Here is a 65,221-nt window from a genome sequence, read left to right as displayed (position 1 = left end):
GGGGACAGATCCGGAGATCTTGCTGGCCAGGGTAGTTGACTTACACCTTCTAGAGCACGTTGGGTGGCACGGGATACATGCGGACGTGCATTGTCCTGTTGGAACAGCAAGTTCCCTTGCCGGTCTAGGAATGGTAGAACAATGGGTTCGATGACGGTTTGGATGTACCGTGCACTATTCAGTGTCCCCTCGACGATCACCAGTGGCGTACGGCCAGTGTAGGAGATCGCTCCCCACACCATGATGCCGGGTGTTGGCCCTGTGTGCCTCGGTCGTATGCAGTCCTGATTGTGGCGCTCACCTGCACGGCGCCAAACACGCATACGACCATCATTGGCACCAAGGCAGAAGCGACTCTCATCGCTGAAGACGACACGTCTCCATTCGTCCCTCCATTCACGCCTGTCGCGACACCACTGGAGGCGGGCTGCACGATGTTGGGGCGTGAGCGGAAGACGGCCTAACGGTGTGCGGGACCGTAGCCCAGCTTCATGGAGACGGTTGCGAATGGTCCTCGCCGATACCCCAGGAGCAACAGTGTCCCTAATTTGCTGGGAAGTGGCGGTGCGGTCCCCTACGGCACTGCGTAGGATCCTACGGTCTTGGCGTGCATCCGTGCGTCGCTGCGGTCCGGTCCCAGGTCGACGGGCACGTGCACCTTCCGCCGACCACTGGCGACAACATCGATGTACTGTGGAGACCTCACGCCCCACGTGTTGAGCAATTCGGCGGTACGTCCACCCGGCCTCCCGCATGCCCACTATACGCCCTCGCTCAAAGTCCGTCAACTGCACATACGGTTCACGTCCACGCTGTCGCGGCATGCTACCAGTGTTAAAGACTGCGATGGAGCTCCGTATGCCACGGAAAACTGGCTGACACTGACGGCGGCGGTGCACAAATGCTGCGCAGCTAGGGCCATTCGACGGCCAACACCGCGGTTCCTGGTGTGTCCGCTGTGCCGTGCGTGTGATCATTGCTTGTACAGCCCTCTCGCAGTGTCCGGAGCAAGTATGGTGGGTCTGACACACCGGTGTCAATGTGTTCTTTTTTCCATTTCCAGGAGTGTATATTGTTCTCTGCTCGTCTCTTTTTACTGCTTTACTGCAGCTGTTCACATCACTACAGGTTAGTTGGATCATTTGCCTGGTCAGTGCTGTCCAAGTTAAATGCGTCGGCAAAGATGTTGCCCCGCATAATCGCCGAGTCGATGTGTGCGTCACGCGCAGCATTAAACGTATCCTCATTATACTAGACTACACGAGACAGCTTGGCTTCAGCTCCAAGTGAAACGAAATCCCAATGAGGTTCCATAAAACGCGGAAGAATACATTGCCTAATGTTTACATGAGGTTTATTCTTATGATGAACGGAGTATAGTTGACCCCAAGAACCATATGTTACAGAAGATACACAACACTTACTTTACCTCAAATGTGTGTCCACATAATATTTTGTTACGGTAGATTACTTTGATACCTAACATTTAAGCGTATTTCATTAGTATACACAAAGTACATCTTCCTGTATTGTTCATATATCACCTTTTTTATTTGTCTATTATAAATTACATCTCTATATGATTAAATCCAACTTACCTACCAAGACAGGAAATGGACCTTCAAAATAATCTCAAGAGATATTTTTGTATACCAATGACGCTAAGTTGACACTCAAAATTAAAAGATAGAACTGAGACCTTCCTGTTGGATATGAACACATAATTAACAATAACAAAAATGCTACTGGCCATTTATTTAAAAAGAGTCAACTTTGATGCCATCTATAACAGTATCTGCCTAGATAACTTTACATCTGATCATGTTACTCGATTTCTTGCATTACCATTCATTTTTATTTTTTAATGCCAACTGGCATAATTAAAGCTTAAGTAAACATGTTTCGGAAGCTCCATTTGTGAATACTAGATGAATTGGAAGAACCTCGGAAAATTACCCTCGGATTGCCTTGTAGAACTGATTCTTAATTGCCAGCGGCCGAAGCAAGATGGTCTTCATCTACTTCCTCTCCTTCTTCCTTCTCTTCTGTCGTCGCTGTACAGGATCGGCGTTATTATATGGGTTTTAAAAATGTTAGCGACGGTTAGAGGCTGGACGGCAGGAATTTGTGTATCGCATCTGTCTGCGTCTGGAGCAAACCTCATGTTCAAGTGTAAGTGCTGTAAATGTCTTCAAAACCTTCACACCCGACTTCTAAAACACTTACACGACTCGTAAATTCTTGTTTTACTCATAGGTGACTCATCAAAAGCAACATTCAATACAAATTCTCTGATCAGTTCTTAAACTACAGAATGAAGACAGGAAATTAATGATAACAATATCACTGAATGATCGTTTTGAAAACAAACTTAACCATTCGTTTCTTGGGTATGGTACTCCTGTTTTTGCACTACTTGCACACAACAGCCTGAACCAGGACTCCCTAGTTCTAGACCAGCGGAAGTCGGTAGATGTCTATTTACTTCGGCCTGCCAATGCTCTGATAAATCACTAAAATGACTACGGTACAGCTGGCATTAGCCAAACAAAGATTGTGATCGGATTCACTCGTAGCTTAGCATAATGCACAATATGATGCAACAAGCAGTACCAGCAGTGCGTGAAGAAAAATACAGCTGGTTGTCGTCCCCCCCCCCCCCCCCCCCCTTCACCACCTCCACCCACTGTGGCCCACCCCATGGCTGCCAGTGTTATACCAGCACTAGACAAAGTGGAGCTCGTTGCCTCCACACCACACCTCTGTCCGTGGTAGCCTATGTGCTGCCTTCACTCTCCCTGCAGACTCGACTGTAGATGATTAGGAAACAGCTTGGCATTTGTTAAGGCTGATGAGTTGTGGCATGCCAGTCTCCCCATGACAAGATGTTTTCAGTGTGTGAGAGATCTGGAGAACTTAAAGGCAAGGGCAACAGTCGAATTTCCTCTGTGCCAAGGTAGATAACCACATTATAAACAGCATGTCACAGAGTCCACAAAGAAGAGCACAAGCACAGATATTAACACATGAAATCAAATGACTACTGTAGAAATTACCAGCCATGTGGTTTTGTGTACTCAGTGGCATCCGTACTGGCGCGGTAGCTGCTGCACTCCCATATAACGATGATGAATGCAATTTGACAACATTCCTTCACCTCGAAGCCTCCATACACAGATGTGCCCATTGTGGTGTTGTATACAGAACTGGGACTCGTATGAAAAGATGACAGGGTACCTCTCCTGTCCACAGTGTTGTCCGTGGGTGTACAACTCTGGTGCTGCAGCAAAGTAAACCATTATAATGGTTGGTGCTTTGACAGCCCATGGTGATCCAGAAATCATCATGCTGTCTTTGTGGAGGCTTATCTTACTGCAAACAAGCCCATTTTCTGTCCTATCATACCTGACTGGGCAATATAGTCATCCACTGTCGCATGAATGGTATGTTTGATCTGTCAAGTGCTCATTGTGACCTTCCCTGAACCTATCAATTCCATATTTGTATCACAGTTGTGAGATCCTTACCAAGAGATGCAGCAGTGTTGTGGAATAATAAACTGCAGTCTTGAAGCGCCTCAATCTGGCCACTGTCAAATTCCAACACATACTGCTAGGAATATCACCATAGAGGCGTATACCACAGTCTTCTCATAAACAATGGACATTCAAATACTATTTCTGAATGAAAAATGTAATCTTTCCTTATGTAGAGAATTAGATGGCTTTACTCCTATCTACTATGCATAGTTGAACTGAAATTATAATCACTTGTATGCAGTAGTACATGTTATGCAATTTTGACATGTGTCACATTTTGTCTCCACGGTATTGCAATTTTAATGGTCAGCAGTGTCCTTGCTCTGTTAGGTGCTGTCCCCAGTCAGTTTTTGGTTTGAGGTGCAGAGTGCCAAAACTACCAGGTAGTTATAATTAAAGTGCAGCAACTCACAGAGGTCTGCTGTGGGCTGTAATTACTGTACAACATCAAAACTTGGTAGATATGCAAATGTATTAATGCAGAGCCAATTTACTCTGGAAAAAAATTAGTTCCAATTTTGAATATCAGATGCAAATCTGGCGCTGTATAGCATCTTGTCAACATTTCTCGTGCTGATACTAAACAAACTGTGTAAGTGGTCCTTCATAACAAAATCAAGATTATGTCTTTCTCACTTATTTGATCTTTTCTGCCCATGTCTCATTACTAATTCATTTTTCTTGCACTCACAAAGACAGATTTGCATCTGGTAGCTAAAATTGGAAATAATTTTTTTCCAGCATAAATCAGTTGCGCATTAATGCATTAGAATACCTACCAAGTTTTGTTGCCATATGGCAATTAAAGCCCTCACTGAATCTCTGTGAGTAATGCACTTTAATTACTACTTACCCAATTTAGCACATCATAACATGGTAACTAATTACCTACCTTATGAGTAACAAACTTGGTAGCATTAGTTTCAAGGACATGGATAAGAGAAATAATGCAGAATCAATACAACTGAAACACTTTTGATGTGCTGCAATGGTACATCATACCATCACATACCGGTACCATTACTGCTACAAAAGGGGCTCAATATGGCCCCCATCAGTGCCCAGAAGATTCTGAAAGTGCAGGATTGCATTCTGCACAGCAGAATGAAGCATGTCTGTGGGTATGCCAGCTACCTCTCTTGATATGCTGCGCTTGAGATCAGCACATGTGTGAATGTTCCCCTGTCCTTTAGGTAGCCCCAAAATCAGAAATCACAGGAAATGAGATCAGGTGATCATGCCAGCCAAGCATTTGGAAATGATCAGCTGATAATTTTATCATATCCAAATGTGTTTCAGAGAAGCGGGTGAACTTCACAAGTGATGTGCATTGGGACCCTATCTTGCATGAAAAATATTGAGTTCAATGTGTCTCTCTCTTGTAGTGCAGGTATGATGTGCTGGTGAAGCATATCACAGTAATGCTGGCCTGTCACACTGCACGTCTCTGGTCCTTGAGCACCAACCTGTTCAAAAAAGAAGGGTCCAATGATGGACGTAACTGTGAAGCCACGCCATATGGTGACATTTGCACCGTACAGAGGAACTTCATTCGCAGTGACTGGAGGTGAAGATCCCCACACTCGGCAATTCTGTGTGTTCACCTCGCCCATCTAAGAAAAATGGGCATCATATGTCCATAAGATGGTCCAGGGCCAGCACTCGTCAACTTCAATCCTAGTGAGAAAGTGGAGAGTGAAGTCAACATGTCGTTGTGAGTCCTTTGGTGCATGTTGCTGTACAATATGGATCTTGTACGGATACCATTTGAGAATGGTTCAAATTTATCACCATGTATAGAAACTTACAAGAAACTGGGTCATTGGATTCTCAGAGAACTGGCCAAGGTTTTCAGCAAAGAACTGTTCACACAGTAAAATTTGAAGAGACGGTGCCAGGTTGTGTGTGAGAAGATTTATTCATAAGCATCTGACAACCATGAAGTACTTTCTGAAGAATCATAGACAGAACGTGTTAGCAATAGGCCAAAGGATTTTGAACCCAAAGAGCAGTTCTGACAATAGATGATATTGTAATGTGTGCAGTGCCACTGGTGGTCATCCGTTTGATGAGTTTCTGCGAGCTTAAGATGTCAAAAGTTGTTCAATCATTGAAAAACTAAATAATGTTGCTTTTTTCTTACTATTAGTTTCGTCTCTCAAAGTAAGCAGTTGAGGCTCCTTCTGTCATATTTGGAGTTACTACTCACCTGTGAGGTAGTTGGAAACATCAAAAGTGACACAGAGACTGTGACTGTGACATGGACGTGGTAGAATTTGCATCACGTAAATGTATTCTTGTCACATGTTGGGTGCTTTGAGACAACAACCTAAAGACAGAAGTTCAATTTTTACCTTTCGGCAAAGCTATAATTTTGAAACATTGGCTTTGGTAGATATTTACTGAGGCTCTAAATCACTTGTGTGTAGTTATCTGCACAGTTCTTTATGACAGTTCTTTTACAATTTTTGACTATTGCTGGCCAGCCGGTGTGGCCGAGCGGTTCTAGACGCTTCAGTCTGGAACCGCGCGACCGCTACGGTTGCAGGTTCGAATCCTGCCTTGGGCATGGATGTGTGTGGTGTCATTTGGTTAGTTAGGTTTAAGTAGTTCTAAGTCTAGGGGACTGATGACCTCAGATGTTAAGTCCCATAGTGCTCAGAGCCATTTGAACCTCTTTTTTTTTTTTTTTTTTTTTTTTTTTACTATTGCTGGGAGCTGATGTCTGTCTGCAGTTACTCTCTGCAAGTGACTTCTCATAAAGAGTGTGTACTGTCATCACACATTGCTGTTTATACACACACTTTTGTAAATAGGGTTCAACTACAAGATCTTTTAATATCTTGTCTAACAGAGAATCCAAATAATCAGCCACTTTGCTTCATATACATCTGGCCACCTATATGGACAAATATGTACTATACTGTCTATGATATTGCAGACAACCTTGTTCACTGGAGTAAAAAATGGTAGTCGAAGTACATGAATGATCAGTGTTAGCAGATTTCACAGGAATTTTGTTCCATTATTTTAATAATGCTGAGTGTGGGGATCTTCACCTCCAGTCACTGTGAATAAGATGTAGACACCAATTTTTCAGTTTATTTCTCTTCTTTTCTTAAAGCAGTCACAAAAATGGTGTTATATTCTTTCTCATTTCCGCACTTAAAACTTATCGTGGATCATCAAGAAACTACAGGTTGTTATGACTGCATGCCTTTATTTCATTAAAATGTGCTCTTTATGCCAGGACTTGTAGTCTAATGGGTTCTGTGACAATAATGTGTTGTTATGAAATGCTCTCTGACTTCACAGGTTAAATATTTGTTGTATTATAACTTCATTATATTATGTACATGATTTTGACATTTCTAAAATGTTTGCAGATCCGAGGACTAGCAAATGGTTCCTAATGTCAAGCCCATTCCCTACTGCTGCAATCTGTCTCACATATGTATATATTGTAAAAGTACTTGGCCCAAGACTTATGGAAAATCGTAAACCATTCGAGCTAAAAAATCTACTGATTGCATACAACTTTTTCCAAGTTATATTCAGTGCATGGCTTTTTTACGAGGTAAGTAATAGTACACAAACATTCCAGCATACCATGTTTGAAGAGCATGTGTGTTGTAAGTTCATAGTTTAAATGAAATATCGGAAAACCACACACACAAACAGATATACAGGGTGTTACAAAAAGGTACGGCTAAACTTTCATGAAACATTCCTCACACACAAAGAAAGAAAATATGTTACATGGATACGTGTCCGGAAACGCTTACTTTTCATGTTAGAGCTCATTTTATTACTTCTCTTGAAATCACATTAATCATGGAATGGAAACAGACAGCAACAGAACGTACTATCGTGACTTCGAACACTTTGTTACAGGAAATGTTCAAAATGTCCTCCCTTAGCGAGGATACATGCATCCACCCTCCGTCGCATGGAATCCCTGATGCGCTGATGCAGACCTGGAGAATGGCATATTGTATCACAGCCGTCCACAATACGAGCACGAAGGGTCTCTACATTTGGTACCGGGGTTGCGTAGACAAGAGCTTTCAAATGCCCCCATAAATGAAAGTCAAGAGGGTTGAGGTCACAAGAGCGTGGAGGCCACAGAATTGGTCCGCCTCTACCAATCCATCGGTCACCGAATCTGTTGTTGAGAAGCGTACAAACACTTCGACTGAAATGTGCAGGAGCTCCATCGTGCATGAACCACATATTGTGTCGTACTTGTAAAGGTTCTAGCAGCACAGGGAGTGTATCCTGTATGAAATCATGATAACGTGCTCCATTGAGCTTAGGTGGAAGAACATGGGGCCCAACAAGACATCACCAACAATGCCTGCCCAAACGCTCACAGAAAATCTGTGTTGAATACGTGATTGCACAATTGCGTGCGGATTCTCGTCAGCCCACACATGTTGATTGTGAAAATTTACAATTTGATCACGTTGGAATGAAGCCTCATCCGTAAAGAGAACATTTGCACTGAAATGAGGATTGACACATTGTTGGATGAACCATTCGCAGAAGTGTACCCGTGGAGGCCCATCAGCTGATGATAGTGCCTGCACACGCTGTACACTGTACGGAAACAACTGGTTCTCCCGTAGCACTGTCCATACAGTGACGCGGTCAACGTTACCTTGTACAGCAGCAACTTCTCTGACGCTGACATTAGGGTTATCGTCAACTGCACAGAGAACTGCCCCGTCCATTGCAGGTGTCCTCGTCGTTCTAGGTCTTCCCCAGTCTCGAGTCATAGGCTGGAATGTTCCATGCTCCCTAAGACGCCGATCAATTGCTTCGAACGTCTTCCTGCCGGGACACCCTCATTCTGCAAATCTGTCTCGATACAAACATACCGCGCCACGGCTATTGCCCCGTGCTAATCCATACATCAAATGGGCATCTGCCAACTCCGCATTTGTAAACGTTGCACTGATGGCAAAACCACGTTCGTGATGAGTCGCATGTCAACACAAGCACCAAAGTCAACATTACCTTCCTTCAATTGGGCCAACTGGCGGTGAATCGAGGAAGTACAGTCCATACTGACGAAACTACAGTGAGCTCTAACATGGAAATTAAGCGTTTCCGGACACGTGTCCACATAACATCTTTTCTTTATTTGTGTTTGAGGAATTTTTCCTGAAAGTTTGGCCGTACCTTTTTGTAACACCCTGTATACAATGTTAATAGTTGCATACTGAGCATGTAAATGTATGAAGCATACAACTTGCCTCCCTTAAACTAAGTAAGAAATATTTTGACTAGTCTTCAAGTTACAGCAGAGTACCATTATCAGTGAATGTAATATGTGCAGTCCTATTTGGAAGGTCTTTCGGAGTATGTGAGGCTAGAGTAGCCTTATAGTGTGTTAGTCAAGTTTCCCTTCAAATACACACAGAACGCAATACATTTTCTGATCATCAGAACAGCAGTGCAGCCTGATGATATGAAAGTCATTTGAAAAGTATAAATAATAAATAAAGATGGGAAATTTAGTCATCAGCACTATATGAGACAGATTATCTTTTTAGTAACATGTCCACATGAGTTCATGTGAAACTGTTTTACCAAGCTGTGGTAATACTGCTTAGTAATAATCAGATAATAATAGTAAGCAGTGATATAGCTGAATCTTTGTACAATTATCTTTGCACAATTATCTACAGAAGTAAATTGTATAAGAATTTCCTATTTCTGTGATGAAACACCTGCTGTTACTCTGTCAGTATAGCTAATTCCTCAAATAATTATCAAACACGACGTGGTGGTCCCTCATATAGCCATCTGTTGAAAGATGTCAATTAAGTTTGAACTATTGCATCAAACAAGCTTCAAATAATTTGAATACAGGTGTATGCACTGTCAGCCAAATTAATAAACAAATTCTTTTAATCACAGAGTTATGGGGAGATGGTAAGTGGGGGGGGGGGGGCGGGGGGGGGGGTTGGAGGGGGGGGGAGGCTAATATGGATGTCACATGTTATCAGAAGTGAAGTGAATGTATTTTAAGTCCCTCAGACTGATCTCCATTTCAGAATAAATAAATTAGCTGAATTTGACATACCAGTTCCAGCATTGCCTAAAAGTGGGTATTGCTGAACAGAATAAAGGCATTATTTCTTAACCTCTGTAAATAATGTTACTACAGATTGGAAGACCATTCTTTCATGGGAACATACTACAATTTAAGTAAAATGAAAAAAAAGTGTATGGAATGACTTGCAAAAACCTAATTACAGCTTATGGGTGGAGGTTAAAAATCACTTACACTTGTAAATAGGATTTTGGACAAGCACTGTAAATAAACATGCACAGAATAAGTGAAATGTCTTATTTTAGTACAGTATTCTGTCCTCCGGTGATGAACTTCAACTACAAAATAATCTTTCTCTCTTTAAACTGTTTCTGCACTTAACTGGTGCTTAGCTTTCTCTCCACTTCCTGATTCAGTTGTAATGTTGTGTGAATGTGAAGGATGAACTGTGCAACTGCTTTGAAAATGTTGATTTACTTGTTGTACATATAAATTTCAAGAAATTGGTTTTAATTTAATTTTTTCCTTAGATTTAAGTAACTTATTCAAAATACAGTTTCTTGTTTCATTTACAAAATCAGATTTTTCTTTAAAACAGATTTTTAATCAAGATACATTAGCTGAATGATGTGTTATTTCATAATAATACATTTTGTTGTTGCACAGAATCCTTATATGATGCAAAGCTTTAGTATATTAATGTACATGTTTCAAATATATGAAATGTTAAAACTTTGAAATAATTCTACCCTCTTTTATTTTGTTCTTCCTTGAGTTAAGTATAAAATTTTCTTCTTCTGCATTTCATGCTTTGAGTGTTTGCTACCAGCACAGCTTGCTTTTTAGTTCAGCTGTTTGTCACCTTTTCAGTTTTTCATGAAATGGCAAATATAATTTGTCTATTGCTTCTAAATGTTTTTGATTTATATTAAAATTCCTCTACTGAGCAGAGAAAAAACTAATAGAGACTGTTACTATTGTTACTAAAACTTTGTGTTTCAGTGTATTTAACAAGCTTAGTTTATTGTTCAGTACTTTCTTGGCTCTCCAAATCACTCAGTATTGCTACAGAGTTGTAAATGATTAGTAGTAAAAAGGGTTACCTAACTTACATTTTCCTGAATTTACATGAGTCTGTTCTGCACCTAAGGTAATTAATTTCATAAAACAAAGTGGAAGAGATGATCTGAACAGCTACTATGATAAATGCTAATTTCAGTGTTGTTTTGTTTTTAGTTTGCTTTTTGTGTGTTGACATTCTATAATAATTTTTATACAAAAAACTCCAGAAAGATGATGAATGGTTCACAGAACAATAAACCCTTATCATTATTTTTATAGAAAGAAAATTGGAACATACTATATCATTGAAGTATATTGACTATGAGAACATAGGTGATATGAAGATAACAATCTGGAAATATATGACTTCATTCCAGTAGCAATGGAGAAAGTAACACATTGCAGTTTACATCTATATCTGCATTCCAGTGCATACTTATGACTTTGAAGCCAAATGCCCCTGAAACAACAACAGCAGTGCTTCAATTGTGTTCAAATATAAAATTTCATGAACTAGAAATTAATGTGGCAAACTGAAGAATAATAACTGCAGAAGATTTTTAATGGCAGCAGACATCATTATACCACTGTATCACACTAGAAAATTATTATTGGAAAAGTTAATCGAAGGGCAGAGAACCATGTGTGACACTATGGCAGTGAAACTAGACTTTGTGTTACCTGAAGTGATAGTGAATGAATGAAAATAAATACCCAGTTTTATATATACATTCTGCACAAAAGATGAGATTATATAACTCCCAGCCTACTGCATTCCATTTACCATCTATATAACTGCACTCTTCAGGCTACCACATTGCTGTAATCCATCCTTGGAATATATATTTTCATTAGTTTCCTATTTAACAGCGAGAGAGTATTTGTCTCATGAGAACTGGGAAAACTCAATGTTGTTAAATAAAGTCAAAAGATTCAGGAATATGCTGTCTAGTCACTGTCTAAAATTTTGGATTTTTGCTGTTGGAGATACTTTGCAAATCTTCCATGAACAGTGAAACTTTCTTGACCAGAAAGTATGACTATTCCTTGATGAAAACATCACGTGTTTATTTAAACACCTGAAAGAACAATTATTCAGTGAGTTACTTAAAAATATTATCTGAAGTAGGTCTACATGTGAATGTATTGTTGAACTTTTTGATGCAGAGACAGCATGTTAATGAATTAATGAAACTAAAGTTTCATCCATGCTACAGTTAAACAGCAGCCATAATACATAACTTTTCTAATATTTAACACTATGGTATTTTTTCATCTTCCTGCAGCATAAGGCAAAAATAATGAAGATAATAGACTGGCTGATGACAAATTATTTTGCATAGATATAACATACATCACTGTACAAATTAACTACAATTTGGTCAGAAGACATCAAAAGAACAAACAAATGTCTGTTCAGATTGCTTTAATATTATCATTATGACCAAATTTCAAAGGGTTAACTCTTGGTATCAATATCCATATGTACATAAACAAGTGTGAAATTTTATTGAAGTAAATATATCAGTAAATGCAGAAGGGTAGGTCTTGATGTCAATGTACATATCTAGAAATACACATGTGAAATTCTGTCAAAATTAATATGTGAGTAATGAAAACTCTCCAGGAGAAGGCACTTCTTCATTCTGTGGGGAAACAGTGCACATAGAGTAGCTTTCGGTGAATGGAATTTAACAGCTTGTTTCTCTCAGTGTCTCATGAGTGGATGGCTGACTGAATACAGCTTCCGGTGCCAGCCTATCGACTACTCCGACAACCCTTTAGCTGTCAGGGTGAGTCACTGTGCCCACTCTGTAAACTTATGATACTGCCTGGAATTTCAGTCTAGGAAGTATAGGTACATACAGCTATGTACCTTTTTCTTCTTTGGAAATTTTAACAATATTCAAATTTTAAATAAGCCTAATTTTAACTCATTTAAAGCAAAATCTGAAACTGCATACTCAAAATAAATACGACATGTGCTGGTATAATACTTCTGTATAAAAAGTTGGTATATATTTTCTCTAACTTCAAATTTTTTAAAAAAAAGTAGCTTGTGATTCCTCCAGGTGATGGTATTTTAGCAGAATTTTGATGAAAAATTGCTTATCCTGTCTTTGAGAGATGAAACTAAGTGTTCTCCTAATGGAATATACATTCCATGTTCCATGAATGCAGTGAAATGCTGTTAAAGACACTGCAAAAACATCATCACATGGTGGATCAATCACATGTCACTTCAGTTATTTTTAACAACTCTTTTCTGTACATATATACATTCGAGATAAATTGTGGATATTTACTTTTTCACTGAATTTTGTCATTATAAAATATTTTTAATGTAAAATTTTCTTCTTTTCTGTTGCTAAAACGTAGTTGCTGTAAATCTGCCAAACTGAAAATGCTAAATTATTTTCCCCTATGATATCATTTTTCCATTGACTCATCAGTATCTCATTACTATATTACCACTTTGTATGTACTTTGTTTGCTTAACGGTAAATGCTTGACTCGCATGAGGTGTTTGTTGTGGAGGAACTGGGGTGTGTATAGATGTCATTTATTAACTGTGATTGAACATTAACACTGAAGCCTTTTACTGCATGATACTAATGGCTTAATTGACAACATACGTGAGTGCTGTGTATCTGTGTTTCTAGAATGTGAGCTTCTCCCTGAAGAGTAATTATCACTGCATTGCTGGCTAGATGTTTAGATGAATCTATTATGTGTAACTCAGTTTCATTGCTGTCTGAAGTATTCTGAGGAAACAAGAATTGGTGTTTACTTCCTGCAGACTGTGCTATTGGTCGAAGGTACAGGGACAATTACAACAAACCTCTCATTTTTATAGATAAGCCATAACTTATATTACCTGTGCATGGTTTAGGAATCTGTTGAAACAGTATCAGGAGAAAATGTAACAGAATCTTCACACAATGTATCCAATGGTCAGTTCATCTAACTTTCCTAGAGATATTAATATGATACTGGTAGGTCATGTGGAATACAAATAATGGAAGGAGTGAAGGTATCCACTCACTGTGTACTAGAGGCACGGAATAGTTGACATACATAGAAACAAGATTAAAAACATTGCTTTGTTTTTGGTTAAGTTCTTGGGCCATGTCCTTTTCAAAGGAACTGCCCAGGCATTTGCCTTTAGTAATTTACAGAAACCATGAGAAACCTAAATCTGGATAGCCAGACAGGGATTTGAAGTGCCAGTCCCTCAAATAGGAGTCCAGTACTCACCACTGTGACAGAATTGGGGATATGAAATTTGATAAAGATGGCATATAAGGAACAGAAGGGGCTTGGAAAGCAAATATAGTGGATTAAGGATGAACATTGACTTTATCAGAGCAGGCTAGAGACAAGTTCCTGTATCACATATCATCACATAGTTATACTGCTACTACAATCACCACACAACTGCCATCCGTTGGCCTATCATCTTTATGTAAACTCCACACATGATATAAATGATTCTTTCTAGTAAAACTAAGCTCCCAAATGCAGCGTGTCTCCCTTTATGCTAATATTTTGTTCCACTCTAAAGCTGAGGTCACACATATATTCATTGAGGAATCACCTGATAATGATACTTGATTTGTCATCACAATAAAATGAAAATAAATAGCTAAAAATATTCACGCATCCTAAACATATAAGTATGCATTGTAAGGATAGGATAGATGGTCTGCCATGGCTTCGATGAAGAAATCGTCGTGGCATTTACCTAAAATGATTTAGGAAAATTACAGAAAAATTAAATCAGGATGGCCGGACAGAGCAAACTCTAATCTCCATAATATGAGGTCAGCATCTTAACAACAGCACTGCCTCATTTGCTTGGTCCCTGTTGTATGATTACACTGAGGTGACAAAAGTTATGGGACAGTGATTTCCACATACACAGATGGTGGTTGTATCGCTTTCACAAAGTATGAAAGGGCAGTGCATTAGTAGAGCTGTCATTTGTACTTGGGTGATTTATATGAAAAAGGATTCCAACATTATTATGGCTGCATAACAGCAATTAACAGACTTTGAACACAAAATGGTAGTTGGAGATAGATCCATGGGGAATTCCATTTCAGAAATCGTTAGGAAATTCAGTATTCTGAGATTCACAGTTTCAAGAGTATGCTGAGAATACCAAATTTCAGGCATTACCTCTCACTGACAATGCATTGACTGACAGCCTTCACTTAACGGCGGAGAGCAGCAGCGATTTTGAAGAGTTGTCAGTGCTAACAGACTAGCAACACTGCTTGAAATAACCACAGAAAAAATGTGGGATGTATGACAAATTTATCCATTATAATAGTGCAGAGAAATTTGGTCTTAATGGTCTATGGTAGCAGACAACCTGTCTTTGATAAAAGCACGTCACCTACAGTACCTATCATGACCTTGTAACCACATTGGTTGGACCCTAGATGACAGGAAAACTGTGGCCTGATCAGATGAATCCTAGATTCAGCTGGTAAGAGCTGATGGCAGGGTTCAAGTGTGGTGCAGACCACATGAAGCCAAGGACCCAAGTTGTCAATGAGGCACTGTACAGGCTGGTGATGACTCACTGATGGTGTGGGCTATGTTTACCTGGAATGGACTGGGTCTTCTGGTCCAAGTGCACCATCCATTGACTGGAAATTGTTATGTTCAGCTATTTGGAGTCCATTTGCAGCCATTCATGCACTTCATGTTCCTTAACGAAGATGGAGTTTTTATGGATAACAATGCACCATGCCATCAGGCCACTATTGTTCATTGAAGAACATTGCGGATAGTTTGAGCAAATGTTTTGGCCACCCAGATATCCTGACATGGATCACACTGAACATGTATAGGACATAATCAAGAGGTCAGTTCATGCACAAAATACATCACTGGCAACACTTCTGCAATTATGGATGGTTATAGAGACACCATGGCTCAATATTCCTGGAGAGGACTTCCAGCAACTTGTTGAGTCCATGCCACATTTAGTTCCTGCACCATGCCTGGCAAAACGAGGTCCAACAGGATATTAGAGGGTATCCCATGACTTTTGTTCCCTCACTGTATGTCTTTGCATTGCAAAAAACTTGTATTTTCCCCTTTCATGTAGACAGTGGCATATAATATTTTGTGTAGGTCACCATATCTGACTGGGTACATTTTTCTATTCTTATTTTTAAAAATTAGTTTCAGTCAGTTGAACTATATTTTTTTATGATTTCTCTAAATCACAGCTCTGTAGCATCCATAGCCTTGAGCTGGTATAGGAGCGGAAAAAATGATGACATGTGCAGTACAGTTTTGATCCCCTCATTATGTCCCCTTATCCAGGATTAAATTCTGAACTTCTCACAACTGTACTGTAAAATAAGAACTTTTTTAAATGAAGATAATAACTGCTGACATAGACGACTATTCATTCTTCATGTACCCCATTTGTGAATGGAACATGGCAAATGCTTAAGATTTGGAAAAGTAGTAAGCACCCTTTAACACTAATGTTATAGAGGTTTGAAGAGTGTGGATGGAGATATAGACACACAAATATAGTGAATGCCTTAGTGCCATTTGAGAAGACAAAGTTATATGTGATACTGTATTAGATTCTACCCTTCTTTCTTTTTTACATTCATTCATGCAGACATCAGCAGAACACTGCTCTTCACAAGTACTGTACTCTTTAATGTTATCTGAAGCATATAGTCACACATTTGACACATCTTACACACAAGCAGAAAACAATACAAAAATAAAACACTTAGGACCTTGCTATGCACTGGACTCGCATTCGGGAGGACGACGGTTCAATCCCGCGTCCGGCCATCCTGATTTAGGTTTTCGTGCTTTCCCTAAATCGCTCCAGGCAAATGCCGGGATGGTTCCTTTCAAAGGGCACGGCTGACTTCCTTCCCCGTCCTTCCCTAATCCGATGAGACCGATGACCTTGCTGTCTGGTCTCCTTCCCCAAAAACAACCAACCAACCAACCTTGCTATGAGTGCAGTGTTAGGATACTGACCACACAACTTGGTCATTACGTACATGAGCTTCCTTTTGGCTTTTGTGCTCATCATCTAAATATATTTGTACATCAATTTCAGTTGCATTTCTGGTCTTGCTGGTGTACATTCCCTCTGGTATGAGGAAAATGTACAAATTGTTAATCTTTCTGAATAGCCGTAAGCTACGATTTTCATCTAAATTGTGCAATTCTCCCAGTACTGGTGAAAATTTATGGTACACCTAGAGTGATGTGCAATAATTTTTCACCATGTTGTTTATTTGTTTGCATTTTAATCAACATAAAAACCAGAGAGATTCATAATAGCTGGAGCAGCACTTCAATTGACTAGTTCCAAAATCACTCGTAATGGATTTTGGGTAGTAACAGATTTATTCTCAGATTTTTAAGCTTTTTGTTTATGGAATTTAAAAAGGTGCGTCTTGGGGGCACTAAATTTGTGAATAACTTTTTTATAATGAATATTGTCATAATAAATATTGCTTTTAATTATAGTCTTTAAAATACTGTGGCTAAAAAAAATTACTTTCATAGTGATGACTATTCCAGTCGGAATGTCAATGAATATCAGTTGCTGAATTTATTCTAATCATCTGAAACTGACAGAAATGAGTAATTTTTTACCATATTAACAAACTTTTCTGCAAGTATAATACTACTGTTTATTTGTGTATATTTTTGAGGAAAACATGACAAATAAGTGAAAGTTGTAACACCATACACGTTAATGCTGAATTTTTACATAACATAGAAATTATACATTTTGACTTGTGTAAGCTAAATAAAACAATTCAAATTATGTTACTCTGGAAGAAACAGAAGGAATACTTTCAATATGCTTTATCAAAATACTCATAAATATATGTTTGCAAAAGATGCATGTTTATGTGGTTGTAGTAATGAATTTGTAGTTTGCTGTCCAGTTTTGTTAATGTAGTTGATATTCATATCTAACATGGTGAAAGAACAGTGTTATTATCATTGCTTTACCAAAGTGTAACCAGAAAATGGTACAGTAACTAAAATGAATAAAGATAGATAAAGGAGCCATGCTTATCATAAGTTAAATTCTATGTAGACACATATATAGATAGTGTTAAACATTCAGTTTTTGGAACTATAATTTCATCCTTCATAAATGTAAGACATAAACAAAGTAAGGAAAAGTATATGAATTCTATAAAGAAATACCATACTACTTTCTGCAATACCTCTTAGCTAATATTAGGCTCCTCAACTCCTCTTTCTTCCTCAAATTTCTGTTACATAAATCCTGACATGCCTCCTATGGCAAAGTTGTCTTCTAGCTGCTGTGTTTTTTCCTCATTTTTCTTTTTTGACACCTTGTGTATCATATGTTTGTATTCATTTTTTACATCACTTCTCACTGTTTTTGTGACCTTCTTATTTCCTAAATCAATTACTTGCTTCTTCAGCCACAATTGCTTTATTTTTGTTTTCACTTTCCCCTTTTACCTCTTTTTTTCATAGTTCCCATTTTGTGTTATTCTAAGCTTTTCCTGTTTGTGACTGTCACCTCTTGAACAGACAGTTACCTCCTTCATATTTTCTGTGTAGGTTTGTCTACACACTATTTCTTTACTGTGTTCATTTATTATTGGACAAATGTCACTGTGTTTATCGTGACCTTTGGTTCATATCAACTGCCTTTCCTGTATAAAAGGGAAAAGTTCAAATTTCAGTTTTCATGCTTACACCTGTCAAAAGAATTGAGCTAATTTATCACCCCTAGAGCATGGTCTTTTATGTATCTTAATTCTCTCTAATGCTTTGAATTTTCAATTTCTAAATTAACTAAAATTTTAACATGAAAACTGCTGCTGAATGTATCAGCCATATTTCTACAGAAACATTTCCAGAGTTCATCCTTTGGAAAGAAATAAGGAGTAAAGTGAAGTGCTTGTTGTGTCTGCTTATATTTAGATTCCATCCAAGTATATAATGGTACTTGTTTTGCAGATAAGCATGTCAGGTTGGTTAACAGGCCTGTATAATTTCCATTGTCAACCTGTCGACTATTCAAATAATCCCAAGACATTAAGGGTGAGTTCATTGTGTCATGAAAGGAGCTTCCTACATTCATTCTGGGAAAAAATATGCTGCCCACTAATCAATGTTTATCAATAATCAGAGAATATTTCAAGCAATTGCAGTAATAAAGAGGCTAAATATATATTACTCATTGGCTTTCAAGAATACATATAATTATTTGAGAAATTATGAATTATGTAAGCTATTGCGTACTTAAAACTTTCTAAAAAACTATGGTGGGCTGTAGACTTTTTTCTAGTTATTCATTACTATTAAAATTAGCTTTCACATTTGGCTTGTATTACTGCATGAAATTACATCAAATGTCATTCATTTCTGTGTTTATTGTTATACTTCACATTTCCTATCATTTAATCATCACTTCAAAAACAAAAATAAAGTTACATAATTAATGTTTTGATTGTTTTACAAATACATGTCTGCAGACCTGGTATAATCAAAGTCCTCATGCCACTGTACTGTTCCATGCCCTAGTTGGCAAAACAAAATAGTGCAGTCCATTGACAAAATGGAGTAACATGCAGTGATTTGTTCCCAGCATCAATTAAACTACTACAACTGTGTCAGATCAACCATGATGGCTATCGCCTGATATAGTTGCGACATTTCCACCACTGCTAAAAACTAATTACTGCAAGATACTCCACTTACTTTATAGCCTGTGCCAATTTGTTTTGGTTCCTCTAGCAGCGTGCAACAGTACTGTGGTGTGGAGATTTCAGTCTGCACTGGGACTGTGGACGCATACCTGTAAACAAACAAAAAATCAGTTATTTAAAATAAGGGAAAGACAACCATTTGCCTATAACAGATTGATGCATGGAGCACAGTAACACATGACAGAAAACAATATTTAAACAAGCTTCCAAGCACTAGCTCTTTTCCAGTAATAGTACACACATTCACACACACAACCAAACAGAAAGCCAAACACACACTCCTGTGGCCATGGGAGAGTCGGTTTGAGTGTCTGTGTGGTTGTGTACATGAGAGTGTGTACTATTGCCGGAAAAAGAGCTAGTGCTCAAAAGCTAGTGTGAATGCTGTTTTCTGTTATGTGTTACCGTGCTCCACACATTGATCAACTATAGTAGGTGAGTGGTTGCCTTTATGTTATTTTATGTATTGCTCCATCCAGGAATTTCCATTATTGTTATAAAAATTAATTATGTAACTTTATTTCCTCCCCCTCCCCCCCCCCCCCAAAAAAAATGTGATAATTAAAACTTTATGACTATTCCTCATATGTGTATAGAGTTTCACACAACATACATGTTATGTGATTGCTACAAGCATTGCATGCACATTGTCAGAAAGCAGCAAATGGGCAATCTTGCAGTGCATAATGCTTAATGAAAAGCTTTCTGGGGTACAGATGTGGTGCAATATCATCTATAATTTAATAAATGTGTTCATAAAATGTCATTATCACATTAAAATACTTAATCTTTCACTGGGGAAGATAATGAAGCCTCTGTTTCATTTTAGTCATGACAGCTACAATCCCTTTAATGTGCCAGCACATGTGAGTATGTGGAATGTATAGAGTATTATTATGTCAAGTTTAACTGTGAGTTCTCTTACAGGTTATCAGATAATAAACACAGAATGTGGATTTCTTGTAATTTTTAAGTCATATGACAAAAGTTTTACCTATTTTCAATTTTGCAGTAAATGTAAAGCTACAAAATTTCTGAAATTTAAGGAATATTTAATTTTTTCTTTTGTGAGGAACACTGATGTGGAAATGTGAATCTTAGCATATTATCAAACAAGCATTCTGTGTAACTGTTAATGGTAACTGCATGAATGTTTTATTCACTGTGTGTAATCTTAGTTGCTACGGAAGAAATGAGGTAAATGATGTAAACTATTAAATGATGAATGTTTTTTAATGTTAGTATGAAACATCTTGATTTTCCACTGCTGTAATATACTGACAATTTTTTCCAGAAATTGCGTACTATCAAACATTAAGTTTCATCATTTTATGCAGGGTGACTTTTCATATACACAGGAACATCATTAATAGAAAAATCACATAATTTGCAAATGAAAATATTTTTTTCCCTTCTGACATTTTAGGCGGCAGCCCTTTAATTTGCAGTCATTTAACAAAAAACTGAGAGAAAGTGGATATTTTTCAGAACAATTATCATTGATCTGGGCAGACGTGTTGAGAAATATTCAGTAGAAATGAAGTGAAATTTCACAAACAATGAAATAGTTGAGGCTAAAAATGTCTCCACAGGTAGAGTAAAGGTACAAGAAAGAAGCCCAATGGTACATTTGGAAATACTTAAGATTTTCAGTGAAATAAATTACCAACAATTCAAATAATGATGTGGGAAGATATCAGTGTAGATTGCTTTCATGAGAACGTATTAGGTGATAATGGGAAAGAACTGTTAAGTGTAAAACGAAGGGTGTTAATTAATTATTTACTGGTAATTAGTTTCATGTTCCATGGATTGTTTGTGGGATTAATCATAATGATGTGGAATCAGTCATTCTACATTCACGTTACACATGCACATGTAAATATGGCTACATACTGACCATTTACAATTTTTTTAGTACTGCTGTGAGTTAGTAATTCCTACCCACCACCTTTTACACATAATAGAAATTCAAATTCTTCGGTGGAAGAGGAGAAGTTGTCAAGAAGAAACTTTTTCAGTAAGTTTTCAAATTTAACTTTGCTGTCTGGCAGACATTTTGTATCACTGGATAAGTGGCCAAAATTTTGAACACAGCATTGTGCCCCTCTTTTTGTGCTACAAATAGCCTTAATGTGGAGTAATGAATAGCATTTTTTTTTCTGATATTCTAATTATTACATAATTGCTCTTTTTGAGCTGCAGTAGATTATTTACAACAACTGATCACATGAGGACAATTAATGTATGTGTGATGGAGGAGAGGTGCTTTGGAGCATAACAAAGGAAGAAAAGGAGTTTGATGTGGAAGAAATAGGTGGTCCAGTAGTGTGATTATTGTTGAAAGAACACTAAATTATATGAGCTGATAAGTCGGCTGGAGCTGATGAGATACCTTCAGAGATAGTAAAATCAGAGTGAAGTGTCGTAACTTAAAGATTCTTGAAACTCAAGTCTAAAATCTGTGAAACATGGGATCTACCCTCAGACTTACAAAAAAATGCTATACTATAGAAGGAATGAGCAGATCAACAGATGAACAGGTAAATGTAAAAACTATTGACATCTCACGTTAGTAAATCACCAAATGGAATAACATACAGGAGGATAGTAAGAAAAATTAAAGACATATATTATGAAGATCATTTTAGCTTTAGGAGAATTAATGATACCAGAGACATAACTGTAGCTTTTTTCATAGCCGTGGAAGAAGAATAAGGGGAAAAAAACAGTGTACCATTATAGTGACCTAGAGAAAGCCGTCAACAATGTAAGATATCTCAAATCACGAATTGTAATAAAGTACAGGAGGAGAGAAACAATCAACCAAAATATCTTCAAAAATAAAGTGGGTGCAATAGATGCGGAATATAAAAATGGACAAGTTCATCTTACAAACAACATAAGGCAGACTCACAGTTAATTTCCTCTAGCATTATGTTTGTATGTCCAAGAAGTAGTAAAGGAAGCAAAACAAAATTTAAAAAGGGCACTAAAAGTGTAAAATTAACAAAAACAAATTCTTGGATACATATGTGACATAACCCTCCTGTGCAAAATGAAGGAAAATTTAAAAGAATTATTGAATCGTTTGTCTCCACAGCTGAGCAGTTGACATGGCTGACTGCTATGCCCATGATCTGGGTTCAGTCTGTACTGGCACGAATTTTTCTGTGGCAATGGAATGGGGTCCTCTCAGCCTCATAGTGGCAATTGAGGAGACACTTGAATGAGAAGTAACAGCTCTAAGGTTTGGTAAGCAAACAATGACTGCAAGAGCCATGTGCAAACTCCATGCCCTCCGTACCATATGGTGTTGCAAAGGATCACACAGCAGCAGCTTGGCCTTGTTCAGTGCTCCGGGCCTGATTACAGAACTTACTTTTTATTCAATGAAATCAGAAGACTGTCAGCATAGAATTTGGGTTATGGATAAGGTAAAGCTGTCTTCAACTCAAAGGTTTTTATCCAGCCAGTTATAATGGGATCCACAGTTAAGTGCGAACTCCACGATATGATGCAACTTGGTATTTTTCACATTAAAAGTTATTGCCAGAAGGGGCAGATTAACCATGTCAAGGTTCCTAAGCAATGCATATCTCGAGGTCCCTTTACCATTTTCTAACTCCCTAAAATATATTTTTTTCTACCACAACTCAGTTTTATTCATAATTAAACTGTTTTATGCATTATAGAGATATACCATCAACCTATTCAATAAAAATTGAAACAAATGAATATATGCATATTTTTACTAAACTGGAATTTAAAGTAACAAAAGTTTAAATATTAACTCTTCTAAATTTTTTAGATGCAAAATCACTTCAAACATCTTGAAAGTTGACATTTTGCAATATGTCATTTTCAGCCTCTATTATCACCAATGAACTTAAACAGTTCCAAGACACTAATGAATGAAGACAGTTTCTGATTTTAAAAAGTTATGTTCACCCATGCTATTTGTAATCATCAGACTTCCAAACATTTGCAATGCTGTCCTTACATTTGAGAAAATTGATTGTGCGATATTACCAAAAATCAGTTTATATGATTCCTCAGCAGGTACAGTTTTATCTTTTCTGGCATTCTCTAATTGTAAGATGAAGTACTTGAACTGCACAATCTTGTCTATAAATTCAGGCTCGGTATCCTCAGAATAATGTTCAATAAGTTTTGTACAAGCCTCTGTAATTTAATAAGTGGACTTTGTCAAGAAATCTGTTAGAAATTCAAACAGAGAATTAATTTCCCTAAGCTTCTAGTCACTGTGACAATACTGTACACAGCATATGTAGTACACACAAATAAGTTTCAGTTTTTAACTTCTCCTTTCCTCTGTACACAATGTCTTCTGCAGCTCCATCATTTTGATGCCTTTTCCTTCTTCACACTTTCTCATTTTCATCACTGTGCTGGATATCAGTTTTCTCACTTGCCTTCACCTTATAATGATCAAATAATTCTTGCTATGAAAGTAAAAAATATAAAAGTGATTTTAAAAGGATAACTGCTGTTCCAAGTTCAATAGTTGTTTTTTGTAGAGAGATACCAACAACACTGATTTGATCTAGTATGGCAGCCCAGAAAACAGCCATTAAGGCATTCCCCCCCCCCCGCCCCCCCCCCCCCAAAAATCCTTTAATAGACATCTGGCCTCATGAATCACTTGTGATGTCTGAGTCTCATCATCAGTACACTGCAAAGCTTTCTGGAAAATGTTTAACCTTTTCACAAAGCCTTAGTCACATTGCCTCTTACACACGACTTGGTGTTGGAGACTCTTTCCAGAACTAATGACAAATAATGGTTATCTTTAACATCTTTTTCAAGATGTTTGACCATAACTGTCAGTAATGAGTTGATGCTGCAAAAAAGTTGTACAAAGCTGAAGAATGAGATAGCTCCAAAGCAGCTCTCTCCAGTGTGCACTCCAACCAAATTCAATGAGTGTGCTGAACATGGTAGGTAGTATAAGAGGTGATTTATTTTCATAATATGCACCTGTAGACCACTGTAATATCCAGACATATTTGACACATTATCATAGGATTGGCCTCTCAAATTTCTTATAGCAATGTTACATTTGTTTAAAAAATTTGAAATTGTGGTGGCTAGTTCTTCCCCTTTGTGACTTTCTACAGGAATAAACGTAAGTGACATTTTGTACAAGAATCACACCTTTCTGTACAGCAAGGCCATGCTGATATGCAAAGTATCAGCTCACTACAGAGTTCTTTATACAGTGCAAGGAATGAGGCCAAGATATGCAAATGTAGTTGAGCAAAATGTTCAAATCTGGATCAGCGTCTGTGGCCTGTGCAATTTTCTTATGGTTCAGCAAAAAGACTGAAGCAATTCAGAATCCTGATAATTGATGTGACAACAAGATTCAGCAGAAGTGTCAAAGTCTGTATCAGGGCCAATCGGAATACGTGAAAGTGTGTCTACATTACCATGTTGATCTGTCAGACGATACACAATCTCATGCTGGTATTGAGACAACAACAAAGTCCACCTTTGCAATTTTTCTGCAGTTTGTACAGGAACCGGTTTCATTGGATGGAACAATGACTGCAAAGGCTTGTGATCTGTTACTTAGCAGAATTTTCTACCATAGAAATAGTGGTGAAATTTGGTGACAACATACACAATAGCCAATGACTCTTTTTCAATTTGTGAATATTTACACTGCACTTTGGACAACGCTTTTGATGTGAAAGCAATATGTCTGTCTTTATCACCAGTTCTATGCAAAAGTACTACACAGTTTCTGTAAGAGGAAGCATCAACTTGCAATACAACTGGTTTTGCAGTATCAAAGTGAACTAAGCATCGATCATGGAACAATACATCTTTAAATTTCTGAAAAGCTATGTGGCACTCATTCATCCAAACAAAGGGGACATTCCTGTGATGGAAGGAATTGGAGCTGCAATTTGTGCAGCATTTGCTATGAACTGAATATAATAGTTCATTTTCCCTAAAACAGTTTGCAATTCTGTGACACTGGGTGGAACTGGCAAGTGTCATATGGCTAACAAATGCGACTGAAGAGGATGCACACCTTGACTGTTTATGACATGACCAAGATACTGCAACTCAGGTTTAAAAAAATCACACTTGTCCAGTCCAGCTTCAGACAACACATTAAAGAAAGCACATAAATTTGCAGTACGTTCTTCAGGTGTACGACCTGCTATGACAATGTCATCCAAATAGTTTGAACAGTTTGGCACTTGTGCAGTCAGCTGTTCCAAATACCATTGAAAAATGGCAGGTGCAGAAGCACTGCTGAAAGGCAAACACAAATATTTAAACAAGTCCAAATGAGCATTCACTACACACACTTTTTGAGATTCTTCATCAAGCAGTATTTGAAGATATGCGTCGCACAAATCAGTTTTTGAAAAATAGCGTCCAGTGCCTAATTTATCCATGAGATCCTCCAGGATAAAGACACTTGAATAAGAGCTTCATTGGAGGCCTCGGGAGCAGTTACACCTGAAGTTTTCTTTAGAAATTTCATCTTACTCGAACTCATAGCTCGGTTCGATATAATCATCTCAGCCTTTCTGTTTCTTTCAGATGCACCAGATTCTCATTTTCTGCTTATGTTTCTGTCTCTTGAGAGTCTGCCAGACATGATGATCTAAAAAGCACTTTGTACTAAGTACATTGAAAGTACAGTAGGGTACTTAAAGTATTCAGTGTCATAGTATAGCTGTGCGATTATCATACGTGGCAGATAATTTTTTTTTTTTTTTTTTTTTTATTATTATTCTGTCATGTATGACAGCAGCCAAATAAATATACCCAGAAATGTATTTGTATACTGACTTACAATAGGATGGGGTTCATTTAGTATGTATGGCTGAAATTTGTTCAACCCGACCTTCAGAGATAAAAGACTTGTTCACTTGTACCAGTTCCATAACTTGAAAGAAGAGTGAAGTGTCACTTGGTAGGATTGGTTTCAGAGAGCTGGCATTATTGGCCAAGACAATTCTCCTGCCTGTATTGACTCTCCCACAGAGGAATGCTGCATTTGCTCATTGTTGCATCGAAATGTCAGTTCAGAAAAACTTTGCATACCAAGTGGGCTGTGAATATGGTGTAAAGAAAAGTAAGTTTATTTTCCGTTTAGCATGCATCTTTCTGTAATATGGCGATCAGATTCCTCTTTAAGTATATAATTTAATAATTTATTTTACAATTTTTTTTTAGTCTGTATGAAAAACTTTAAAATAAAACAGTCTCCTTCGAGTTCCATGTGTTACTGCTATCCAGTGCACATGCGCCGATTCATGGTAGGTATATCCTGTATAAATCATGCAATGTAACAGGCCTACCAGAACCAGTCTGCAGTCCCAGACTTGTGCATCTTGTAATGAGGCTTAACTGTTATAGTGTTGCCAGATGACCCTGGATAAATAGTACTACATTCATACGGATGTAGGAATGGACAATTAAGTAGCTAAAATTTTAACAGCTTCAAAACATTTTTTGCAAGGCCATCAGCAGTTTCTGATGCCTAAGCCCACCACTTGACTTCCATTACCTCTAAAACTAGAGAAATCCACTGGCTCTCTACTCATAATAAAATCTAATTTAAAAATACACAACCATCAAATCTTTTCTCCATGACCAAAATATGATAAATTTTTTGCACTCACCATACTGTAGGCTGTAGGTTCAGATGTTGCTCTTAGAAGACGATGTCAGTGATGTGACACGAGTGTTAGATGACCCTATGATGGTCACACGTGGGCAGTGAAATTGGATATCAGGATGACAGTAGAGTTGCCTCTCATGCGAAACAATAGATGTCTGGCATTTCTGATAGCGCAAAGAGCGGGGACGAGTGTGGAATCACTCAAATGCCACTATCAGTGACATCTCTGGCTGCAACTGTGATGACTGCATGGTGGCACATTTGACAATACTGTGGAGATGGCCATGACCTCCCCCCACCAATGGGGTTGCTCTCTGCTCTGGTGGTGGCTCACTCGTGAGTCAGTGCAGGCTGTTCTGCCTCATGGTTGAACAGCAGATCCTGTACTGCATTCCAGGATGTCACTCCAGGTGTCACAGGCTCATGGTGGAGGCTGTGATAATGAGACAAGAATGGCTGAGTACTTATATGTTCCAGACTATGTTCATTTAGGGCTTAAGGCACATGCTCTAAACATTTCTGTAGTGGCAAGTGATGAAAGGCTCCGTCCTTCTGCTAGCATATTGCAGTGTCAGCTGTTGCTGTATCACTCCCAGCTGGCTCTGCTTCACAATGCCTGTTGGCCATGTTTTGCTTTGCAACAGGTAACCTGCCTGTGGCTGGCTCTGTTGCAACTTGCTTCAACTCTGGTGCACTTTTTGATCAAATACAATATGTAAAGAATGGGTCAAACCCTGTTGGAAGAACAGAACCCAGAGTTCAGTGAAAAAGTATTGGAGAGGAAGACAACACCACTAAGAAACCTAAGGTATTACCAAGTATTAGAAAGAAGAAAATATTAACAATGGTTAAAGAAACATCATAATATGTGTAATCTAACAAGACATCAAGGAAAGAGCTAAAGCAGGAAATCTGAGGCACTCAAATAGCGACATAAAATCTTCAAACAAGGAGTCAGGTATAACAGGGAAATGAACACATTGATAAACAGTCAATGTAATGCTTTGGGTTGCAGGAAAAAAATATATATATATATGTGAATAACAGAAGTAGTCTACATTGGCTTTTAAGAATCGAAACTGGACTGACCTGTTCCATGTGCTGTGATATATTCACAAACTGGAACACAAGATTGCCAAATAAATAAATAAAAAAAGCAACTTAAAAAGATAATCGTTACTGTAATAGAATCTGCAATACATTGTCGGAGAAATACCAAGCATTCAATATGAGGAACTATACAAGCAATGAGCTGACTAAAAAAAATATGAACTGCCAGTTATTTAAAAAGAAGGAAAGTAATCATTAATAAAATAGCTGAATTTATTGTTCAGTATAGTTTTAGAATAAAAAGAAGTTTCGCAAGAGTTAGGACCCTACAACACCTATGTTGATATACAACATAGAAGATCCAAGTATTGCTGAAAAACTGACAATAAGACTGATATTACAATTTTACAAACTCTTTGTGAGAACACTCACGGTATAGTTAGGATAAAAATTTGGGTTGTGTCAAACGAGTGAAGACACAGACTTTAGAATGGACTCCAGGACAGTAGAGTACATCCATATTCCGGCATACTTATCCAGAAAGTTATAGATTACAACAGTGGAGTGTGCAGGGCACTCTGAAATAACTTCCACACAGTAGTACTTTTGGCAGTAATAACAATGATGAAAGTGATAGGAAAGAATGTGCAATTCATTAACTTTACACAGAGATTAGGAAAAACAACATAAAATGAAGCATATATTAGGACATCAAACTGGTAAAAATCAACTGGAATATTAGCTGGTAGGATGTAATAGATGCAAAATTATTTACATTGGTGATAAAAGATATATTTAAAAACAGATACTGAGAAGCAAAATGAGATAGGATATCAGGTAAGAATATATAGCTCATTGATGAAATAATCATATTAGTTCAGAGTAAGACAGAAATTAAAGATGCATTCCATTAATTATGCCTGGAAGCAATGAAATTAAGTATATAAATGAATATACCAAAAATTAAATTAATATGAAATATGAAGCCAAAAGCAGGCACAACATGTGGGAAAATTACGAGTACGTTTTCCAAGAAGTGAACATACAAGATCAGTCAAAGACTGTAAATAACTGTACTAATATGTGTAGCATTGGATGTACATTATATGATCAAAAGTATCTGGACACCTGGCTGAAAATGACTTACAAGTTTGTGGCGGACTCCATCAGTAATGCTGGAATTCAATATTGTGTTGACCCACTCTCAGCCTTGATGACAGCTTCCACTCTTACAGCCATACTTTCAACCAGGTGCTGGAAAGTTTCTTGGGGAGTGGCAGACCATTCTTCATGGAGTGCTGCACTGAGGAGAGGTATCAATTTTGGTCAGTGAGGCCTGGCATGAAGTCAGCGTTCCAAGACATCCCAAAGGTGTTCTGTAGGATTCAGGTCAGGACACTGTGCCTGCCAATCCATTACAGGGATGTTGTTGTCATGTAACCACTTCACCACAGGCCATGCATTATGAACAGGTGCTCGATCATGTTGAAAGGTGCAATCACAATCCCCAAATTGCTCTTCAACAGTGGGAAGCAAGAAGGTGCTTAAAACATCAATGTAGGCCTGTACTGTGAAATGCCACACAAAACTACAAGAGGTTCAAGCCCTCCATGAAAAACATGACCACACCATAACACCACAGCCACCAAATTTTACTCTTGGCACTACACACGCTTGCAGATGACATTCACCAGGCATTCGCTATACCCACACCCTGCCATTGGATCACCACATTGTGTACTGTGGTTCATAACTCCACACAACATTTTTCCACTGTTCAATCATCCAATGTTTACACTCCTTACACCAAGCGAGGCACCATTTGGCATTTTCTGGCATGATGTGTGGCTTATAAGCAGCCGCTCAACCATTAAAACCAAGTTTTCTCACCTCCTGCCTAACTGTCATAGTACTTGCCATAGATCCCGATGCAGTTTGGAGTTCATGTGTGATCATCTGGGTAGATGTCTGCCTATTACACATTATGACCGTCTTCAACTGTCAGCGGTCTCTGTCAGTCAACAGACGAGGTCGGCCTGTACACTTTTGCGCTGTATGTGTCCCATCACGTTTCCACTTCACTATCACTTCGGAAAGAGTGGACCTAGGGATGTTTAGGAGTGTGGAATCTCGCTTACAGATGTATGACACAAGTGATACCCAATCACCTGACCACATTTGAAGCCTGTGAGTTCCGCAGAGTGCCCCAGTCTGCCATCTCACGATGTCTAATGACTACTGAGGTCGCTGATGTGGAGTACCTGGCAGTAGGTGGCAGCACATTGCACCTAATATGAAAAACGTATGTTTTTGGGGATGTCTGGATACTTTCGATCACATAGTGTATATGATAAGTTGCAAAGTGGTTGGGGTCCTGAAAAAAAAAAAGAATCCACATTTAACTAAACCACACTAAGCAACTACAGAAAGAAAGAGTCTCTGTATAATGCTCAGAAACTGCAAATGCAATTAATGTATAAGAAACATAACAAAAATTAGGTCATAGTTAGACAACTATTTACTTTAACAGATTGTGGCCAGATGTATTGTGCAAAACACCAAGCAAGTTGGGCACATAAAATGAGGAGAGTTGGACAGCTGTTGCTAGCTTTCAACAATGATCACAGAAAAACTATCTGCAGGTTTGAACTGGAATGCACAATACATAAACATGCAGCAAATATGAGAAAATCCTATATCTGTAGCTTAGAGACCATACAGAAAATAAGAAGAAAATGATGAAATATGTTGCTGAATGTCTGACACGCATAATTCTTGGTAACTGTGAAATGGTGCAAATTATTGAAATGAGACTGCTTTGAGGTTCAGCAGCTTGAAATTATGTTGGATGTGTAGGAAAAAAACTTAATAATTCTGATTCATCTGTGATTATTGTCTTCATGGAATGCTTGTATGATAACGATTCAGGAAAGAAACTATTTCTTTGCAGAGCGGGTTTGAATTAATGCATTTTAGCTCTTACTTTTTCCTCCATTGTTATGTTATTTAGTTCACGTGAACAGCTCATAGTGGCTATAGGAATGGTCTGTTGAAATGAGTGGAACACTAATCTGTTATCTTGGATTAAATTAATCTCATAAATAAACCAAAGAGTAGAATATTTTCAGTATGAGTTACGAATTATTTATGAAAGCAGTAATTGATCAATAAACAGTTATTTTATTTATAACATTTTTGAAGTTTGTGTTGCCACAATTATTTAGAGCCAGTATGGTTGATTACATAAGGCAGACATGCATAATTAGCCAGCACTGATGTTTTTGCTGTTGAGTTGGTGTAAAATGGATGAAACCACCAGTTTCAACAGACCATGAGATCAATTGCTACTGTGATTCTATGTTCCAAGAACTCCATATTGCTGTCATTTGTGCATATAGTTTGATAAATAAAGCATAATTCCTTTACCATTGGAACCTTGGCTTTTTGTTAGTTGCAAATGTTCCAATATGTTAGCATTTCATATTCTATAATTGATATGCAATTCATGGCTTATTTGTCATGTTACTAACATTGCATTAAAAAAAAAAAGATTTAATGTAACTCAATATGTTGTATAAAACACAGTATAATGTAGTATAAAACATAGTTCATAAGAATCAAATCAGTACAAAAGGTCCCTTGAAATGTTTGGCACTTGTAAGACAGTCTTTTGCATTTGAAAACTTACCATAATATGAATTTACTTGCAGATGGTCCATGCATGTTGGTGGTATTATTTCTCCAAGTTCACAGAATTTTTTGATACAGTAAGTGTCTTAATTATTTTCCATTGTGTAATTTTCAGTCTTACATTTAAACAACAATATTTCTTGACTTTGTAATGTTACTTGAATAATAAATTTTAAATAACTTGTTTTGTCTTTTTTCTTTCAGTTCTTTTTTGTGCTTCGGAAAAAGAACAGTCATGTGTCAACACTGCATGTAATTCACCATGGAGTAATGCCTATGAGTGTTTGGTTTGGAGTTAAATTTACACCAGGTAAATAAGCATGAGAAAATGAAATGCAATAAAACCCTGGTGTATGTGCTTCTGTTATCTGCATTTTCACTGTTTTATTATTCACGTGTAAAGTGTGTGCTGAGTATATAACACATGCCTCATTAGTTGCCAATTAGTCAAAAAATAATACTGTATGCAAAATGAATTTTCATTCTGCAGCAGAATGCCCACTAATTTGAAACTTCCTGGTAGATTAAAACAAGGGAGCCAAATAAGAACTCAGACCTGGGACATACAGCTTTCACTGGAATGTGCTCTATGAACTGAGCTATCCAATTACAAGTCATGACCCAGTCTCCCTGTTTCACTTCCACCAGTAACTCTTCTCCTACCTACCAAACAATACAAAAATTTTCCTGCATAGGAGATGATGTGCTGGTGGAAGTAAAGCTGTGAGGGTGTGTCATGAGTCATGTTTGAAAATATAATGTAGTATAACAGATAAAAAATCTACTCACCAAGGGGTGGCAGGAGAACACACATATAAAGACATTAAAATTTGCATAGCCAGTGGCTCCTTCTGTGGTATAAGGTTTGAAAGGGAAGGAAGATGGCTGAAAGAAAAGTGCTGGTGATGCTTAGGAAATAAGGAAAGTTTGAAAAAGTCAGCCAGAACTGCGGTCAGGGGAGACTTACAGGACAGGATGAGAAGGAAACCATCCTCATCTTGTCCAATAAGCCTCCCCTGACCTGGGCAACTTTTTCAAATACTTCCTAAACCATAGTTGTCCCTTTCCTTCACCCATCTTCCTTCCCCTGCAATCCTTCTGCCAGAAGAAGGAGCCACTCACTCCGAACACTTGCAAGTTTCAGTACATTTATATGTGTGTTCTCTTGCCACCACTTAGTGAGTAGATTTTTTTATCTACCCTTTTACATTATATTTCCAAAAATAAGTCGTATTTGGACAGATTAGTCAGCAGAACATTTGGCCATGAAAGGTAAAGGTCCCAGGTTCAAGTCCCAGTCTGGCACAGGGTTTTAATCTGCCAGGAAGTTTCAAATTAGTGCGTGTTCCACTGCAGAATGACAATTAATTCTGGAAAAAAGTCCCCCAGTCTGTGGCTAAGCCAAGTTTCTGCAATATTCTTTCTTACAAGACTGCAAGGCCTGCAATGTATGCAGGAGAACTTCCTTGAAGTGTGGAAGGTAGGAGATAAAGTACTGGTGGAAGTAAAGCTGTGAGGTCAGGTCATGAGTCATACTTGGATAGTTCTGTTGATAGATCACTTGCCCATAGAAAACAAAGGACCCAGGTTCAAGTTCTGATCCAGCACACATTTTTAATTTGCCATTAAGTTTCAGTAATACTGTATATTTGTACAATTTTATGAGCTTGTTTATCATTGTCATCAAATCATTGCTATGTGGCTTTCATGTACATGTGAGAGGGTCTGTTTTCAAAATTACACGAGAAAGAATAGCATGTGAATGTTTTGATGTCAAGGAATGTATGGCAGTCATTTTAAAAAATGGTTACATGTTTTGAATCACTGTGAGTAAGGTGAGCATAGAGAGTCCGCGTGCTATGGGACTTATGGAATCTACAGTGAGAACTTTTAGTGACAATGCCGAATAAATTGAAAAAAGCTCAATGTCCAATCTACTTCACTGAAATGAGAGTGACTAAATTTCACTAAGAACAAATGGTAACAAAGATAAGTCAATAGATTCTTCCCAGCAACTGCTGGTGATGCCTCTTTTTGGAGTTGTAATTCAAGCTGTAGCTAAGAAGTAGGTTTCTTCATTTCAGGCAAAAGTTTGGCTTCCATAATATGAAACTAATGAGTTAGCAAGTCCAAGAGAATAACTTGGAACCAAATAGATTAAAGTAAGATTGAAATACATTGTGACAGAAAGGATACACATCTGAATGAAACAGGTTCAATTTTTGCTCTGGAAATGAATGCCTTACCATACATATACCCATTTCTAAACTAAAGCCTTTTTAAGACCGCTAATGATCAATGCACTTGTGTTTTCATAGAAAACGCTTCAGGTGGTTGTAAATTAAAACCTCATTTGGTCTATCATTCAGAAGATTTGAGAGTACTGAAGAGATTTAATAGAAACAGGTTGCATGTCCAGTAAAGGTAAAAAATTGGCATGATATCTTTAATTTCCATTAAATCATTTAATAATGAACTGCAAATGAGTTGAAGAAATGTTCTGATAAATAAATAATTCCTTTCAAAATTCTCCTCCTTGTTGATAATATTTACAGCCATCAACCTTCCATTATTGTCTTCTTAGACCAGACATATACCACAACCCATAGATCAGGGTACTATTGTCACAATGTTGGAATTTTTCTAAGCTTGCTGTAGCATTTGGTTCAGCTGGTGAGTGTACCATCAGGACACATTGGTGATAGTTTGAAATTAGGATGGTAACTAGTACAATTAAATTATTTCACTCTAAAATTTGTGATGGGTATGCACAGAAACACATTGGCTGTTGCTTAATCATATCCAAATTATAAACTGGTCAGTGAAATTACCAGTGAAACTGAAGAGGTATTGCATGGTGCCTCAAATGGTTTTCATTTATTTTACTGAAGAGAATGTGTGTGAGTTTCTGAACTCTAATTGTGAGAAACTGAACTATGAGGACCTTATGGCTATCAGCAAGTGTAATAAGAAGGTAGAAATTGAACTCAAGGTAGTTTAATCTGACAATAAAGGAAATGGTAAAATCCTTCCAAATGGAGATGCTGCTATGGCAGTCTTTGAAGACAATTCTTCTCAGATGAAGAGAAGCAGTACAGTGAAGAGACAGTTAGAACATATTCCAAAATACTAAAAAGACTTGTATGACTAGATGATTAAGAAAATATAGTCAGCAATCAGGACTTTTTTCTCCCAAACTGTTTGACTGTTCAATCAAAACCTCAAATATCCACTTCAGCTGTAAATGTTATGTATTCTGAAAACTATCACAGAAATCATCTGACGTAGATAATCCAGCAGCAATTTCAGTTGTGAAAATGTAATTTTTTTTGAGAATCAGTAAGATTGCTCTCCTGTACACAGCTAGCAGTTTTCTTTTAATTTCATCTCTGAAATATTGTAACTTTCTTTTTTTAATAAAATTGGTAACCAAAAGATAATATTGACCAAAATCTGCACAAAGTTATTGTAAAACACCTAACCCTATATTTAATTTACAAATTACCCATATTAACTCTTTGTATGTGAAGCACACCTTACCAGTATTTTGACTTGCACTTCATAAATTTTGGAGTATACCAAATGATAGTGACACATTTTATTGTTTATGTTTCAATTCTAGGAGGCCACAGCACTTTCTTTGGACTGGTTAACACATTTGTTCACATTATTATGTATACTTATTACTTGTTGGCTGCAATGGGCCCACAATATCAAAAATACCTTTGGTGGAAAAAATACCTCACTGCCTTCCAAATGGTAAGTTAAAACTGGTTTACAATGCTTATTCTCTCAATAAGGAAAGTTTTCTTATACCAGCTATAATTATTTCCTGTTTTTGTATTTTGATGATTTTCATTTTTCTATGGGTGAAGAACCATTCTCTCTTTCCTAATTTTATTGTCTAATGTTAAGTACCACCATCTTTCATAAACACATCAGTTATGAGATTCTTGACCGAGAACTTGAAATAAAGCCAGTGGTTAGGAGATGCCAATTCAGTGAATAACAATAAAAGCTACATAATCTCTACAATACAAAAATCAACAGACACAGTAAAAGCAAATAAAATGAGGAAACTGTTTTACATTCTGAGAATAAAGCTATTATTTGTAAATATGTAAAGGCATAATTGTTAAGATGTTGGACAAGGCTTACAAACAGCCTCATTTAATCTTTCAATTCCAGTGCTGAAGTTGCCTAAACAGAGGCTGACCGTGCAACTTTCCAAGCACATCTAAAAGTAATATGATAATTGGAAATCTGCATCATGCTAATTAAATGTTATTATAGTATCACATTAACATGTGAAATTTAGATTTTATATACCATATATTTTTGTTTGAGTGAAACTGTTCATTTTCATAAAAGATCCCATTTTCTTCATGGAGCCATCTAAAATCTTTAAATAAAGTATATTTTTTATACAAGAAAGAGTTGTCAAGAAGGAACATCACTGGTTTGCTTTTAGAGTGGACTTTGCTAGCCATTGGGCATATTTAAATCATTGAGAAAGTCATGAAAATATCTGTGATAGTATAACTCTCCCCTTTCAAACCAAAGTCAGGTTTAATGAAGAGCACGTACAGTCAGTTATTGTTTGGTAACTTAGTTACAGATATTATTAGTCGTTTTGAAAACAGTGCATTGTTTATAACAAATTTATTTAAAGAATATATCCACTGTGGAACTGCAGTTAACTTATCTAACTATTTAAAATGCCTGGATGGAATGTAACAATATTACGAAAAGGAAAGTCACTACTCATCTTTTGGCCATTAAGGCCATCAACAATACACACACACACAGACACACACACACACACACACACACACACACACACACACACACACACACACACACACACACACGCATGCACACTCACGACTTTATGTGTGTGTGTGTGTGTGTGTGTGTGTGTGTGTGTGTGTGTGTACTGGTCACAAAGGCCTTAATGGCCGAAAGTTTTGTTTGTGACAATCTTTTTGTTGTGCCTATCTGCGACTCAACATCTTTGCCATATGGTGAGTAGCAACTTTCCTTTTCATAATATTGTTGTTTAAAAATGCCTAGAAGATAATTATTATTAACACAGCATGTTGTACTTATGACAAAGCTATATGGGTTAAGAACTTCCTTGCTGATGTAAGTCTCTCAAAATATGATTCTAAAAGACACCAGTCAGTGGAAACTGTCAGCATACACTAACTTATTGATGTGTTTATCCCTGCGATTTGCAGTATTGTGAAGTGGCCAGTTGTTGAATGTAACTGTCTTACAAGCTCTAGTGCACATGTGAGTGTGTGTGTGTGTGTGTGTGTGTGTGTGTGTGTGTGTGTGTGTGTGTGTGTGCATGTGTAAGTTTTGCTTTTCCTCCATTTCAAAATAACAGTTACCTTCACTTTGTATTTTGTTATCTCAAAACAGAATGATATTTAGCTCTAATTTTGTTTTACTGTTACCAGATACACCAGTAGCTTTTTCCCTAGAGGACTTTTGACTTGCTTAGAAAGTTAAGATGTCTTTTGTCATCTTGTTACTTTGTTATGTATAAATAATTGAAGCCGCAAAACAAATATTTATGTTTGCAGGTACAGTTTGTAGCAATAATGGTACATGCCTTCCAGCTATTGTTCATAGACTGCAACTATCCCAAGGCATTTGTGTGGTGGATTGGAATGCATGCTGTCATGTTCTATTTCCTGTTTTCGAATTTTTATAATCAAGCTTACAAGAGCAAATCACGAAGAGAAGAGAAATCTGAACCACAGGTAGGAAAAAAACTCTAATAAGGAAAAATAATAGTAACACTAAATCTGGAACAAAAACCATAGAAAACTTTAGAATGGTTGCAGCATGGTCAGCACATACAGCCCTATAATATAAGGGGCAGTCAAATGAAAACTAGATAGATAGAAAAAAGTAAGTACACTGTTTATTACTTCAAAAGTAATCATTATAATTGTTTGTACATTTATCCCACTGTGAGACAAGACAGTCATTGCCTTCATGGAAAAATGTTTGTGATTGCCTATGGAGCCGTGATTGTACCCAGATGTGCACCTCTTCATCCAAAGCAAATTGATGGCCATAAACGTTTTCCTTCAGGGCTCTAGAAATATGGAACTCTCTTGGCAAGAGAATGGGACTGTATTGAGGATGTGTTAGGGCTGTCCAGCAAACCTGAATTGTAGTCAATACAACGTTACCAACTGAGGTTAATTAATTAATTTATTTATTTATCCATCTGTGGACATTTTAAAATATATGGATGTTGTCAGTTGCATACATTCATATATTTATACAGTTTGTTGTTACATGTAGTTAAACATTGTGACATATAAGTTATTTACAGTCATTTTTGCTCCTTATCAAAATATTGTGAAACAAAAGCTATTTACAATCATTTTGTACTAAGGAATTCACTTATAGTCTAAAAGCAGTGTTCCTGCAAAAACAATTTAAGATTTTTCCTAAAGTAGTACACATTATCTGCTTCTTTTATTTTCTTTAGCAGTTTATTGTACAGTTTTACACCTTCATACAAGAAGCTATTTTGGGTCTTATGTTTATTCTTTCTGTCTAGGTGAAGACAGTGACTTGTTCTTGTACTGTAGTTATGAAAACTGCTATTTGTGCTATAATTTTTTATATTTTTCTTGATGTACACTATGGTTTGGAATATAAATTCACAAGGAACAGTTAGAATTTCTAACATTTTGAAAAGTTCTCTGCAGTGGGCCTGCTTACTGCTTTTTGTTATAATTCTTACTGCTCTCTTTTGCATTTTAAATACTGTTTGTAAATTCTGAGCACTATTTCCCCAGAAAATAATACCATAACTGAGTACCGAATGAACATAACTAAAGTATACAGTCCTCAAATATTCACTACTGCAAATGGATACAAGTGCATACCATGTTGTGGATATCTTTTTTGAGAGTTTCATAGCATGTTCATTCCACTTCATTTGGTTGTCAATGTGCAACCCTAAGAATTTTGTTGTAGGTACATCATCTATGGAGATGTTATCTAGTTTTAAATTTAAGGGGCTCTGTTTTCTGTTCATTCTAAAGCATATTGTATTTGTTTTCTTTACATTGAGAGCTACTTTGTTTTCCTGGGACCATTTGTGAACATCCCTTAGCACTTCAGTAGAATTTTCCAACATTTGTGCTGGTGTCTTACTGGTGATTACTATGTTGCTGTCATCTGCAAACAGTATCTTCTCTCCATGGCTGATATGTTGTGGGAAATCATTTATATACACCAGAAATAATACAGGGCCAAGTACACTTCCTTGAGGGACCCCAATATTGATATATTGTGGATCAGATATATGTTTCTCAATGTACTTGATCCACTGGAGACATGTGTGATCTCTACTGACTGTACTCTGTTTTCTAGATGTGAATGAAACCATTTGAGAACCACTCCCCTTACTCCTAGTGCCTCTAATTTATGTGACAGCTTCTGGTGGTCAACTGTATCAAATGCCTTAGACAGGTCTAGGAAAAGGCCAGTTACATAGCTGTTCTCATCTAGTGCTTCTATTGCAGATTCTGTACCTCTACCAGCCCTGAAACCATACTGTTCATAGCAGAGGAGGTTGAATTTACTTAGATAGCTCAAAAGCCTGTTTTTCGTTATTGTTTCTATCACTTTGGAAAAGTATGACATTAGGGCTATTGATCTGTAGTTCTCAACGTTTTCTATGTCACCTTTCTTGTGAACTGGTAAAATTTTAGCATGCTTCAGATAGTCAGGGAAGCAACCAGTTTTGAAGTATTCATTTATGATTTCTGTTATTGGAGCTTTGATACTGTGTATGCATTTTTTCAGCTCACACATTGGGATTTCATCTAAACCTACTGAGTTTTTGTTCTTTAATTGCATTACAACATTGCATACTTCCTCCTCAGTAGTTGGAAGCAATACCATTGAGTTTGCTGTATGCTTCTGTATTGGTTGATTAGCACCTTTTGGACAATTTTTCTGTAAGTTCATTGCAATGCTGCTAAAGTAGGTATTCACATAATTTGCTAATTCTTTCAGGTTACTTTCTAAGTTTTCCTTGTTCATGATTTGTGTGTTTGTACCTCACTGCTTCACAGTTCCTGTTTCTTGCTTCACTACAGCCCATATAGCTTTACTTTTATTATTGGCTAAATTTATGAATCTATCGTTGGCTGATTTTTTTGCAGTGTGGAGTACCTTCCTATAGATCCTTTTGTAGTTTTTGTAGTAGTGCAAAAAATTGGATCACTATTGTCCTTTTTAATGGAGTTTAGGTATTTACAAGTTTGAGCACTTTTTCTAATTCCTTTAGTAATCCATTTATTGTTGGTGTATGTTCCAACGGGAATTAGTGCTTTGGGGAATGTTTCTTCAAATTTTAATTTAAACTCAAACATAAAATTGGAGAACTTGTTATTCACTTTAGTTTTTATGTATACTCCTTCCCAACTTTCACATGCTAACTTTAAAGAAAAGTCTTGCAAAGCTGATGGGGAGTAGACTCTTTTATATACATGCAGTTTTGATTCTTTTTTATCACAAGCTTTTACTTTTATAATCTGACATAGATGGTCAGACAGTCTCAGATTTTTGACAAGTACATCACAGTTTCCTCTGCCTACATCTGTAGCTACATGGTCAATGGTAGATGATGCATTTGTGGTTATTCTTGTTGCACAGTTGACTAGTGATGATATACCAAAACTATGTAGGATATTCACAAATGTGTTACTGGTGTCATCTGTTTTAGTTGTATTTATGTTAAAGTCCCCACACAAAAGGATATTATGTTTCAGAGTCAATCCTAGTTCTAGGCTTTATATAAGTTTTGAAAAGAATATCTCTAAATTACCACTGGGAGAATGATATACACATAATATAGTTAGTTTCTTGGGCATATTTATAGCAACTATCTCTATTGGGCTTGAGACAAGGAATGAAAGAGGAGAAAGACTAATTCAGTTCTGTAACAGGTTTCAGCTAGTAATAGCGAATACCCTGTTCAAGAATCACAAGAGGAGGAGGTATACTTGGAAAAGGCCGGGAGATACGGGAAGATTTCAATTAGATTACATCATGGTCAGACAGAGATACTAGATTGTAAGGCATACCCAGGAGCAGATATAGACTCAGATCACAATATAGTAGTGATGAAGAGTAGGCTGAAGTTCAAGACATTAGTCAGGAAGAATCAACACGCAAAGAAGTGGGATACGGAAGTACTAAGGAATGACGAGATACGTATGAAGTTCTCTAACGCTATAGATACAGCAATAAAGAATAGCGCAGTAGGCAGTACAGTTGAAGAGGAATGGACATCTCTAAAAAGGGCCATCATAGAAGTTGGGAAGGAAAACATAGGTACAAAGAAGGTAGCTGCGAAGAAACCATGGGTAACAGAAGAAATACGTCAGTTGATTGATGAAAGGAGGAAGTACAAACATGTTCCGGGAAAATCAGGAATACAGAAACACAAGTCGCTGAGGAATGAAATAAATAGGAAGTGCAGGGAAGCTAAGACAAAATGGCTGCAGGAGAAATGTGAAGACATCAAAAAAGATATGACTGTCGGAAGGACAGAGTCAGCATGCAGGAAAGTCAAAACAACCATTGGTGACATTAAAAGCAACGGTGGTAACATTTAGAGTGCAACGGGAATTCCACTGTTAAATGCAGAGGAGAGAGCAGATAGGTGGAAAGAATACATTGAAAGCCTCTATGAGGGTGAAGATTTGTCTGATGTGATAGAAGAAGAAACAGGAGTCGATTTAGAAGAGATAGGGGATCCAGTATTAGAATCGGAATTTAAAAGAGCTCTGGAGGACTTACGGTCAAATAATGCAGAAGATATAGATAACATTCCATCAGAATTCCTAAAATCATTGGGGGAAGTGGCAACAAAACGGCTATTCACGTTGGTGTGTAGAATATATGAGTCTGGCGATATACCATCTGACTTTTGGAAAAGCATCATCCACACAATTCCGAAGACGGCAAGAGCTGACAAGTGCAAGAATTATCGCACAATCAGCTTAACAGCTCATGCATCGAAGCTGCTTACAAGAATAATATACAGAAGAATGGAAAAGAAAATTGAGAATGCGCTAGGTGACGATCAGTTTGGCTTTAGGAAAAGTAAAGGGACGAGAGAGGCAATTTTGACGTTACGGCTAATAATGGAAGGAAGGCTAAAGAAAAATCAAGACACTTTCATAGGATTTGTCGACCTGGAAAAAGCGTTTGACAATATTAAATGGTGCAAGCTGTTCGAGATTCTGAAAAAAGTAGGGGTAAGCTATAGGGAGAGACAGGACATATACAATATGTACAACAACCAAGAGGGAATAATAAGAGTGGACGATCAAGAACGAAGTGCTCGTATTAAGAAGGGTGTAAGACAAGGCTGTAGCCTTTCGCCCCTACTCTTCAATCTGTACATCGAAGAAGCAATGATGGAAATAAAAGAAAGGTTCAGGAGTGGAATTAAAATACAAGGTGAAAGGATATCAATGATACGATTCGCTGATGACATTGTTATCCTGAGTGAAAGTGAAGAAGAATTAAATGATCTGCTGAATGGAATGAACAGTCTAATGAGTACACAGTATGGTTTGAGAGTAAATTGGAGAAAGACGAAGGTAATGAGAAGTAGTAGAAATGAGAACAGCGAGAAACTTAACATCAGGATTGATGGTCACGAAGTCAATGAAGTTAAGGAATTCTGCTACCTAGGCAGTAAAATAACCAGTGATGGATGGAGCAAGGAGGACATCAAAAGCAGACTCGCTATGGCAAAAAAGGCATTTCTGGCCAAGAGAAGTCTACTAATATCAAATACCGGCCTTAATTTGAGGAAGAAATTTCTGAGGATGTACGTCTGGAGTACAGCATTGTATGGCAGTGAAACATGGACTGTGGGAAAACCGGAACAGAAGAGAGTCGAAGCATTTGAGATGTGGTGCTATAGACGAATGTTGAAAATTAGGCGGACTGATAAGGTAAGGAATGAGGAGGTTCTATGCAGAATCATAGAGGAAAGGAATATGTGGAAAACACTGATAAGGAGAAGGGACAGGATGATAGGACATCTGCTAAGACATGAGGGAATGACTTCCATGGTACTAGAGGGAGCTGTAGAGGGCAAAAATTGTAGAGGAAGACAGAGATTGGAATACGTCAAGCAAATAATTGAGGACGTAGGTTGCAAGTGCTACTCTGAGATGAAGAGGTTAGCACAGGAAAGGAATTTGTGGTGGGCCGCATCAAACCAGTCAGTAGACTGATGAAAAAAAAATAATAAATCTCTATTGCTGATGCTTCAAAGTCTTTGTCTACACTTAGCATGATAATATCATTTCTGACTTTAAATTCAATGCCATTCTTAACATTAATACATGATCCTCCACCTTTCATTGTGTTTCTGCAATAAGAACATGCTTGGACATAAGAGGGTAAATTAATATATAAGATTTCACTTTCTTTACACCAGTGCTCTGTAATACAGATAACAGTGCTGTCTAAGATTTGTAACTCGACTTCCAGCTGTTGCACTTTGTTTTTTACACACTGAATATTTTGGTGGAGTACTGTTAGACATTTAATGTTAAGAATCTTAAGGTAATGTAACTCATCCACAAAAGAAATGGCTTACAATGTGTTTGCTTAATTGATTCTTGAGTACTGTTCATAAATAGGCCTGGGATGCTTACCAGGTAGTTCTGATAAAAGAGATAAAGAAGATCCAACAAAGAGTGCACATTTCATCACAGGATCATTTTGTCAGCATGAGAGCATTACAGAAATCCTTGACAAACTCCAGTGGTAGATACTACAAGAGAATCGTTGTGCATCACAGAAAGGGTCCCTGTTGAAATTTTGAGAGTGTGCTTTCTGAGAAGAGTCGGACAACATATTACTTCCTCCCACAAAATGACCACAAAGAAATTTTTTTAGAAATTAGAGCTAATACAGAGGCTTCATCTGCATCTACATCTACATATATTTATACTCCATGAATCACACTTAATTGCTGGCAGAGGGTTCATCGAACCAGCTCCACAATAATTCTCTGTTATTCCAATCTCAAACAGCGCATGAAGAAAAGAGAAAAGGAACACCTATATCTCCCTGTCTAAGCTCTGATTTCCCTATTTTATTATGATCATCTTTTCTCCCTATTTAGGTCAGCATCAACAAAATATTTTTGTATTCAGAGGAGAAAGTTGGTGGCTGAAATTTCGTGAGTAGATTCCACCGCAGCAAAAAAAGTCTTTCTTTCAATGATGTCCACCCCAAATCCTGTTTCATGTCAGTAACTCTGTCTCCCCTATTTCACGATGGTATGAAACATGATACTTTTCTTTGAACTTTGCAGCAGTACTCCAAAAGTAGATGGACAAGCGTAGTGTAGGCAGTCTCTTTAGTAGATCTGTTACATTTTTTAAGCATTCTGCCAATAAAATGCAGTCTTTGGTTTTCCCTCCCCACAATATTTTCTGTGTTCTTTCCAATGTAAGTTGTTCATAATTGTAATTCCTAGGTATTTAGTTGAATTTACGGCCTTTAGATTTGATTTATTTATCATGTAACTGAAGTTTAACAGATACCTTTTAGCACTCATGTGGATCACCTCACAGTTTTCATTATTTAGGGTCAATTGCCAATTTTTGCACCATACAGATATCTTTTATAAATTGTTTTGTAATTTTTTTTTTTATCTTCTGATGACTTTACAAGATGATAAATGACATCATCATCTGCAAACAACCTAAGATGGCTGCTCACAACGAAACCTACCAATCGCACCCCCATCAGATTTAGTGGGAAGATGGCCTAGTGGATTTCCTGCCAAAAACTGAACACAGATCAAGCATGAAAACAAGAAGAAGGTGTACTGAACTACGAAAAAAAAAAAAAAAAAAAAAACAGAAGCAGTGAACAGTCCAAATGTAACAAATAAAATGCTGAGGAAAGTGACATAGCCATGGTGCCATGGTTAAGTGGTCACAGGGTTGGATTATGAAGTGGGTGATCTAGGTTCTAAACCCCCTTGAGCCATTTATTTATTTTTTTCACAACTTTATGAACTGTCCATTCAGTTATTGAAATGTATGTTCTCTTTCTGTAGGCTTGGTGGCTGTCATACTGTACATTGGTTATAGAATATAAATCATGTGGTATGAATACAGTACTATCACAAGTAAATGTGATGAATAGTAAGAGCAGGTGAGATACCACATAGACACCTCACAGGAATGAAAACAACAAATAAACAGATGTTAACTATGTTAACAATGGAATTCAAGAGCAAAACTTCCAAAACTGAGTGCAACTTCAAAAACACTAAAATATGTGTTTTGACAGAGCACAGAGAAATTGTGTGGTTATGAAACTGTTGCATTCATTATCTGCAGCTTATGTGGCAAACTATTATGTTCTCATTTCCTTGGGAGAGATCACGTTCACATTCGTAAAAACACCTAAACTGGGCAGGGAGGCATATCTCACTCACTCACCAGGTGTACAAATTAGGTCCTATCATATGACACACATACAGTCTATGTATGACCCACCAGATATGTTTTCTGGTGGAGGATTCGGTTGAATTGTCTCCTTGTCATCAAAGGCTTTTGGTTCGCATTTGAAAGCCACTTCCTTTCAGCTGCTAATAGATTAGTTGTGCAGGATTGAATTTCATTGTAGGTCCCTTCCTTACACTTCACTGCTGCAAACAGACATTATACCATGACACAGACACAAACTTGAATACAGGGAGCAGAAAAAAAAAAAAAAAAAAAAAAAATACGCAAGAGAGCATTGAACACGGCTCACCTCACCCACTTTGCAGTCCAACATCATGACCACTTTTTTTCCAATGAATTTGTTCAGGGTGGACATCCCATGATCAGTACACCTTCTTCCTGTTTTCATGCTTGATCAGTGTTCAGTTTTTGATGGGCTGTACACTGGGCACTCTTACCACTAAATCACAAGGGGGTGTGATGGGAAGTTTCCCTTATTAGTTTATCTCCTAAATCATTTACAGCCCTGGGTCTGCAATATTTTCAAACCAGACCAAAAACTTTGTGGTGGCAACCCAGCAAACCAGGGTATCTGCCCTGGGCAGGAATTTTTTGGGGTGCCAAATTAATATTTTTGAAGAAAAAAAATCTTGTTTCACAAAGCGCCTAGCAACTAGCGCACATTGGTCTATCGATTATTCATGTGGTTTTGAAACACATCCCTGTTGGATTTTGAACATTTTTGAGCACATTCAAAGTTGATTTCTAAATGAATCATAAGTTGATTTTTGAATGGGTGCATAGTGTACGTGATTTCCCTGCCAGGGGCATCTCCGTTGCATCTAAAAATAAAAAACTTTCCCACAGACAAGAGGGGATGGGACTATACGAGCTGAGTCAAATAAACCAAAACTACTGAATGCCAATTGCTGTTTGTTTATGTGGTTGATGGGGTGCGCGAATGATCAGCATTGTTATAGTTATTAGTGAAATCCATAGAGTCGGACTACCAGAGTGGACTTAAATGACTAACAAGAATAACAGGCAAGAAAGATTACATATCTTCTCAGTGTATCTAAGAAAATGAAATTTTGACAGAAAATGTTTAACAGAACCCTACACTATTAATGGCCAGTTGTACAGTCCCCGATTAGCAGTTGCTTAAGTTCTATTCTCAGAACAGCATGAAAAACATATTGTATGAACACCTGATAATGCCTAACCAGAAAATAAATGTGGGATAACTGAGCTGGTGATTCTGGCAGGCTTAGGGAAGTTAACTGGAGAATAAATTTTGACAATGGCAGGAATAGTTGCAGAGTTAGTAATGACAAGATTGTTTGTTGGATCGAGAAAGGAGAAGAAATGGGTACATCACACAAGTTATGTGGAAGAATATGTCAGTTCCATATTTATAGAGAAGTTTTGTACAACTAGTTTTCGATGTCATATTTGAGGAACTGAAGCATTTGAATGAAATGTGAAACTATTTCCTAACATAGAACTTTTTGCTTGTAGTGGGCCTAATAGACATTTAACATTAGTACTTTGCGAATTCCATTCTGTCATGTTATTTATGTAAATGAGGTATATAAAAATCACCATTTGTGCAAAATCAGTCTCACTATTTTGGAATGTGTTACAATTGCTGCAATATTAGAAAGATCTTTTTCATTTTATCTAGCAGACAGTGACAACACAGATGTAATCAAATTGAGAAATCACACAAGCCATAGGTACTATTTGTGTTACCAACTCTTTCAGTATTATACAATTACATTTTGATTTTTCATGTAGCAAGACATTTGGCGAACTTTAATAAGGTAATAGATTCTTTTGCAGAAAGGAAAGCAAGCCCTGTAACGCTTAGCAAGATAGAGAGAAAAAAATTCTGGGACCTAAGGATTGAAGAAATGCATACAGTCTTGCTTGTCTCTTGTCTTTACTGGTTTTATGTTTCCTATATTTAATTTTATGTCACACAAAAGAGAATGTTATTAGCTAACAGGTAATAAATAGTGTAAATTTTCTGAAGAGTTCTTATTCTCTCAGTCACAAATAATCCCACCCAGTATTAATTGCGAGTTTTTTTAAGGGGGTGTAGGTTGTCAAACCAGCCAACTGGGGACAGGAGAGGCACCACAGAATATTTTAATTTCCACTGTCCTGAATATGGGTCTGATAGCTTCCATTACAAAAAGTGTATGTTTGAATTCCACAGAGCAAGATAAAGTGACGTGCAATAGAAGAATGCTGTGTGAATAGGTATGGCACTGCACTTTGGCACACAAAAGACCAAATAACATGTCTTACATTTCCTCGAACATATCAAGTTGGGGGAGGAAGGGGAGGGGGGGGGGGGGCAGGTGTTGCCACTGTTAAGTATGGAGCTACTGCATCAGCATACCCTGAAAGGAACTAACTGATATACAGTCTGAACCATAAGACTTACTTTTATTAAGTGGTTTAAGTTGCTTCACTACTCTGCAGATATTTACTTCTAAGTTATTCATGTTGGCAGCTGTTCTTGATTCGAATTCTGAAATATTTACTTCATCTTCTTTGGTGAAGGAATTTCGGAAGGCTGTGTTTTGTAAGTCTGCTTTGGATGCACTGTCGTCAATAGTATTTCCATTGCTTTTACACAGAGAAGGCAATTTGTCTTGCCACTAGCACATATTACATATGACCAGAATTTTATAGGATTTTCTGCCAGGTTTCAAGACAAATTTTCAGTGTGGAAGCTATTATAAGTATCTTGCATTGACATCTGTGCTAAATTTTGAGCTTCTGTAAAATATTGCCAATCTTTGAATTTGGCATGCTTTTTTCATTGGTTTGCAACACTGTTATGACCAGTTTTATGTACCATAAGGCGTTAGTTCTGTCATTTGTTAATTTACTTGGTTTAAATCTCTCAATTGCTGTCAATCCTATTTCTTTGAATTGAAGCTGCATCTAGCCTATGCTTACATTGTTAATTGTGAAGCAGTGGAGATTGTCTCTCAGGGAGGTGTCAATTGAATTTTTATCTGATTTTTTGAATAGGTATATTTTTGTTTATTTTTGGAGGATTTGGGGGTTAAAATATTAAATCACGCTACAACAATCCTGTGTTCACTAATCCCTGTTTTCAATTTTATGCTCGTTATTAGCTTAGGATTATCATTGCTAAGAGGTCAAGTGTATTCTCACAACCATTTACTATTCACATGGGCTCATGAACAAACTGCTCAAAATAATTTTCAGAGAATGCGTTTAGCACAATTTCAGAAGATGTTTTCTGTGTACTTCCAGATTTAAACATGTATTTTCACCAACATATTGAGGGTAAATTAAATTCAACACCAACTAGAATTGTATGGGTCAGGTATGTGTTTGAAATTAAACCCAAGTTTTCTTTGAACCTTTTGGCAATTGTTATCATCTGGTTTAGGAGGTCAGTAAAAGGATCCAATTATTATTTTATTCCAGTTGCCAAGAATGACCTCTGCCCATACTAACTCACAGGAACTATCTACTTCAATTTTGCTACAAGATAGGCTACTTGTAATAGCAACAAACATGCCACTCCCAACTTCGCTTAACCTATCCTGGCTGAACACTGTTAGGTTCTTTGCAAAAATTTTGGGTGAACTTATCTCCAGCTTTAACCAGCTTCTGGTGCCCATAAAAATTTGAGAATCAGTGCTTTCTATTAGCACTTGGAGCTCTGGTACTTTCCCAGCACAGCTATGACAGTTTACAACAGATACCGATAGTTCCTGGCTCTATGTTCTTCCTATGTACAACCTGCGCCTTTTGAGAATGAAGTTTTTGTGTTTTCCCAAGATGCTCTAACCTAAAAAACTGCCCAGTCTATGCCACACAGCATGTAGTGGACTCCTGACCTACTCAGCTGACCAGAAACCCAACCACCCTGTGGCGCAAATCAAGGAGTCTTCAGCTACATGGCCGCAGAACCAGCTGAGCCTCTGATTCAGACACTACACTCAGTTCTCTACCAGAAGTCGGCAATCATTCCTGTTGACTATGCTGCAAATGGTGAGCTCTGCTTTCATCTTGCAAGCAAGACTGGCAGCCTTTACCATTTCTGTTAGCTGCTTGAAACCAGAGAGAATCTCTTCCAGTCCAAAGCAACACACATCATGGATGTGAGCCACCACTGCTGTGCTCTTCAGTGCATGCAGAAGGACCAGTTCCATGTCTGGAACAAATCCTATCAGCATGCACATGGAGTGCACATTAGATTTCTTCCCTGCCTTGGCAGCCAAGTCCCTAAGGGGAACCATAATGTGCCTAACTTTGGAGCTCACAACTAACAATAATACTACCCTCTGTGATTGTCTGAATCTTTCAGGCTGAGATGTTTCCTCTGAAACAGGACAAGCAACTGCATCTGACTGAGGGACAATGTCTTGTGCCTGGAGTCTGTTTGCCAGACTAACTGGGGAGGTCTTACATTCAGCCCCTTGGGAAGTCCTTCATCGCCTTCCACACTCCAAGGTGACATCCCACTCGACAATGGGTGAGGGGTCAACCTCAGTGTGAGCAGTAACTGTGCTGGCCACTGGTGTGGACTGATCAGTGAACTCAGATGTGCTGGATGTCCGTTGGATCCCCACGACCGGCCCACAACAATGATGCCCATCCACTGCAGTTTCAAGCTGTATAACCAAAGTCATCACAGCCTGGAGCTGAGAGCAAAGAGTCACCAACTCACCTCGTATCCACACACAGCAATCACAGCCCCTATCCTTACTAAAGACTGTGGGAAACTACACTACACAGACAAACAAGGACAATCGACATCCACTACGGAACTCTACTGTACGCATGGAGAACTGTGTCTAGTAAATCAGATTCACATGCAGAGATTAAAAAACTGAACTACCAAAGCACTCAGGTGAGACTAAATAATTCGCTCCTGATTAGGAACTTGTAATATGTCACAAAATCAGTTTACGTTCTGACAAAAATGAAAAGACTTACCAATGATCATTCTTCCCACTCACCCCTCACAAGTGGAACAAGGAATGGGGGACCAGTTAGTAGTACCAGAAGTACCCTCTAGCACACACTGTCAAGTGGCTTGTGGCATATTGACGTAGAAGCAGATGCAGATATAGATGAACATGTGGACAGGCATTTTGTTGGCAAGTTGTTTTGACTATACTGCAGAAGTTTCACTCGTAAGCCCTTACACATCCTCCACACAGTCCAAGTTTCTCACCATCTGATTTCCATATATTTGGAGCCTTGAAGAAAGACATTCATTGCCGTCAATTTGCTTCAGATGAAGAGGTGTATGCCTGGGTGCAATCATGGTTCTGTAGGCAATTGCACACATTTTTCCATGAAGGTGTTGACCATCTTGTCTCACAGTAAGATAAATGTGTTAACTGTTATGGTGATTACTTTTTAAATAATAAACAGTCTACCCACATTTTCCACCATCTGTCTTGTTTTCATTTGACTGTCCCCTATAAGCCATCTGCATTTTTTTTTTTTTTTTTAATTTAGAGAAACACACAAATTTACAGCTTGACACAAATTTGTTATGTTGCAGTAGTTAACACTATCATGCTGTTTTCAAATTCTTCTGATTTTATAATTTCTCCTAGGTTACTCATACAGTTAGATGTAGACTTATAGCAACATATTCATTAGCTCACTGGAGTTTCAAGCTAATTTGCAACCATACTGAACTATTATATCTGAGAGTCAGCAGTCTCAGAGAAGGATCCTGGAGTAAGATTATCATGTTTTAAGTCGTTTTCTGAATTCAACTGTAAATTGTATCAAAGGAAAATTCACCAGAGAAAAGTAATGAATTATGAAACACAATTGCTTGCCAGTGCTTACCTTTGAATGCAAAATGTGTGCCAATAGTCACATATAAAAGTAGCAGTGACACACTACCTAACATTCAGAACCAACAGTTATTTCCTGTGGAAGGGAAATGGAAGTCTCGTAGGGCGAGGGGGTGGGGAAAGGGAAGGTTGAAAAGGAAGGAAAGATCATTTATATTTCGCAACAGGGGGAAAATCTTCTGTAATTTCATTTACAAGGAGATTTGAATTCATTGTTTCCATTCTAGGGTTGATTTTGAGAAGATATTTTTCTTAATGTTGCTTTCTGATAACAAAATATTATCATATAATGTACTCATTGTATTTGTTCATTCTCCATAGGTCATTTACTTTCATCCAAAATATACAGATGTCTTTTGCTGACTGTAATGTCCAGCATTGCACTTTTATGTGCTGCGAACTTCTATTTTATTTTTCATTGCTTCTGCACTACAATCTATTTCAGTTTGGTGATTTTCTCTTTTCCATTTTCTTTATACTATTTTGCAATTTGCTTTGATTTTATTCCTCTTCTTTCACATTAAATTCACTCAGTTTTTGTATTTTCTTCTTGTATTTTAGTGTGGTACAAACTTTTTCAGGTGGAATGAATTCAGTGTTCTCTTTTAAGATAGAATAGGAACACAGCAGTCAGTGGCAATCCCACTGTTTTATATTATTCTTGTATATCCAGATTTCAACTATAATTCAGTGCATTTGAGTGAGCTACCATCCAACGAACTCACTACAGTACATGTCACCTTATGAATTTTTTCCACATTTGGTGTACACAAAACCCCTTGCACATGCAGTCAAGAATACATAGGATCTACAAAAAGAAGCATTATCATGTGACTTAAGGTGACGTACTGTTGAGAGTTCGTTGGATGGTAACTCACTCAAGTACACTGAAGATGGCTATTTGTAATTGAAATCTGAGTACACAAGTATAGTAAGAAACTAGTAGGATTATGACTGATTGCTGTATTCCTATTCTTCCTTAATTAATCTACAGTCGCCGTGCACATTGGTTCCTTTTGGAATCAAATTTGTCAAAGTTGGTTATTTTCTTTTAGACTTTAATTTACAGTTTCTCAGTTTTTGATTCACCACAGATTATCCTTATTTGAGAGAGTAATTTTGACCATCTTTGTAATGCATTTTTGCTTATTCTTTGAGCTATGTGCTTAAATTGTATGGCTACCAAATTATCACCCAAAACTAATATCTTCAATTTTTCATCCTCTGCAGTAAAAAATCTCTTATCTTTATCTCTTCATAACTACAGTGTAACTGAAAGAAGGTTCAAATTCAGTTTTGTATATCCAGGTACTTAAAAAACGTGGCAGAACTTTTAGAGCACAAAGCCTACTCACATGGATAGATATTGTCACAAAAATTCCAGTCACCATTCCAAGCACAAAAGGGGAATTATTAAAACATTGGTGGACTGGCCCAAAAGATTCTGTGAACCGCAGTACTTGGAGAAAAAGTTCAATCATTTAAGAACTACTTTCAAAAGAAACTGCTATTCTGCAAAGAGATAAATAAGGCACTGCCTCCTAAAAGATCTGGAGCTTCAGGTGAAAAAACAAAACCAACTAAAGGGAAAATTTTCCTCCCATTTGTAAAAAGAGTCACAAATTGGCTCAGCAGATTACTAAAAAGACATGGTACTGATAGTGCTTAAACCAATAAGAAAAGTGCATGAACATTTTAACACAGCAAGGGACCTATGCCTGTTGCCTGCAACAGTAGGAGTACACAAAATCCCTTGCACATGAAGTCAAGTATACATAGGATCTACAAAAAGAAGCATTATCATGTGACTTAAAGAATACAAGAGTAATGTTTGCCTGGGAAACATGGATAAAATGGCAGTAGCAGATCATACTCTGGGACCAGAGAACCACCAACTTCATTTGTTCAGTACTACTACAGTTTTATTAAAATACAACTATTACTCTGCTTGGATGTACAGAGAGGCCATATTGAAAAAAATAATAAAAATAACTTTAGAATAAAGAACAAGGATTGAAATTAGACAAGTTGTGATGCTTAGTAGCAAATGAAACAGACAGCTCCAATTCTACTGCACCGCAAGCTCTAAGAGACTCGTAGGCGTGACTCTGTGATCTTAGGCATTAATCAAAAGATGCCATGACTCAGGCATTGTGTGGATACATATAAACAGTTTGGCTCGCTGAACTCATGTAAGTTTGAATTTTTTATATGAGTCTATACCATCTGATGGTGTCTCCAGCATTAGGAGACAATGAATTAGGCCCATGAAATATGCATTGGGGTACAGCCTTTTGCTCATAAAACAGAAGTCACCGAGGACACATATACTAGCAGCGAAAGCCTGCAATGTATGATGAATAATTTTTATTGATATCTGCCACGGTTTTGATGCAGTGGTTACATCTTCCTTTTTGCGTCATTTCAATGATGACGAGTTGCAATTTTGTAGAATGATGTTCATGGGTGTACTTATTTTTCATGTACTCCATTCTTTTCTCATCAAGAGGAATTGTTCTGTCATTTCACATTTATTGAATCTCGTCATGTGCAACACAAAAGACATTTTGATTTTATTTGTGAGAGATTAATCAGTATACTGCTCACCAGTATCTATTCTCAGCCATCCCTCCTATCATTCAAGCCAATTAATGACAGGAGAGTTTTGGTCTTCATCTGACTAATCTAAGATCAAACAATTTAATAAATTTGCATTCATTTTCTTGTTAGTGAGCAGCTGTGCAGTTTCAGAAGATGTATGTCCTTGGAATATTTCTAGTAACTGAATTTTGTGGAATATATAATGATTTCTCTTTTGGAATGATTATATTTCATTTATAAATCAGTCACTTGTTAAATTAACATGGGCTATTGTGGTAACTGCATATGAATTCCAATGTATGATACATATTACAATCAAACTCCTACAACAATATTATGGTACTTAATTATGAACTACAGAGCAATCATGTAGATGTAAATGTAGTAGTTAATGACTTGATATCATCACAAAATAACCACAGAAACTCATTATATCATTGGTAATGTAGAATTCATTTATGGAAACTATAAGTGAAATAAACAATAAGTAATATTTTATAGTCTGCTCATAGCATGTTTTATGGGCAACTTTCATAACAACTTTAAAAAAGTGAGACAAGTGAAATAATTCAGTCTTAACAGGATTCATTTGTCAACATTTATATGGGCTACTTTTATAACTACCCATTCCAGTTTACTGTGCAATTAACCAGTGATACTGAATTCCAGAAAAAAGAATGACTCAATACAGTACAAAGAAAATTTTTATTTTATGATGATTTAATCTATTGTGTGTGGCTTGGTGGCTCACTGATGAATTGCTACACTACAAATTCAAAGTCCTAGGATTTTAATCTCTCATTTAATACTGCTTTGACCTCTGTCAATGTTTATTGATGTGAAAAGGCAGAATTGCACTGTGATTTGAAATTCACGTTTAACTGAGGTATAGCTGGTGAGGTATAACTGGTGAGGTAAGTCAGTTCGAAGTTCAGAAGAAGCCAACGGCGTACTACTCCAAAGACACCATGCCTAGTAATGCACTGTGGTGTTCAAAACAATCTTCAGACTGATGACAACTTAACTTATAATCTACTGTATTTGACAATAATATGAATCAGACTGGCTGAAAAATGAGTCAAAACCAAAGCCCAATGAAACACTGTCAGACGTCCAGAATAATCGAACTGTCACTGTGATTTTTGGCTCTGTTAGAACTATTTTAACATCGAAATAGTTTCCTCTTCATTTGGTTGTAGCGCCACTTAATAAATTTATTTATAAGGATTCCTCTGACTGTTGACAACTTATGATTTTGCAACAAGACGTATTTTGAACTAATCACAGAATATCCTTTTCTTACAGAATGAAACCAAAATCAATCACACATCTGTCACAAATGGACATGCTGTAACAAATGGCTACTCCAAGAATCAAGCATCTGACTATTACATCAATGCATCAACAGATATTCACTTACGTACAGTTGCAAATAAGTCTTTAGCAAATGGTACAAACTGATGAAGTACTGATTTAGTGCTGTTTTCATTTTAGGAAAACAGACATGTAAATGCTCATTATCAACTGTAAGTGATGATGAGCAAGAGACAGTGAACAACTGAAGTGTTCCTCTATACTGCTGTGGATGTAAACAAAAAAAGTGTTTTATCTACAACATTCTGTGGGCATTAAATCCAATACGTGTATTCTGAACACAGTCCCTCTTTATTAACCCACATAATGGCAAACAAAAAGGGTTTAAAAGGAGTAAAGCTATTTTTACAGTTTTTGGAAGCCCATGGTATTCATAGCATGATTTTATATGTGAATGTGTGTATTCTCATGTCAAGTTAATACCATACATCAATTGCAGATTTGTTAGAAACAAGAGCCATAACAAAAAAACTCAATTGAGTTTCTGTCAAACTGTCAGTTCATAATTATATTTGTTTTTATCACTGTATATTTTTTATGATAAGTTAAAGTCTAGTCAGATCTAAATTATAATGTGATGTACAGCTGAATATTAAAAATTTGCATCAGTCACAGACATATGGCAGTTATCAAATTTTGCCTGTCATCTGCTGTCAGAAATGTTTCATTGCCATAAATAAGTATTGATGTGTTATTATTATTATTGTCATAAATGTTTCAGATCAATAAACTTTGCTGACTATTCTACTTTTTCCTTGCTTTTGCATTATTCACTCTTTAGATGATAAAATCAAAACTCTCAGTTCATACTGAACTGTTGAAGGATATGAGGTGCAGAAATGTGAAAAATGTATATGTATTTCTACTGGCCAATCCCCAGAAAGATTATTGTGCAATGTATATTGCTCTGAAACAAGATTCAGCTAAATTGTGGTGTAGCTCAACTAAACATGGTGTGGACCTGGAGAGAGAATGGCAGATTTTTTTTTTTTTTTTTTTTTTAGCTAAGTATTGCTAGAGTGGGTTGTGTGGGCTGTTAAGTTTATTGTGCTCAACAATTAGACTATATACACACAACAAAACAAAGAGTGAAGCAACAAGTTCAGTTTAATATTGCTGCACACACATCTTTTGCCATTTCTTGTCAATGTACTACTTTCTTCACTCATTTCAATAATTATAGGACATTTTAGAGGAGAATAATACCAACTGCTCCATTTTCCAGTTGTGGTGAGTAGCTGAATAGTTCCCCCTCACTTGCCATGGCTGAGTGCTGTTCACCACTTCAATTGGTCAATCTATAACTGTTTAGTTCTTTCCTGTGTACATACTTTGAAAGGTTTACTTTTTGTTAATTATATTTTGTAATAGGCTACATATGCAACAGTTTCTGAGACAGACAGTGACTGAAACAAATGCAAGCAGCTATTAAAAGATGTGTCACTTTTGCTTAATAACATTGACACATGACAGTTTTATGTACAAATGAAATCTACTATACTCAACTGTTCAGTTATATAAAAAAGAACTCCTCTAATGTGTAGTCATTGTGTGTGAGAACAGTAATCTGCTTAGCATTTGCTGTAATTCAGTTGATCAGTGTTGTGAAAGAGACCTCATGTAATGCAGATACAGATGTAAAATATAAAATTTTGGGCAAGGTACATTGATGATACAAGTTTGTAAAATCTGAAGCACAAATAAGGCAGGGTGTGAAAGGAACAATCTTTTATATTTCTGTTTCAAACTTGCTGTGAGCATCCTGATGCTGAATGGTTGTTATGTATCTTAGATGATAATGTATATTTATTGTAATAGCTGTTATACAATATCGCCGAACTGTTTATGAGTACGTGTTCTTATACCCGTATGTCTATAATGTATTTCTTTGTAAAATATTGTTTTTGCTCATTAAATAGATTTTATATGTATTTGTTTACATTGTCTACTCTTATTTTTAATGTCATTGTATGATTTTAGATGACCACTGATTCGTATCATTATCCTTTATCTATCAAAACCTGAATTCTTTTTCTTAACTGGCATCTTGTGATTCATTCTAGCTAACTGGGTGCTAACTATTGATAAGACAATCTTTATTCTTGTGGAATGACCAAATAAAGTACTCAATAAGAATGAATGAGTGCAGGCAAATTTTATGTACTTGTAACAACAGTGTTATTTTAGAAAGTGTGCTCATTAACAAATTGATAGTAAGCTTATGGCTTCTATCTTCAAATCTCAAGGAATGCAGATATTTTCTACCTGCACTAATAATTTAGTAGTATGAAGGTTGATTTTTATTTTCATTCCTTTTTTACCTTCTCTCTTAACTTTCGTTTCATGAGACCTCCTCATCAATATTCTACACCATTAGGCTGTCGTTTCCATCTTTTTAGCCATCCATATCATTAATTAACTTTTCTCTCTTAGTATTTAATATATTTCTTGGGAACTCAGGTGTAATTGATTCTATCTACTGTGTACACTCCATTTATATCCACTCTTAGCATAATACTATTACATTTGGGTTCTGATGCTGCATATTTTATATCTGTCAACACAGTTTACTTCTATCCTCTGTCTCTATACTTAGAGAGGAAGGTGAACTGTAAGAACATATGTACTAAAAGGGCTGGAGCATGGAGAACTCCTGAAAACAGGGGGACTCATATAAGGCTTGATATCACCAGTTGGCTAGAACTGAAAACTGATAGTAGTAGTTATTTGTCATAGACCTAAGTACTTACTGAAATACAGAATGCAAATTCATGTTGGCAGCTAAAGCAAAAACTTAAATCTTTTGAGGCTAAGTTGAATCTGCATGTGAAAATGTTTGAGTAAGACAGTTCATGAAGAGTAGGCCAAGAGCAGTGCTACTGCACAGACACAGAGGTGTTACACAAGTATGGAAGCACTGTGCAGAGTCTGCAAACAGGTTTCTCTAGTTTATTTCATATGTGTTGCCTGGCAAGTAACATACTTTCTCGCAAGTGCCTTCATGCACATCATGCCCCGGTGTTCAGGGGCAGAAAGTTGATGGCACACTGATGCAATGATGGCGGAATAACCATCCTGTATTTTTCATTGTCCATTGATCATGTTGATTCTATTTTTCAAGGAGAAATAGGTAAAAAGTCCTGGGAAAGCAAGGGCAGGAGTCACTTTAGACAACCAAGCTAAATTTTTCATGTTATTTGGCATAGGAGTGAATCCTCAGCCATAACACACACAGTTTCAAATGCTGTGAGAGGAAAATCAGCTAAGCAGATTCACAAACCATTGGCAATATGAAAGCACATTATTTTGCTAAAGTCAAATGTGGGTTCCAGCCTAGGGTTACCATAATTTCTGTCTGACAAACCGGGACATTTCTCTTAAACTTACGAAAAATGGACATAATTTGGAAGCATAACCTGGATCACTACCCTTAAGCATAAAAAAGTGAAAGATACAACCAAATTGCCACTATTAGTCAGGACATTCTGAACTGCTGCAATTAACCACTTACAGTAGGAGGAAAGTGGTTCTCACAAGCAGGTCTTCTGCCCAGGCCCCTCAAATAACAGCTGCCCCTCAGTCAGTGAGTCGTACTATGTTTCAGGGGGAAAAAGTAGCCACTATTGTGGCTGTTGCTGTATTAAAAAAAAATAAGAGGAGGAGAAGAAATTTGCAGAGCTGACACATTACTGTCACAAGACTGTATAGGATGTAGCTGCATAAAAGGTTTAATACTCAGATATATTTGCACATTTATTGTTTGCCGGTCAACTGCACTTGGAAGTACGCAAATTCACAATGCACAAATTAAAATTTTTCAGTGAACTAGTAGGCCTGAATGTGTTTTTCCAATTATTTTCCAGAAAACAAAAGACACCTCACAAATCAAACAGGTGAAAGTTTACAGATTCCAATGTTGCTGTCTAGAAGCAGTGCAAGCAGTTATTCATTATCCCAATAGTACAACAGAATTTAGAACTAGCAATATTCCTTTACTGTTATAATTATTGTGCTCCCATACTAGAGTGTTCATGTTAGTGGGACACTGAAACTTGGGATCAGTCAATTACAAGTGTGTTTGTCATGTGTAGCAGGTGATTCACTTCACAGTTGGCAAGTCAGCTGCAGAGATGAAGCACTGTCAGACTTGCACTCATCTGGACACTCTCATTTGACTTAGTGTACTGACAATTAATGATCACTGCAGTTAACTGCAGCTCCCTCCCCCACATTTTATGGTGTATAATAATAAAAGTCAGAGCAGCTCACTTCATAATGGAAAACACATTTTACCAATGCCTTAACTATTGATATTTGGAATCTATTTTGTTCTTCAGTCCACTGGACAATTCATGAGAGAAGATACTTTTCACCGTAACATTGTGTCCTGGAACAGAGATTTAGTAATTGTGACTACTGCTCTACACATCCACACTGTTCAAAGAAATAGATCCACTTCTCCAGACATGATTTCCTAGATCAGTTATCACTATTCTTGCTGAGTTGTGATACAGTGTACTGGTTGAGGAAGTAAAACTGGTCAAGCAACGATAATACTTCGTCTTGCAGAGATAGTATTGGATAGTATTGCCCCTGTAACTTCATTCCAAACATGTTCTGAGCCTAGCAACATCCATTTGAAAATGGAAACTTCTTTCAAGTTTGCTGACCATAAAAAAAAAAAAAATTCACGTGTTTCGTAAACCTGCTCAATATCAGAATGAAATTGCTGGATATCCCTAGAGGATGCAACCTCTATTTTCTGCAAGATACATAGATTTCACTTTGAGTGCCACAAATTTTTCCTTTTTATGCCATCCTATCACTCCCACAACATCTTCCAAAAATGCAGCTACTTCTATAATACTACTGTCTGCCTTCTTAAGTTTAAGAATTTGTCTCTGAAATACACTCATCTGACAGTGCAAAAACCATAAATATGGCTCAGTCAGTGGATTCTGAAGCAGAGGTGTCAGAAATTTGGGTGATTTTTCATCTGAAAGGAAGAATGACTTGTTGTTGTTGTTGTTGTTGTGGTCTTCAGTCCGAAGACTGGTTTGATGCAACTCTCCATGCTATTCTATCCTGCGCAAGCTTCTTCATCTCCCAGTACCTACTGCAACCTACATCCTTCTGAATCTGCTTAATGTATTCATCTCTTGGTCTTCCTCTATGATTTTTACTCTCCACGCTGCCCTCCAATACTAAATTGGTGATCCCTTAATGCCTCAGAACATGTCCTACCAACCAATCCCTTCTTCTAGTTAAGTTGTGCCACAAATTTCTCTTCTCCCAATTCTGTTCAATACTTCCTCATTAGTTACGTGATTTACCCGTCTAATCTTCAGCATTCTTCTGTAGCACCGCATTTCGAAAGCTTCTATTCTCTTCTTGTCCAAACTATATATCATCTCCATACAAATACTTTCAGGAACGACTTCCTTACACTTAAACCTATACTCGATCTTAACAAATTTCTCCTCTTCAGAAACGCTTTCCTTGCCATTGCCAGTCTACATTTAATATCCTCTCTACTTCGACCATCATCAGTTATTTTGCTCCCCAAATACCAAAACTCATTTACTACTTTAAGTGAATCATTTCCTAATCTAATTCCCTCAGCATGACCCGATTTAATTCGACTACAGTCCACTTTCCTTGCTTTGCTTTTGTTGATGTTCATCTTAGATCCTCCTTTCAAGACACTGTCCATTCTGTTCAACTGCTCTTCCAGGTCCTTTGCTGTCTCTGATAGAATTACAATGTCATCAGCACATCTCAAAATTTTTATTTCTTTCCCATGGATTTTAATCCCTACTCCGAATTTTTCTTTTGTTTCCTTTGCTGCTTGTTCAATATACAGATTGAATAACATCAGGGATAGGCTACAACCCTGTCTCACTCCCTTCCCAACCACTGCTTCCCTTTCATGCCCCTCAACTCTTATAACTGCCATCAGGTTTCTGTACAAATTGTAAATAATCTTTCGCTGCCTGTATTTTCTAACCCCTGCCACCTTCAGAATTTGAAAAAGAGTATTCCAGTCAATATTGTCAAAAGGTTTCTCAAGAGTGACTTAAGAGCAAAAAATAATTTCACTACTCTCTCTATTGCAACAAACTAAGATAACCACCTTGTTTTTGTTTGTGACAACAGTGGATTATACTCTATGTCAACAAACTCACAAAATTCTTTTAGATACTCCTTTTGTACTTTGTATTTGGAGAAGTAATTGGAAAGTTTAATTACTAATGTTTGCTTGTCAATACTCATTACATCAAAAAAATGGCTCTGAGCACTATGGGACTCAACTGCTGAGGTCATTAGTCCCCTAGAACTTAGAACTAGTTAAACCTAACTAACCTAAGGACATCACAAACATCCATGCCCGAGGCAGGATTCGAACCTGCGACCGTAGCGGTCTTGCGGTTCCAGACTGCAGCGCCTTTAACCGCACGGCCACTTCGGCCGGCCATTACATCAGCAGCTGTCTTTGCAACATTATGCAATACTATGTGTGCAGGACACCCAACTCCCACAAGATTTTTGTTTACTTCAGTTTTCAGTTTCACGAACATATTGTTTGTACCAGCTTATTTTACTCCTCCAAAATTGGTGTTGACATTTTCACCGCAAAACACTATGCACTATTTATCAATTTTGTTTTCATTTAAGATAGTGATGTAAAACGTACTTCTTACAGTGGCAGTACCATTTGGCAGAGAGGTAATTTTACTCAAACTCAATGTCTTGGTGTAAAACACTGAAAAGTTACTTAAATATTTTCTCAGCTTTATGATTACTAAAGTCTGTAGCAACACCATAATAACAGACTTTGGAAAGACCATCACATATTTGTTTGACAGTCTCAGGCACTAACATTGATTTCACAAGTGCTGTTGATTTTGTTCTCCCCAACATCACTTTTTTGTTGCTTCAGAATCATTAAAAAACCTAGAGTGTAGTCCAGAAGTACATTCCCCTGATTTCAAAGACATATGATGTTAGATAGTATGATGCCAAATCGCTAATTCCACTGCTGTTACTAATTTGGCCTGTTTAACGCTAGAATGTCCAGCTCACATCAATCCACTACAACACCCAATGAAGGACAGCTGACCACTATGGTTTTTATCACATTTTAAAAATATTTATTTTAGAAAACGTAATAATATTTCATATTTATTGTCATTAATAATGATTTTACTATTTTTTATCTACAATAATAATGTGGGTGCATTCTTATTTGAACCTGATAAATTTTATTGTTTTGTCAAACCATACAAAAATATGTGACACCATGTTAGAGGTGCATAAAATTGCTTACATTTTCAATTTTTGTGTTTTAAATGATATAAAAATAATTGACAAATGTTATTATTATAGGATTGCTTAGCTATTCACTAATTATACTTTTATTCTGTTAAAAGTAAGTACTGTTTTACTAGACTACTCGATTGCACTTTTTGCATATCCATTTGCTTAGACGTGAACCATGTGCAAATTTTGTACATATAAAACAACTATCTCTAGTTTTATTTTTGTTGTAAAATCAAGCCTGACAAGTTTCTCATTTAGTTTGCTTAGATGTTCCTTCTTCTCTGTCAAGTATCAAAATAGATGGGGTCTGGAGTTGCTGAGGGTGAGAATTTCTGATGGTACCACTAATTCTTCTATGGCTTTCATTATAAAAGACCATTGAGTTATGGCACAATCAGTTATCAACTTGTACAGGGTGTGAGCATTGATCATAGGTAGATGCAGAATGTTGTAGAAGATATGTGCTGGCAATCACTTCGTCATTGCTCTTACACTATATATGCATGGTATTTTATCTATCACATGTATTCTGAATTTGGTATTCTTACAAAAATTGACTGTTTCTTGAGTGTTCATCTCTGCACCCTCATTGATTGTTACTCTGGAGTGCTTTGAACTAAGAATAGGCACATTTTTCTCACTCTTTTCTTGGAAAGCTGTTAAAGTAATGTCACCAGCCTTATAAAAAACACTTGAATGAAGTACATCTTGTCCTTCCCTCACAGATGGTGCCACTTCCATTCTACTCCTGTTCAAATGCTTGTATCCCTCTTTTTTAGCTCTTTTGTGAGCTTGAGAGAAGTGAAGAAGTTGCCTGTTGTAACATTTCTCCCCTTTCATAAATAAGGTTCCATGACACGTAGCGTTAAGTGTTCTTCCAGGCTAGTACTCGCAGGTCTAGTTTCATCTTTTCCCAAATAAGGAAGATGATTTAGAACATATCTAACTTTAGCACCTGTGAGCAACCAATACTTTATGGTGTACTTATTAGGATTGCCACTCATGTATTGAGTGAATGGACATCAGCATTTCGTCGTATATAACTGCTCATCCACAGTTAGGAGTTCAGTTGGTTTGTATCATGCAATGCAGTTATCTATAAACATGTACAATATTTCAGATGCCAAACAAAATTTTTCAGCTTCTTTACATTGCTGACACATAGCTTTGGTGCCAAGTGAGAGATCACATGATTTCTAAAATTTTGTTTCTTGCCATTGTTTGCATAAAAAAGATGGGACCTCACTCATGACTCCGTAAATCTCTCGTGGGAAGACTCCATGCACCATATGTTCCTCGAGAATACAATATGACTATAAATGCTTCCAGCTCCTCCAAATTTAAGTTCCAAAAATTATCGCTGAGTATAATGCACACTTCTGTTGCGATGCATTTTTTCACTAGGCGCAACACATTTTCACTAATGAACAGACAAAGTGCACTGGCTGGGGATTCCTCCCTAACAGTATGCATTGCATACCCTGTAGGTCCAGCAATCTCTCAAAAATCACTTAGATGAATCTTCCTCCCTGCAGAGTTTCTAAAAGAAAAAGGTGTCCATGCCATTCCATCAGCCCCAAACTCTTCTTGACCAATGTTGGCTCTCACTCTAATATTTTTTACAGTAGTACCTGCAAAAATTTAGATGTTATGAGATAAAATCAATGTAAATACTACAAAAATAAATTATATAAATATAGGTAACATAAAAAATAAACATAAATAACTATAAAAAAAACTTTTATACTTGACAATTGTACTTACTGTAATATTTTACTCACCTCCTATTCTCCCTGTGTGACAAATACCGATACTTACATTTTGCAAAGCAAGCCAAGATCTATCTACCCAAGTTACAGCATGATTATGATGGGAAGGAACTCCAGTTTGTCATTTTCACCACTGCTTTCTGATGGATCACTAGTCAAATGCACAGGAGGATTTATCATCCGATGTACCACTTTCATTGTACTTACTCTCAAACTCTTTTACTTTGAACTGAGTTGCAGGTATCTGATGAGCTTCTACAGTTTCAGCCTCAGAAAGGCCATGACCATGACAGCGATCCATTATAGCTGCAGTTGACCTGCTACTGACAACAAACAGACATGTAATGCCCATTATATGCAACAGTACATGAAGCTGATGACTGTTAACTAACAAGAACACCAAATAAACCAGGTAAATTGCATATTCATGAGAAGCGGGCAGTTGACTGCCATTAGAAACCAACAGTAAATGTGTAATTATATTAAAAATTTGTTGTTACAAAGCAAAACTATTAAGGGAGATTAAGCATTGTCTAAAACTATTAAAAGTCAGAAAATCATGCAATCCGAATATTTTAAACACCAAAGATATTCGCATCTTAAAATAAAAAAATAGTCAACTGAAACCTGCTGGGTATTCTAGTCATAAATGAATTTTAAATAAAATAAGTGTTAATTTTTTTAAGTACTTGCAAAATAAATGCTTGATACATTCTTCATGCTAGCTAAATGATTCTTAATATATGATCTTACCGCAATGGAAATATAACACTTGCAAATCACATATTCTGCTTCATAGTCACTTCTCCCTCATTTCTTGAAGAACCCTTCTGAATGTTTTTCTTGGATACAACACTTCCTCTTTGGCATTTTGAGTTCATGTAGATCAAACACTTATATAACAAAT

At 37.1% G+C, this 65,221-nt stretch overlaps 1 protein-coding gene across 1 annotated transcript; it reads left to right on the top strand.

The window, feature by feature from the left end:
* Window positions 1-6,925: 6,925 nt before the first annotated feature.
* LOC124582891 (elongation of very long chain fatty acids protein AAEL008004-like) lies at window positions 6,926-57,141 on the top strand (the record flags this gene model as incomplete). The annotated part of the gene is given in 7 exon segments (XM_047131320.1): window positions 6,926-7,116; window positions 12,375-12,455; window positions 31,860-31,916; window positions 32,044-32,149; window positions 35,462-35,598; window positions 37,431-37,610; window positions 55,157-57,141. Coding segments are annotated over 7 exon segments (908 nt in total), but the record flags the coding sequence as incomplete, so codon positions are not given.
* Window positions 57,142-65,221: the final 8,080 nt, after the last annotated feature.

Source organism: Schistocerca americana, unplaced genomic scaffold, assembly GCF_021461395.2.
Source record: "Schistocerca americana isolate TAMUIC-IGC-003095 unplaced genomic scaffold, iqSchAmer2.1 HiC_scaffold_421, whole genome shotgun sequence".
Taxonomy (NCBI): domain Eukaryota; kingdom Metazoa; phylum Arthropoda; class Insecta; order Orthoptera; family Acrididae; genus Schistocerca; species Schistocerca americana.
Note: the sequence above shows the minus strand (reverse complement) of the source record. Positions and strands in the feature narration are given on the sequence as shown.